This window comes from Hordeum vulgare, chromosome 6H (genome assembly GCF_904849725.1).
Source record: "Hordeum vulgare subsp. vulgare chromosome 6H, MorexV3_pseudomolecules_assembly, whole genome shotgun sequence".
NCBI lineage: Eukaryota > Viridiplantae > Streptophyta > Magnoliopsida > Poales > Poaceae > Hordeum > Hordeum vulgare.
Window position 1 is genome coordinate 553,316,989 of NC_058523.1, and position 72,089 is coordinate 553,389,077.

The following is a 72,089-nucleotide window of genomic DNA, read 5'->3' on the forward strand; positions in this document are numbered from 1 at the left end:
GTTTCAAGGTTATTATCGTGGGTATAAGTCTGACAGTAGATGTGTAGGGTACGAAAGGATGGGCAGAGCCTTAGCTACGGCGAGGTTGTATGAGTTCAGGCCCCTCTACGATGGAGATAAAAGCCCTACGTCTCAGTGCTCTTGGGAGCTTAGTGTCGAGTGGAATATAGGATTATCGTAAATGCCAACCCCTGCACCAGTGGGGAAGGGCGGCTTATATAGAGTGCGCTGCCCTCCACAACGGCCCGGTGGACAGGGGTGGAATAGTGGCGAATAAATGCCTACGTTACAGGTAACGTATGCCTTAAATGCTAATAATGGTGTATGAAAACGTGTGACCGTTGCCCTCCTGGGAGGTTACGATGTACAGAGTGGAATTCAGTCGGTACGATAAATATGCTCTGAATGCTCGTCACCGACTGGATGATGGGGGGTCCTTAGTTCAGTCGGAACTGTCTAAGGGCCTTGCCCTCTATGAAGGGTAGTCCTTGGGTAGGACCTATAGGGCAGACCTATGACCCTACCCTGGGACTATAACCCCATCATTAGTCCCCGAATGGATCGGGGTTGGAATGACGAAGTGATGCCTGGAGTACGGATCCGACTGGTATGGATCTGACTTTGGCGTTGTTTGCCTCGATCCATTTTATCCATTCGACCAGTGATCTGAGTGAATATACCAGTGAAACGAACCATCAGGGACCGAGTACTTCCGTGGAATCTTTCGATGTGACCGGTCAAACTGACAGCGGCGGATTTTCTGGGATCCTCGATTTCGGTTGCCGCGCGCTCAGCGGGGATGTCGACATCGCCATCGAGTAGTTTCTGCCACCTCGATTACCGCGCCGTTATCTTCTCCACTAACATCGCAGCAGCCGGTCGGGGGATAAGATTTCGGGGCCACCTGTTAGTGACCCAGTCGGAACCTTATTTAAGCCTCTCCGGCGGGGGTTTCTTGTTGCGCTGCTCTGTTTACACGCATTCGCTCCGCTCTTCCCGTAGCTCCCTGCGCGCTCCAAGCCTCCTCCTTCCTCTCTTCCTCGCCGGACCTATCGCCTTCACCATGACAAAGGGACAGACCAGCAAGCTCGAGTCGCAAAAGAAGAAGAAGAAGAATGCGGCCCCTGCTCAGCGGCGACAGCGGGCACTACCGGCGGGTTGGATCCAGGGGGATTTCCTCCCCTCCGCGGTGATGGCGGACGACTTGCTGGAGCTGGTGGAGCAAGGCATGATTGCCAACAAGTCATGGAGGCTGCCGGCGGAGGGCGAGACGGAGCCGGCGCCGCAGGAGGGAGAGCGCGTCTTGCTGCTCAGCCACGTGTACAGGGGCTTCTCCTTGCCTCCCCACCCCTTATTCAGAGGTATTATGAATCACTTCGGGGCGCACCTCCATCATTTTCCTCCAAACGCGATAGCCCATCTTGCCGCATTTGTCACCCTGTACGAGTGCTTTATTGGATGTCCCCCCCATTGGGGGCTCTTTAAGTACATCTTCTCCGCTAGGTCCCAGACTGTCAAAAAGCTTAGCTAGTCGGACGATAAAACCCATCTCCTCCATCTCTGCGGGGGCTTAGGCTTCTAGAAGAAAACGAAGAGTAGCTACCCTCCTCTCCAGGTGTCCGAGTTAGTTAGGAACTGGCAGTCGACCTGGTTCTACTGCCTGGACATAGCTTGTCCGAATGCTGCGACTGGGTTGTCACCCTTTAGCTTAGACCGTCCGGCTCCTCCCAGGCAACTTGCGCTCTCAAAGTTGGAAAAGATCCAGATCCAACCTCTGGTCGACGCGCTGATAGCTGTCGTCCGCAAGGGAGTCACCGGCACAGATTTTTTGGAGACTTTTCTGGGTCGGCGCATCCAGCCGCTGCAAGCCCGACACCACGCCATGTGGCACTATGTGGGGCCCGAGGATTCCACTCGGACTCATCCAGAGTGTGTGACCGGGGAGACCGTGACGTCGTGGGTCCGCGGAATTACACGCGCATGCGACAACCCCCAAGGAGCCCGGCGAGTGAGGCCCTTCCGTGCCGACAATCCTCCTCCGAATGAGGTGAGTGCATCTTGTCGAGTGCCTTCAATCTTCTTAGATCTATCGCTTTTATTGTATCACCGCCTGACGTTCGACGTTGCCGACTGTGTTTTGTGCAGGAGTGGACCAACTGGCATTCTCCCGTCTCGAACGGGAATCCCGCTGAGAAAGAGGAGGGCAACCATGAGGGCAGCATGGACAGCGCCGAGTACGTCTCCGATAGTGGGGAGACGGAGGAGGAGACTGAAGAGGAGGAGGAGGAAGTTGGGGAGCAGAGCTCGCCACCTCCACCATCAGAGCCTCGAACTAAGCGCCGTCACGAACCCGCGGCTTCGCCGGCTCCTCCAGCAGCTCCGAGTGCTCCGCCTGCTTCTCCCGTGGCTCCGAGTGCTCCGCCAGCTCCTCCCGTGGCTCCGAGTGCTCGGAGCGTGAAGAGGACCAGGGGCGCTGCTGCCGAGCCCACGGACCAACCGTCGAAGGTGGCCAAACCGAGTGGGTCCAAGCCTCGGAAAGCTTTGCCTCGGATGAGGATCGCTATTCCCGTTGCCTCAGCGTAAGTGTCTTGTTCTCCCATCTACTTTCAGTATTTGATTGAACTCATGCTTATCGGTCGAGTGGGTTTTACTCGACAGAGCTGCTACCTCCGCCACCTCTCTGCCACGCCAGGACGATGACCCCATGGATACGGATAACGCTGCCACATCCCAGCAAGGTACGTTGTGACGACTCCGAGAGTTTGCATTATTGTTTCGCGAGTGGTGCCTTTAATCTTGCCCTTTTTCTGTAACCTCATGTTGTTCAGTCGGGCTTCCTTCGGAGGTGATTCATCTGGAGGAGGACGACCAAAGGGGATCAGGGCCAACTTTGGCGCCTGTCCTTGAGGTTGTTCCATCTGCTGCTGCTCCCACCATGGACGCGCCGCCGACCGAGACGATGTCGTCGACTGAGGCGGTGCCCCTCGCGGCGGAACCGACTGGAGCGGGACTTGGGATGCCCAAGGAGTCTTCTGTCGTGCCAGGTCCGTCGACCGTCCAGTACGACGCCCGAAACCTCCCGAAAGACCAAGTGGGGGCCGCCAAGGAGGCCATGGTGCAGGTGGAGTTGATGGTGGGTGATGCCAAGGGAGCGTACGACTCCATCGCGTCTTTGTACAAGAGAAGCTTGGAGCTCCGAGACGATATCCGAGTAAGTGCGCTAGTAAGTGTTTACTTTCCTCTTGTAACCCACTGGGGGTTTAAGTGATATACTCGGATACAGTAGGATTATTTTGCAGTGGGTTCACTCCGAGTGAACCCAGTGGGTGTAGTCCCCGAGACTTCTGTCGAGTGCTTGCACCGGCAGTTGGCTTTATATGCATTTTCAGTTATCTGAGCAGATCAGAGCTGATCTGCCCGAATATTACGAGTGGGGGCACTCGGAGTGCATCCAGTGGATGTAGTCCCCGAGAGTAGTGTTACTCAGGTCGGGGAATAGCATTCTCGTAGATTTGTCTGTTTGTCATGGAGCTCAATAGGGCCGACCTGTTCGAGCTTCATGCCAGTGGGGTCACTCTTAGTGAACCCACTGGGTGTAGTCCCCGAGACCGCTGTCGAGTGCTTGCATCGGCACGGGTCTGAAGAACTTTGATTGTTTTGTTTGTTTTCCTTGTTGAATGTGTCTGATCCTCCCTTTGCGCTGATTTGGCAGAAGACTTGCAAAATGGGATCCGCGTACAATGCTGTGCAGGCTGAAAAGATTCAGCTTGCTGCGGAATTGGAGGCGGCTGTGAATGACTTGGCTGGTGTGAAGGGGGCTCTTGCTGACCGAGAGAAGTCTTTGGAGGAGTCCCGGGAGACCAACAAGTCATTGGTGGCCGAAATTGAGAAAATGGGCAAGCAAAGAACTGAACTGATGGGTCAGATGAAGGTGATGAACCGTCGATGCATTTCGCAGGAGAAGTACTTCAGCGACTGGGCAAGGAAGATGATTGCACTGCTCGGTGGTAAGCTTTTTGCCGAGTGCTTCTTGACTTTGTAGTTCATTCTGCGCGTACTTTGTGCTTGTCTTTTCTTGGCAGATTTTTGTCTGCACGCTGAGGCTGAAGTAGCCGACATTGAACGGTCGGTTGTTCCGAACGTTCCACTCGGCGACGAAGCCAATCGGGACATGCTCCGAGCACATATTCGCCTTTGCAGAGTGGGACCTTTCATCGGCCATCCGAGAGAAGTCATCGGCCGGATCGACAAGGAGCTGTGGCCCGAAGACGATTCCCGGCAGGAAATAGAAGGGTTGATGACTCGGCTGGAGGACGTCCCGAACAGAGTGCAGGCATGGAAGAAATCTGCCGCTCGTTGTGGTGCGGACATGGCGCTATCGCTGGTCCGAGTGCACTGCAAGGAAGCTCGCGAAGAAAAGCTGAAGGCGTTGCAGGTCGCCAACACCAAGAAGCTTCGATTTGAAGATTTCATGGAGACCTTCCTGGAGACAGCCACTCGTATCGCGGACGGGATCGACCTTGAGACCTTTGTGAAGCCTGCCAGTCCCGGTGCCAGTCCTGATGACGCTTGAAAAACTTTACCTCGGTATGCCGAGTGGTATCTGTATCAAACTTGGGCCACTGCTGTTGGCCGTTACATTCGTGGTTCGGTGTGGATAAGCTTTATCCACACCCAGCCGACTATCGTTGATCCAACTTTGAATTCGAATAGAATATTTTGCTCTTCTTTCGCCAAGTTTTTTCTGACACGATTTTGGCTCATGGTTTTTGTTTGGCATTTCTTGGTGAAGCCAATGGAAAACATGCGGAGCATGTAATTGTCAGTTGTCTTCACATCCACATGAGCCTCAATGAGGGTCCGCTAAGCCTCCGAGTGGATCTCGAGGATAGACTCGAAGGAAGCTTTTTACTTAGGCGATTCTGGATCGCAGCTAAGTCCCCGAGTACGGCATCTCGTGCGCACTCGGAGTGAGTTGATACTCATGTAGTTGTCAGTTGTCTTCACATCCACATGAGCCTCAATGAGGGTCTGCTAAGCCTCCGAGTGAATCTCAAGGATAAATTCGAAGGAAGCTTTTTTACTTAGGCGATTCTGGATCGCAGCTAAGTCCCCGAGTGCGGCATCTCGTGCGCACTCGGAGTGAGTTGATACTCATGTAGTTGTCAGTTGTCTTCACATCCACATGAGCCTCAATGAGGGTCTGCTAAGCCTCCGAGTGAATCTCAAGGATAAACTCGAAGGAAGCTTTTTTACTTAGGCGATTCTGGATCGCAGCTAATCCCCGAGTGCGGCTTTTAGTGCGCACTCGGAGCGAGTTTGAACTCATGTAGTTGTCAGTTGTCTTCACATCCACATGAGCCTCAATGAGGGTCTGCTAAGCCTCCGAGTGGATCTCGAGGATACACTCGAGGGAAGCTTTTTTACTTAGGCGATTCTAGATCGTAGCTAAGTCTCCGAGTGCGGCTTTTAGTGCGCACTCGGAGCGAGTTTTGTACTTTGGCGATTCTGAATCGCAGCTAAGTCCCCGAGTGCGGCTGTTAGTGCACACTCAGAGCGAGTTTGTACTTAGGCGATTCTGGATCGCAGCTAAGTCCCCAAGTGCGGCTTTCGGTGCGCACTCGGAGAGAGTTTTTTACTTAGGCGACTCTGGGTCGCAGCTAAGTCCCCGAGTGCGGCTTTTGGTGCGCACTCAGAGCGAGTTTGTACTTAGGCGATTCTAGGTCGTAGCTAAGTCCTCGAGTGCGCCTTTTAGTGCACACTCAGAGAGAGTTTGTACTTAGGCGATTCTGGGTCGCAGCTAAGTCCCCGAGTGCGACTTTTAGTGCACACTCGGAGCGAGTTTGTACATAGGCGATTCTGGATCCCAGTTAAGTTCCCGAGTGCGGCTTTTAGTGCGCACTCGGAGCGAGTTTGTACTTAGGCGATTCTGGGTCGTTGCTAAGCTTCCGAGTGCAACTTTTAGTGCACACTCGGAGAGAGTTTTTTAGTAAGGCGACTCTGGGTCACAGCTAAGTCCCCGAGTGCGGCTGTTAGCGCACACTCGGAGAGAGTTTTTTTACTTAGGCGACTCTGGGTCGCAGCTAAGTCCCCGAGTGTGGCTGTTAGCGCACACTCGGAGAGAGTTTTTTAGACCGGAGTCTGCAAACGCGGAAGAATTTTGGACCTGCAAAAAATCAGTCTGCTTTGTATTACTCCAATGATACTTGTTCTTGTTGGGGAACGTCGCATGGGAAACAAAAATTTTCCTACGCGCACGAAGACCTATCATGGTGATGTCCATCTACGAGAGGGGATGAGTGATCTACGTACCCTTGTAGATCGCACAGCAGAAGCGTTAGAGAACGCGGTTGATGTAGTGGAACGTCCTCACGTCCCTCGATCCGCCCCGCGAACAATCCCGCGATCAGTCCCACGATCTAGTACCGAACGGACGGCACCTCCGCGTTCAGCACACGTACAGCTCGACGATGATCTCGGCCTTCTTGATCCAGCAAGAGAGACGGAGAGGTAGAAGAGTTCTCCGGCAGCGTGACGGCGCTCCGGAGGTTGGTGATGATCTTGTCTCAGCAGGGCTCCGCCCGAGCTCCGCAGAAACACGATCTAGAGGAAAAACTATGGAGGTATGTGGTCGGGCAGCCGTGAGAAAGTCGTCTCAAATCTGCCCTAAAAGCCCCATATATATAGGAGGAGGGAGGGGGACCTTGCCTTGGGGTCCAAGGGATCCCCAAGGGGTCGGCCGAGCCAGGGGGGAGGACTCTCCCCCCCCCCAAACCGAGTCCTACTTGGTTTGGTGGGAGGGAGTCCTTCCCCCTTCCCACTTCTTCCTTTTTTTTTCTTTCCTTTGATTTTTTCTCTCTTGGCGCATAGGGGATTGGTGGGCTGTCCCACCAGCCCACTAAGGGCTGGTGTGACCCCCCCAAATGCCTATGGGCTTCCCCGGAGTGGGTTGCCCCCCTCCGGTGAACTCCCGGAACCCATTCGTCATTCCCGGAACATTCCCGGTAACTCCGAAAACCTTCCGGTAATCAAATGAGGTCATCCTATATATCAATCTTCGTTTCCGGACTATTCCGGAAACCCTCGTGACGTCCGTGATCTCATCCGGGACTCCGAACAACATTCGGTAACCAACCATATAACTCAAATACGCATAAAACAACGTCGAACCTTAAGTGTGCAGACCCTGCGGGTTCGAGAACTATGTAGACATGACCCGAGAGACTCCTCGGTCAATATCCAATAGCGGGACCTGGATGCCCATATTGGATCCTACATATTCTACGAAGATCTTATCGTTTGAACCTTAGTGCCAAGGATTCGTATAATCCCGTATGTCATTCCCTTTGTCCTTCGGTATGTTACTTGCCCGAGATTCGATCGTCAGTATCCGTATACCTATTTCAACCTCGTTTACCGGCAAGTCTCTTTACTCGTTCCGTAATACAAGATCCCGCAACTTACACTAAGTTACATTGCTTGCAAGGCTTGTGTGTGATGTTGTATTACCGTGTGGGCCCCGAGATACCTCTCCGTCACACAGAGTGACAAATCCCAGTCTCGATCCATACTAACTCAACTAACACCTTCGGAGATACCTGTAGAGCATCTTTATAGTCACCCAGTTACGTTGCGACGTTTGATACACACAAAGCATTCCTCCGGTGTCAGTGAGTTATATGATCTCATGGTCATAGGAATAAATACTTGACACGCAGAAAACAGTAGCAACAAAATGACACGATCAACATGCTACGTCTATTAGTTTGGGTCTAGTCCATCACGTGATTCTCCCAATGACGTGATCCAGTTATCAAGCAACAACACCTTGTTCATAATCAGAAGACACTGACTATCATCGATCAACTGGCTAGCCAACTAGAGGCATGCTAGGGACGGTGTTTTGTCTATGTATCCACACATGTAAATGAGTCTTCATTCAATACAATTATAGCATGGATAATAAACTATTATCTTGATACAGGAATTATAATAATAACTATACATTTATTATTGCCTCTAGGGCATAATTCCAACTGTCTCCCACTTGCACTAGAGTCAATAATCTAGCCCTCACATCACCATGTGAATTACATTGTAATAAATCTAACACCCATACAGTTCTGGTGTCGATCATGTTTTGGCCGTGGAAGAGGCTTAGTCAGCGGGTCTGCTACATTCAGATCCGTGTGCACTTTGCATATATTTACGTCCTCCTCCTCGACGTAGTCGCGGATGAGGTTGAAGCGTCGTTTGATGTGTCTGGTCTTCTTGTGAAACCTTGGTTCCTTTGCTAAGGCAATGGCACCAGTGTTGTCACAGAACAAGGTTATTGGATCCAGTGCACTTGGCACCACTCCAAGATCCGTCATGAACTGCTTCATCCAGACACCCTCCTTAGCCGCCTCCGAGGCAGCCATGTACTCCGCTTCACATGTAGAATCTGCTACGACGCTTTGCTTGGAACTGCACCAGCTTACTGCACCCCCATTAAGAATAAATACGTATCCGGTTTGCGACTTAGAGTCGTCCGGATCTGTGTCAAAGCTTGCATCGACGTAACCTTTTACGGCGAGCTCTTCGTCACCTCCATACACGAGAAACATCTCCTTAGTCCTTTTCAGGTACTTCAGGATATTCTTGACCGCCGTCCAGTGATCCACTCCTGGATTACTCTGGAACCTACCTGCCATACTTATGGCCAGGCTAACATCCGGTCTAGTGCACAGCATTGCATACATGATAGAGCCTATGGCTGAAGCATAGGGGACGGAGCGCATATGCTCTCTATCTTCATCAGTTGCTGGGCACTGAGTCTTACTCAATCTCGTACCTTGTAACACTGGCAAGAACCCTTTCTTGGACTGTTCCATTTTGAACCTCTTCAAAACTTTATCAAGGTATGTGCTTTGTGAAAGTCCTATCAGGCGTTTTGATCTATCCCTATAGATCTTAATGCCTAGAATGTAAGCAGCTTCTCCTAGGTCCTTCATAGAGAAACTTTTATTCAAGTAACCTTTTATGCTCTCCAAAAGCTCTACGTTGTTTCCAATCAGTAATATGTCATCCACATATAATATTAGAAACGCCACAGAGCTCCCACTCACTTTCTTGTAAATACAAGATTCTCCAACCACTTGTATAAACCCAAATGCTTTGATCACCTCATCAAAGCGTTTGTTCCAACTCCGAGATGCTTGCACCAGTCCATAAATGGATCGCTGGAGCTTGCATACCTTGTCAGCATTTTTAGGATCGACAAAACCTTCGGGTTGCATCATATACAACTCTTCCTTAAGGAAACCGTTAAGGAACGCCGTTTTGACATCCATCTACCAGATTTCATAATCGAAAAATGCAGCTATTGCTAACATGATTCTGACGGACTTAAGCATCGCTACGGGAGAGAAAGTCTCATCGTAGTCAATTCCTGGAACTTGTGAAAAACCCTTTGCCACAAGTCGAGCTTTATAAACGGTCACATTACCGTCAGCGTCCGTCTTCTTCTTAAAAATCCATTTGTTCTGAATAGCCTTGCGGCCCTCAGGCAGCATCTCCAAAGTCCACACTTTGTTCTCATACATGGATCCTATCTCGGATTTCATGGCTTCTAGCCATTTGTTGGAATCTGGGCCCACCATTGCTTCTTCATAATTTGCAGGTTCATTGTTGTCTAACAACATGATTGATAAGACGGGATTACCGTACCACTCTGGAGCAGCGCGTGATCTCGTCGACCTGCGTGGTTCAACAGAAACTTGAACTGGAGTTTCATGATCATCATCATTAACTTCCTCCTCAACTGGCGTCGCAATGACAGAGGTTTCCCCTTGCCCTGCGCCACCATCCAGAGGGATGAGAGGTTCGACAACCTCGTCAAGTTCTATCTTCCTCCCACTCAATTCTCTCGAGAGAAACTCCTTCTCGAGAAAAGTTCCGTTCTTAGCAACAAACACTTTGCCCTCGGATTTGAGATAGAAGGTGTACCCAACTGTCTCTTTTGGGTAACCTATGAAGACGCACTTTTCCGCTTTGGGTTCCAGCTTTTCAGGCTGAAGATTTTTGACATAAGCATCACATCCCCAAACTTTAAGAAACGACAACTTTGGCCTTTTGCCATACCACAGTTCGTATGGTGTCGTCTCAACGGATTTCAATGGTGCCCTATTTAAAGTGAATGCAGCTGTTTCTAATGCATAACCCCAAAATGATAACGGCAAATCAGTAAGAGACATCATAGATCGCACCATTTCTAATAAAGTACGATTACGACGTTCGGACACACCATTACGCTGTGGTGTTCCAGGCGGTGTTAACTGCAAAACAATTCCACATTGTCTTAAGTGAGTACCAAACTCGAAACTCAGATATTCACTCCCACGATCAGACCGTAGGAACTTGATCTTCTTGTTACGATGATTTTCCACTTCACTCTGAAATTGCTTGAACTTTTCAAATGTTTCAGACTTGTGCTTCATCAAGTAGACATAACCATATCTACTTAGATCGTCAGTGAAGGTGAGAAAATAACGATATCGGCCGCGTGCCTCCACGCTCATTGGACCACACACATCGGTATGTATGATTTCCAACAAGTCACTTGCACGCTCCATTGTTCCGGAGAACGGAGTCTTAGTCATCTTGCCCATGAGGCATGGTTCGCACGTGTCAAGTGAATCAAAGTCAAGTGACTCCAAAAGTCCATCAGCATGGAGTTTCTTCATGCGCTTTACACCAATATGACCCAAGCGGCAGTGCCACAAAAATATGGCGCTATCATTGTTTTACTCTAACTCTTTTGGTCTCAATGTTATGTATATGCATATCTCTATCAAGATTCAATATGAACAATCCTCTCACATTCGGTGCATGACCATAAAAGATGTTACTCATAGAAATAGAACAACCATTATTCTCAGACTTAAAAGAGTAACCGTCTCGCAATAAACAAGATCCAGATATAATGTTCATGCTCAACGCAGGCACTAAATAACAATGATTTAAGTTCATCACTAATCCCGATGGTAGTTGAAGTGACACTGTGCCGACGGCGATTGCATCAACCTTGGAACCGTTTCCTACGCGCATCGTCACTTCGTCTTTCGCCAGCCTTCGTCTATTCCGCAGTTCCTGCTTCGAGTTGCAAATGTGAGCAACAGAACCGGTATCGAATACCCAGGCACTACTACGAGAGCCGGTTAAGTACACATCAATAACATGTATATCAAATATACCTGATTTTTCTTTGCCCGCCTTCTTATCTGCCAGATACTTGGGGCAATTGCGTTTCCAGTGACCCATACCCTTGCAATAGAAGCACTCTGTTTCAGGCTTAGGTCCAGCCTTGGGTTTCTTCGGCGGATTGGCAACAGGCTTGCCACTCTTCTTCGAATTGCCCTTCTTGCCTTTGCCGTTTCTCTTGAAACTAGTGGTCTTGCTCACCATCAACACTTGATGCTCTTTACGGAGTTCAGACTCTGCGACTTTCAGCATCGCAAACAACTCGCCGGGAGACTTGTTCATCCCTTGCATGTTGTAGTTCAACACAAAGCCTTTATAGCTTGGCGGCAGTGATTGAAGGATTCTGTCAGTGATAGCTTCTTGCGGGAGTTCAATCCCCAGTTCAGCTAGACGGTTTGAGTACCCAGACATTTTGAGCACATGTTCACTGACAGACGAGTTTTCCTCCATCTTGCAAGCATAGAATTTATCGGAGGTCTCATACCTCTCGATCCGGGCGTTCTTCTGAAAGATAAACTTCAACTCCTGGAACATCTCAAATGCTCCATGACGCTCAAAGCGACGTTGAAGTCCCGGTTCTAGGCCATACAAGACTGCACATTGAACTATTGAGTAGTCCTCCTTACGTGCTAACCAAGCGTTCTTAACATCCTGATCAGCCGTAGCGGGTGGTTCATCTCCTAGCGCAGCATTAAGGACATAATCCTTCTTTCCAGCTTGTAATATTAGCTTGAGATTACGAGCCCAGTCTACAAAGTTGCTTCCATCATCTTTCAACTTAGCTTTCTCTAGGAACGTATTAAAATTCAGGATGACACTTGCGTGAGCCATGATCTACAACACAAATACATTCAAAGTGGACTTAGACTATGTTCAAGATAATTAGAGTTCAACTTAATCAAATTATATGCTAAACTCCCACTCAAAAAGTACATCTCTCTAGTCATTTGAGTGGTTCATGATCCACTTACACTATCCCAAGTCCGATCATCACGTGAGTCGAGAGTAGTTTCAGTGGTAAGCATCCCTATGCTAATCATATCAGCTATATGATTCATGATCGACCTTTCGGTCTCATGTGTTCCGAGGCCATGTCTGCACATGCTAGGCTCGTCAAGCTTAACCCGAGTGTTCCGCGTGCGCAACTGTTTTGCACCCGTTGTATGTGAACGTTGAGTCTATCACACCCGATCATCACGTGGTGTCTCGAAACGACGAACTGTAGCAACGGTGCACAGTCGGGGAGAACACAATTTTGTCTTGAAATTTTAGTGAGAGATCACCTTATAATGCTACCGTCGTTCTAAGCAAAATAAGGTGCATAAAAGGATTAACATCACATGCAATTCATAAGTGACATGATATGGCCATCATCACGTGCTTCTTGATCTCCATCACCAAAGCATCGGCACGATCTTCTTGTCACCGGCGCCCCACCATGATCATCCATCAACGTGTTGCCATCGGGGTTGTCGTGCTACTTATGCTATTACTACTAAAGCTACATCCTAGCAAAATAGTAAACGCATCTGCAAGCACATATGTTAGTATAAAGACAACCCTATGGCTCCTGCCGGTTGCCGTACCATCGACGTGCAAGTCGATATTTCTATTACAACATGATCATCTCATACATCCAATATATCACATCACATCATTGGCCATATCACATCACAATCATACCCTGCAAAAACAAGTTAGACGTCCTCTAATTTTGTTGTTGCATGTTTTACGTGGTGACCAAGGGTATCTAGTAGGATCGCATCTTACTTTCGCAAACACCACAACGGAGATATATGAGTTGCTATTTAACCTCATCCAAGGACCTCCTCGGTCAAATCCGATTCAACTAAAGTTGGAGAAACCGTCACTTGCCAGTCATCTTTGAGCAAAGGGGGTTACTCGTAACGATGAAACCAGTCTCTCGTAAGCGTACGAGTAATGTCGGTCCAAGCCGCTTCGATCCAACAATACCGCGGAATCAAGAAAAGACTAAGGAGGGCAGAAAAACGCATATCACCGCCCACAAAACCTTTTGTGTTCTACTCGAGAAGACATCTACGCATGAACCTAGCTCATGATGCCACTGTTGGGGAACGTCGCATGGGAAACAAAAAATTTCCTACGCGCACGAAGACCTATCATGGTGATGTCCATCTACGAGAGGGGATGAGTGATCTACGTACCCTTGTAGATCGCACAGCAGAAGCGTTAGAGAACGCGGTTGATGTAGTGGAACGTCCTCACGCCCCTCGATCCGCCCCGCGAACAATCCCGCGATCAGTCCCACGATCTAGTACCGAACGGACGGCACCTCCGCGTTCAGCACACGTACAGCTCGACGATGATCTCGGCCTTCTTGATCCAACAAGAGAGACGGAGAGGTAGAAGAGTTCTCCGGCAGCGTGACGGCGCTCCGGAGGTTGGTGATGATCTTGTCTCAGCAGGGCTCCGCCCGAGCTCCGCAGAAACACGATCTAGAGGAAAAACTATGGAGGTATGTGGTCGGGCAGCCGTGAGAAAGTCGTCTCAAATCTGCCCTAAAAGCCCCATATATATAGGAGGAGGGAGGGGGACCTTGCCTTGGGGTCCAAGGGATCCCCAAGGGGTCGGCCGAGCCAGGGGGGAGGACTCTCCCCCCCCCAAACCGAGTCCTACTTGGTTTGGTGGGAGGGAGTCCTTCCCCCTTCCCACTTCTTCCTTTTTTTTTCTTTCCTTTGATTTTTTCTCTCTTGGCGCATAGGGGATTGGTGGGCTGTCCCACCAGCCCACTAAGGACTGGTGTGACCCCCCCAAATGCCTATGGGCTTCCCCGGAGTGGGTTGCCCCCCTCCGGTGAACTCCCGGAACCCATTCGTCATTCCCGGTACATTCCCGGTAACTCCGAAAACCTTCCGGTAATCAAATGAGGTCATCCTATATATCAATCTTCGTTTCCGGACTATTCCGGAAACCCTCGTGACGTCCGTGATCTCATCCGGGACTCCGAACAACATTCGGTAACCAACCATATAACTCAAATACGCATAAAACAACGTCGAACCTTAAGTGTGCAGACCCTGCGGGTTCGAGAACTATGTAGACATGACCCGAGAGACTCCTCGGTCAATATCCAATAGCGGGACCTGGATGCCCATATTGGCTCCTACATATTCTACGAAGATCTTATCGTTTGAACCTTAGTGCCAAGGATTCGTATAATCCCGTATGTCATTCCCTTTGTCCTTCGGTATGTTACTTGCCCGAGATTCGATCGTCAGTATCCGTATACCTATTTCAACCTCGTTTACCGGCAAGTCTCTTTACTCGTTCCGTAATACAAGATCCCGCAACTTACACTAAGTTACATTTCTTGCAAGGCTTGTGTGTGATGTTGTATTACCGAGTGGGCCCCGAGATACCTCTCCGTCACACGGAGTGACAAATCCCAGTCTCGATCCATACTAACTCAACTAACACCTTCGGAGATACCTGTAGAGCATCTTTATAGTCACCCAGTTACGTTGCGACGTTTGATACACACAAAGCATTCCTCCGGTGTCAGTGAGTTATATGATCTCATGGTCATAGGAATAAATACTTGACACGCAGAAAACAGTAGCAACAAAATGACACGATCAACATGCTACGTCTATTAGTTTGGGTCTAGTCCATCACGTGATTCTCCCAATGACGTGATCCAGTTATCAAGCAACAACACCTTGTTCATAATCAGAAGACACTGACTATCATCGATCAACTGGCTAGCCAACTAGAGGCATGCTAGGGACGGTGTTTTGTCTATGTATCCACACATGTAAATGAGTCTTCATTCAATACAATTATAGCATGGATAATAAACTATTATCTTGATACAGGAATTATAATAATAACTATACATTTATTATTGCCTCTAGGGCATAATTCCAACAGTTCTTTACATTGCCTCCATCGGCGGCACGTGTAGAAGCGCTTCAGGAGATCTCCGTTCCATGCTCGCGGCTCGTCCGTTTCCCTGTCGAGGTTGTAGAGTCGATATGCTCCGTTGTTCAACACCTTAGAGATGATGAAGGGTCCTTCCCAGGCGGGAGCCAACTTGTGAGGCCTCTGCTGGTTCACTCAGAGCACCAGGTCGCCTGCTTGGAATGTGCGACTCCTGACGTGCCGCGCGTGAAATCGCCGCAGATCTTGTTGATAAATTGTTGAGCGAGTCAGTGCCATCTCGCGCTCTTCTTCTAGTAGATCCACTCCGTCTTGCCTGGCTTGCTCTGCTTCGACTTCGGAGAAGAGTTCGACTCGTGGAGAGTTGTGAAGCAAGTCACTCAGAAGGACTGCCTCTGCTCCATAAACGAGGAAGAACGGGGATCGCCCTGTAGATCTATTCGGAGTTGTGCGGAGGCCCCACAACACCGAAGGCAGCTCGGTGACCCATGCGCCGGCGGCATGTCCAACTTCTCGCAGGAGTCGAGGCTTCAATCCTTGAAGAATAAGTCCATTCGCTCGCTTTGCTTGCCCATTTGTTTGGGGATGCGCCATAGATGCAAAATCCACTCGGATACCTTGGCCTGTGCAAAAACCCTTGAATCTGTCCGAGTCAAAGTTTGTGCCATTGTTAGTGATTATGCTGTGCGGGACTCCGAATCTAGAGATGATGTCTCTGACAAATTTGATGGCCGTAAGGGCGTCGAGCTTCTTGATGGGCTTGGCTTCAATCCACTTGGTGAACTTGTCGACTGCTACCAACAGATGAGTGAATCCCCCTTGTCCTGTTCTGAATGGACCGACGGTATCTAATCCCCACACTGCGAACGACCAAACAAGAGGGATTGTCATCAGCACAGACGTTGGCTTGTGGGATTTGTTCAAATAGAACTGACAGCCTTTGCATCGGTCGACCATATCCTTTGCCACTTCATTCGCCTGCAACCAGAAGGAGCCAGCTCTGAATGCTTTGGCGACGATTGCTCTTGAGGAGGCATGATGGCCGCAGGTTCCCGAGTGAATTTCTTCCAGGATTAACTGTTCCTCCTCAGGGGAGATGCATCGCAGAAGAACTCCTGAAACACTTTCCTTGTACAACTGGCCATCAACGACGGTGAAGGACTTCGACCTGCGGACGATCTGCCTCGCTTGGACTTCGTCCTCTGGTAATTCTTGCCTCAGGATGTACGCAATGAACGACACCGTCAATTCGGGGATGAGAGCAAGAATCTCCATAATCTAATCAACCACGGCGGGGACCTCGACTTTAGTCGGATCCGTTGAGCTCTACGGTTGTACCGGTTCGTCTGTAAAAGGATCTTCTTTCACCGAAGGGAGATGTAGGTGCTCGAGGCAGACATCACTCGGGACTGGTCTCCGAGTGGATCCGAGTTTTGCCAACTCATCAGCTGCTTGGTTTTTCAGTCGCGGAACATGGTGAAGTTCCAGACCTTCAAACTTCTTCTCGAGCTTCCTTACTGCGTTGCAGTATGCAGTCATGGTGGGGTTCCTGACATCCCACTCCTTCATCACTTGATTAACCACCAAATCTGAATCGCCATAGACCATCACGCGACGAACGCCGAGTGAGATGGCCATGCGCAATCCATAAAGGAGAGCTTCATACTCTGCCTCATTGTTGGAGGAATCTAAATGTATCTGCAACACATACTTAAGTTTATCACCTTTTGGCGATATGATCACTACGCCAGCGCCGGAGCCATTCAACATCTTGGACCCATCGAAGAACATAGTCCAATGAGCCGAGTAGATGTGAGTCGGTTGCTGCTGTTCTACCCATTCTGCTATGAAGTCAGCTAGAGCTTGAGACTTTATAGCCTTCTTGGCTTCGAACTTGATGTCGCAGTATAACATCTCCATAGCCCACTTCGCCACTCGGCCTGATGCGTCTCGATTGTGGAGGATTTCCGACAACGGAGCATCAGAAACGACAGACACCGAGTGGTCTTGGAAATAATGAGTCACCTTCTTTGCACTCATGTAGATCCCATAAATAAGCTTTTGATAATGGGGATACCTCTACTTGGAAGGAGTCAGTACTTCGGAGATGTAATATACTAGCCGCTGAACCTTGTACGCTTTGCCTTGTTCTTCACGTTCGACTGTGAGAACAGTGCTGACTACTTGATTTGTAGCCGCGATGTACAGAAGAAGGGGTTCTTTACTGAGCGGGGCAGTAAGAACCGGCTGGGTGGAAAGCAGGGCTTTGAGGTCGTCGAATGCAATCTGGGCTTCGTCTGTCCACTCGAAAGTATCTGATTTCTTCATGAGTCAGTACAGAGGTAACGCCTTCTCGCCGAGTCGAGCGATAAACCTGCTCAAAGCCGCTAGGCAACCTGTGAGCCTTTGAACATCATGTATTCTGACTGGCCGCTCCATTCGGACGATGGTCCCCATCTTTTCGGGGTTGACATCGATTCCTCGTTCGGAAACGAAGAAACCGAGTAACTTTCCGCTGGGAACACCGAATGAACACTTGGCAGGGTTGAGCTTGATATCGTACCTACGAAGGTTGGCGAATGTTTCTGCCAAGTCGGTCAGCAGGTTGGAACCTTTGCGTGACTTGACTACGATATCATCCATATATGCCTCCACATTTCGACCGATCTGGTCAAGGAGGCATTTTTGGATCATGCGCATGAAAGTTCCTCATGCATTCTTCAAACCAAATGGCATAGTGATGTAGCAGAAACACCCGAATGGGGTGATGAAGGCTGTTTTTAATTCATCCGGACCATACAGATGGATCTGATGATAGCCCGAATAGGCATCAAGGAATGATAAATGCTCGCAGCCCGCAGTCGAATCAACAATTTGATCAATGCGGGGGAGCGGGAAATGATCTTTCGGGCAAACCTTATTGAGATGCTTGAAGTCGATGCACATACGGAGAGACTTGTCCTTCTTGGGCACCATGACAACATTGGCGAGCCATTCGGAGTGGTGTACCTCGCGAATGAAGTTGGCTGCGAAAAGTTTAGCCACCTCCTCTCCGATTGTCTTACTTTTGTGCGCGGCGGACCGACGCAGGCATTCTCGGACGGGCCGAGCGGTAGGATCCACATGCAGTCGGTGCTCACCCAACTCCCGGAGTACACCTGGCATGTCAGCGGGCTTCCATGCGAAAATTGTTGGAAATATGCCCTAGAGGCAATAATAAATTAGCTATTATTATATTTCTTAGTTCATGATAATCGTTTATTATCCATGCTATAATTGTATTGATTGGAAACACAATACTTGTGTGGATACATAGACAAAACACTGTCCCTAGTAAGCCTCTAGTTGACTAGCTCGTTGATCAAAGATGGTCAAGGTTTCCTGGCCATAGGCAAGTGTTGTCACTTGATAACGGGATCACATCATTAGGAGAATCATGTGATGGACTAGACCCAAACTAATAGACGTAGCATGTTGATCATGTCATTTTGTTGCTACTGTTTTCTGCGTGTCAAGTATTTATTCCTATGACCATGAGATCATATAACTCACTGACACCGGAGGAATGCTTTGTGTGTATCAAACGTCGCAACATAACTGGGTGACTATAAAGATGCTCTACAGGTATCTCCGAAGGTGTTAGTTGAGTTAGTATGGATCGAGACTGGGATTTGTCACTCCATGTGACGGAGAGGTATCTCGGGGCCCACTCGGTAATACAACATCACACACAAGCCTTGCAAGCAATGTAACTTAGTGTAAGTTGCGGGATCTTGTATTACGGAATGAGTAAAGAGACTTGCCGGTAAACGAGATTGAAATAGGTATGCAGATACTGACGATCGAATCTCGGGCAAGTAACATACCGAAGGACAAAGGGAATGACGTACGGGATTATACGAATCCTTGGCACTGAGGTTCAAACGATAAGATCTTCGTAGAATATGTAGGATCCAATATGGGCATCCAGGTCCCGCTATTGGATATTGACCGAGGAGTCTCTCGGGTCATGTCTACATAGTTCTCGAACCCGCAGGGTCTGCACACTTAAGGTTCGACGTTGTTTTATGCGTATTTGAGTTATATGGTTGGTTACCGAATGTTGTTCGGAGTCCCGGATGAGATCACGGACGTCACGAGGGTTTTCGGAATGGTCCGGAAACGAAGATTGATATATAGGATGACCTCATTTGATTACCGGAAGGTTTTCGGAGTTACCGGGAATGTACCGGGAATGACGAATGGGTTCCGGGAGTTCACCGGAGGGGGCAACCCACCCCGGGGAAGCCCATAGGCATTGGGGGAGCCACAACAGCCCTTAGTGGGCTGGTGGGACAGCCCACAAGTGCCCTATGCGCCAAGGAGAAGAAAATCAAGAGACAAAGAAAAAAAAGGAGGAGGTGGGAAGGAAGGGGGACTCCCTCCCACCAAACCTAGTCCAACTCGGTTTGGGGGGGGGGAGAGTCCTCCCCCTTGGCTCGGCCGACCCCCTTGAGGGTCCTTGGACCCCAAGGCAAGGCCCCCTCCCTCCCACCTATATATACGGAGGTTTTAGGGCTGATTTGAGACGACTTTTCCACGGCAGCCCGACCACATACCTCCACGGTTTTTCCTCTAGATTGCGTTTCTGCGGAGCTCGGGCGGAGCCCGAGCTGAGACAAGGTCATCACCAACCTCCGGAGCGCCGTCACGCTGCCGGAGAATTCTTCTACCTCTCCATCTCTCTTGCTGGATCAAGAAGGCCGAGATCATCGTCGAGCTGTACGTGTGCTGAACGCGGAGGTGCCGTCCGTTCGGTACTAGATCGTGTGACTGATCGCGGGATTGTTCGCGGGGCAGATCGAGGGACGTGAGGACGTTCCACTACATCAACCGCGTTCTCTAACGCTTCTGCTGTACGGTCTACAAGGGTACATAGATCACTCATCCCCTCTCGTAGATGGACATCACCATGATAGGTCTTCGTGCGCGTAGGAAAATTTTTGTTTCCCATGCGACGTTCCCCAACAGTGGCATCATGAGCTAGGTTCATGCGTAGATGTCTTCTCGAGTAGAACACAAAAGTTTTTGTGGGCGGTGATGTGCGTTTTTCTGCCCTCCTTAGTCTTTTCTTGATTCCGCGGTATTGTTGGATTGAAGCGGCTTGGACCGACATTACTCGTACGCTTACGAGAGACTGGTTTCATCGTTACGTGTAACCCCCTTTGCTCAAAATGACTGGCAAGTGTCGGTTTCTCCAACTTTAGTTGAATCGGATTTGACCGAGGAGGTCCTTGGATGAGGTTAAATAGCAACTCATATATCTCCGTTGTGGTGTTTGCGTAAGTAAGATGCGATCCTACTAGATACCCATGGTCACCACGTAAAACATGCAACAACAAAATTAGAGGACGTCTAACTTGTTTTTGCAGGGTATGATTGTGATGTGATATGGCCAACGATGTCATGTGATATATTGGATGTATGAAATGATCATGTTGTAATAGAAATATCGACTTGCACGTCGATGGTACGGCAACCGGCAGGAGCCATAGGGTTGTCTTTATACTAACGTTTGTGCTTGCAGATGCGTTTACTATTTTGCTAGGATGTAGCTTTAGTAGTAATAGCATGAGTAGCACGACAACCCCGATGGCAACACGTTGATGGATGATCATGGTGTGGCGCCGGTGACAAGAAGATCGTGCCGGTGCTTTGGTGATGGAGATCAAGAAGCACGTGATGATGGCCATATCATGTCACTTATGAATTGCATGTGATGTTAATCCTTTTATGCACCTTATTTTGCTTAGAACGACGGTAACATTATGAGGTGATCTCTCACTAAAATTTCAAGACGAAATTGTGTTCTCCCCGACTGTGCACCGTTGCTACAGTTCGTCATTTCGAGACACCACGTGATGATCGGGTGTGATAGACTCAACGTTCACATACAACGGGTGCAAAACAGTTGCGCACGCAGAACACTCGGGTTAAGCTTGACGAGCCTAGCATGTGCAGACATGGCCTCGGTGTTGGAATTATGCCCTAGAGGCAATAATAAATGTATAGTTATTATTATAATTCCTGTATCAAGATAATAGTTTATTATCCATGCTATAATTGTATTGAATGAAGACTCATTTACATGTGTGGATACATAGACAAAACACCGTCCCTAGCATGCCTCTAGTTGGCTAGCCAGTTGATCGATGATAGTCAGTGTCTTCTGATTATGAACAAGGTGTTGTTGCTTGATAACTGGATCACGTCATTGGGAGAATCACGTGATGGACTAGACCCAAACTAATAGACGTAGCATGTTGATCGTGTCATTTTGTTGCTACTGTTTTCTGCGTGTCAAGTATTTATTCCTATGACCATGAGATCATATAACTCACTGACACCGGAGGAATGCTTTGTGTGTATCAAACGTCGCAACGTAACTGGGTGACTATAAAGATGCTCTACAGGTATCTCCGAAGGTGTTAGTTGAGTTAGTATGGATCGAGACTGGGATTTGTCACTCCATGTGACGGAGAGGTATCTCGGGGCCCACTCGGTAATACAACATCACACACAAGCCTTGCAAGCAATGTAACTTAGTGTAAGTTGCGGGATCTTGTATTACGGAACGAGTAAAGAGACTTGCCGGTAAACGAGGTTGAAATAGGTATACGGATACTGACGATCGAATCTCGGGCAAGTAACATACCGAAGGACAAAGGGAATGACATACGGGATTATACGAATCCTTAGCACTAAGGTTCAAACGATAAGATCTTCGTAGAATGTGTAGGATCCAATATGGGCATCCAGGTCCCGCTATTGGATATTGACCGAGGAGTCTCTCGGGTCATGTCTACATAGTTCTCGAACCCGCAGGGTCTGCACACTTAAGGTTCGACGTTGTTTTATGCGTATTTGAGTTATATGGTTGGTTACCGAATGTTGTTCGGAGTCCCGGATGAAATCACGGACGTCACGAGGGTTTCCGGAATAGTCCGGAAACGAAGATTGATATATAGGATGACCTCATTTGATTACCGGAAGGTTTTCGGAGTTACCGGGAATGTACCGGGAATGACGAATGGGTTCCGGGAGTTCACCGGAGGGGGGCAACCCACTCCGGGGAAGCCCATAGGCATTTGGGGGGGGGGTCACACCAGCCCTTAGTGGGCTGGTGGGACAGCCCACCAATCCCCTATGCGCCAAGAGAGAAAAAATCAAAGGAAAGAAAAAAAAAGGAAGAAGTGGGAAGGGGGAAGGACTCCCTCCCACCAAACCAAGTAGGACTCGGTTTGGGGGGGGGAGAGTCCTCCCCCCTGGCTCGGCCGACCCCTCGGGGATCCCTTGGACCCCAAGGCAAGGTCCCCCTCCCTCCTCCTATATATATGGGGCTTTTAGGGCAGATTTGAGACGACTTTCTCACGGCTGCCCGACCACATACCTCCATAGTTTTTCCTCTAGATCGTGTTTCTGCGGAGCTCGGGCGGAGCCCTGCTGAGACAAGATCATCACCAACCTCCGGAGAGCCGTCATGCTGCCGGAGAACTCTTCTACCTCTCCGTCTCTCTTGCTGGATCAAGAAGGCCGAGATCATCGTCGAGCTGTACGTGTGCTGAACGCGGAGGTGCCGTCCGTTCGGTACTAGATCGTGGGACTGATCGCGGGATTGTTCGCGGGGCGGATCGAGGGACGTGAGGACGTTCCACTACATCAACCGCGTTCTCTAACGCTTCTGCTGTACGATCTACAAGGGTACGTAGATCACTCATCCCCTCTCGTAGATGGACATCACCATGATAGGTCTTCGTGCGCGTAGGAAAATTTTTGTTTCCCATGCGACGTTCCCCAACAGTGGCATCATGAGCTAGGTTCATGCGTAGATGTCTTCTCGAGTAGAACACAAAAGGTTTTGTGGGCGGTGATGTGCGTTTTGCTGCCCTCCTTAGTCTTTTCTTGATTCCGCGGTATTGTTGGATTGAAGCGGCTTGGACCGACATTACTCGTACGCTTACGAGAGACTGGTTTCATCGTTACGAGTAACCCCCTTTGCTCAAAGATGACTGGCAAGTGACGGTTTCTCCAACTTTAGTTGAATCGGATTTGACCGAGGAGGTCCTTGGATGAGGTTAAATAGCAACTCATATATCTCCGTTGTGGTGTTTGCGTAAGTAAGATGCGATCCTACTAGATACCCTTGGTCACCACGTAAAACATGCAACAACAAAATTAGAGGACGTCTAACTTGTTTTTGCAGGGTATTATTGTGATGTGATATGGCCAATGATGTGATGTGATATATTGGATGTATGAGATGATCATGTTGTAATAGAAATATCGACTTGCACGTCGATGGTACGGCAACCGGCAGGAGCCATAGGGTTGTCTTTATACTAACATATGTGCTTGCAGATGCGTTTACTATTTTGCTAGGATGTAGCTTTAGTAGTAATAGCATAAGTAGCACGACAACCCCGATGGCAACACGTTGATGGATGATCATGATGTGGCGCCGGTGACAAGAAGATCGTGCCGGTGCTTTGGTGATGGAGATCAAGAAGCACGTGATGATGGCCATATCATGTCACTTATGAATTGCATGTGATGTTAATCCTTTTATGCACATTATTTTTCTTAGAACGACGGTAGCATTATAAGGTGATCTCTCACTAAAATTTCAAGACGAAATTGTGTTCTCCCCGACTGTGCACCGTTGCTACAGTTCGTCGTTTCGAGACACCACGTGATGATCGGGTGTGATAGACTCAACGTTCACATACAACGGGTGCAAAACAGTTGCGCACGCGGAACACTCGGGTTAAGCTTGACAAGCCTAGCATGTGCAGACATGGCCTCGGAACACATGAGACCGAAAGGTCGATCATGAATCATATAGCTGATATGATTAGCATAGGGATGCTTACCACTGAAACTACTCTCGACTCACGTGATGATCGGACTTGGGATAGTGTAAGTGGATCATGAACCACTCAAATGACTAGAGAGGTGTACTTTTTGAGTGGGAGGTTAGCACATAATTTGATTAAGTTGAACTCTAATTATCTTGAACATAGTCTAAGTCCATTTTGAATGTATTTGTGTTGTAGATCATGGCTCACGCAAGTGTCATCCTGAATTTTAATACGTTCCTAGAGAAAGCTAAGTTGAAAGATGATGGAAGCAACTTTGTAGACTGGGCTCGTAATCTTAAGCTAATCTTACAAGCTGGAAAGAAGGATTATGTCCTTAATGCTGCGCTAGGAGATGAACCACCCGCTACGGCTGATCAGGATGTTAAGAACGCTTGGTTAGCACGTAAGGAGGACTACTCAATAGTTCAATGTGCAGTCTTGTATGGCTTAGAACCGGGACTTCAACGTCGCTTTGAGCGTCATGGAGCATTTGAGATGTTCCAGGAGTTGAAGTTTATCTTTCAGAAGAACGCCCGGATCGAGAGGTATGAGACCTCCGATAAATTCTATGCTTGCAAGATGGAGGAAAACTCGTCTATCAGTGAACATGTGCTCAAAATGTCTGGGTACTCAAACCGTCTAGCTGAACTGGGGATTGAACTCCCGCAAGAAGCTATCACTGACAGAATCCTTCAATCACTGCCGCCAAGCTATAAAGGCTTTGTGTTGAACTACAACATGCAAGGGATGAACAAGTCTCCCGGCGAGTTGTTTGCGATGCTGAAAGTCGCAGAGTCTGAACTCCGTAAAGAGCATCAAGTGTTGATGGTGAGCAAGACCACTAGTTTCAAGAGAAACGGCAAAGGCAAGAAGGGCATTCGAAGAAGAGCGGCAAGCCCGTTGCCAATCCGCCGAAGAAACCCAAGGCTGGACCTAATCCTGAAACAGAGTGCTTCTATTGCAAGGGCATGGGTCACTGGAAGCGCAATTGCCCCAAGTATCTGGCAGATAAGATGGCGGGCAAAGAAAAATCAGGTATATTTGATATACATGTTATTGATGTGTACTTAACCGGCTCTCGTAGTAGTGCCTGGGTATTCGATACCGGTTCTGTTGCTCACATTTGCAACTCGAAGCAGGAACTGCGGAATAGACGAAGGCTGGCGAAAGACGAAGTGACGATGCGCGTAGGAAACGGTTCCAAGGTTGATGCAATCGCCGTCGGCACAGTGTCACTTCAACTACCATCGGGATTAGTGATGAACTTAAATCATTGTTATTTAGTGCCTGCGTTGAGCATGAACATTATATCTGGATCTTGTTTATTGCGAGACGGTTACTCTTTTAAGTCTGAGAATAATGGTTGTTCTATTTCTATGAGTAACATCTTTTATGGTCATGCACCGAATGTGAGAGGATTGTTCATATTGAATCTTGATAGAGATACGCATATACATAACATTGAGACCAAAAGGGTTAGAGTAAACAATGATAGCACCATATTTTTGTGGCACTGCCGCTTGGGTCATATTGGTGTAAAGCGCATGAAGAAACTCCATGCTGATGGACTTTTGGAGTCACTTGACTTTGATTCACTTGACACGTGCGAACCATGCCTCATAGGCAAGATGACTAAGACTCCGTTCTCCGGAACAATGGAGCGTGCAAGTGACTTGTTGGAAATCATACATACCGATGTGTGTGGTCCAATGAGCGTGGAGGCACGCGGCGGATATCGTTATTTTCTCACCTTCACTGACGATTTAAGTAGATATGGTTATGTCTACTTGATGAAGCACAAGTCTGAAACATTTGAAAAGTTCAAGCAATTTCAGAGTGAAGTGGAAAATCATCGTAACAAGAAGATCAAGTTCCTACGGTCTGATCGTCGGGGTGAGTATCTGAGTTTCGAGTTTGGTACTCACTTAAGACAATGTGGAATTGTTTCGCAGTTAACACCGCCTGGAACACCACAGCGTAATGGTGTGTCCGAACGTCGTAATCGTACTTTGTTAGAAATGGTGCGATCTATGATGTCTCTTACTGATTTGTCGTTATCGTTTTGGGGTTATGCATTAGAAACAGCTGCATTCACTTTAAATAGGGCACCATCGAAATCCGTTGAGACGACACCATACGAACTGTGGTATGGCAAAAGGCCAAAGTTGTCGTTTCTTAAAGTTTGGGGATGTGATGCTTATGTCAAAAAGCTTCAGCCTGAAAAGCTGGAACCCAAAGCGGAAAAGTGCGTCTTCATAGGTTACCCAAAAGAGACAGTTGGGTACACCTTCTATCTCAAATCCGAGGGCAAAGTGTTTGTTGCTAAGAACGGAACTTTTCTCGAGAAGGAGTTTCTCTCGAGAGAATTGAGTGGGAGGAAGATAGAACTTGACGAGGTTGTCGAACCTCTCATCCCTCTGGATGGTGGCGCAGGGCAAGGGGAAACCTCTGTCATTGCGACGCCGGTTGAGGAGGAAGTTAATGATGATGATCATGAAACTCCAGTTCAAGTTTCTGTTGAACCACGCAGGTCGACGAGATCACGCGCTGCTCCAGAGTGGTACGGTAATCCCGTCTTATCAATCATGTTGTTAGACAACAATGAACCTGCAAATTATGAAGAAGCAATGGTGGGCCCAGATTCCAACAAATGGCTAGAAGCCATGAAATCCGAGATAGGATCCATGTATGAGAACAAAGTGTGGACTTTGGAGATGCTGCCTGAGGGCCGCAAGGCTATTCAGAACAAATGGATTTTTAAGAAGAAGACGGACGCTGACGGTAATGTGACCGTTTATAAAGCTCGACTTGTGGCAAAGGGTTTTTCACAAGTTCCAGGAATTGACTACGATGAGACTTCCTCTCCCGTAGCGATGCTTAAGTCCGTCAGAATCATGTTAGCAATAGCTGCATTTTTCGATTATGAAATCTGGCAGATGGATGTCAAAACGGCGTTCCTTAACGGTTTCCTTAAGGAAGAGTTGTATATGATGCAACCCGAAGGTTTTGTCGATCCTAAAAATGCTGACAAGGTATGCAAGCTCCAGCGATCCATTTATGGACTGGTGCAAGCATCTCGGAGTTGGAACAAACGCTTTGATGAGGTGATCAAAGCATTTGGGTTTATACAAGTGGTTGGAGAATCTTGCATTTACAAGAAAGTGAGTGGGAGCTTTGTGGCGTTTCTAATATTATATGTGGATGACATATTACTGATTGGAAACAACGTAGAGCTTTTGGAGAGCATAAAAGGTTACTTGAATAAAAGTTTCTCTATGAAGGACCTAGGAGAAGCTGCTTACATTCTAGGCATTAAGATCTATAGGGATAGATCAAAACGCCTGATAGGACTTTCACAAAGCACATACCTTGATAAAGTTTTGAAGAGGTTCAAAATGGAACAGTCCAAGAAAGGGTTCTTGCCAGTGTTACAAGGTACGAGATTGAGTAAGACTCAGTGCCCAGCAACTGATGAAGATAGAGAGCATATGCGCTCCGTCCCCTATGCTTCAGCCATAGGCTCTATCATGTATGCAATGCTGTGCACTAGACCGGATGTTAGCCTGGCCATAAGTATGGCAGGTAGGTTCCAGAGTAATCCAGGAGTGGATCACTGGACGGCGGTCAAGAATATCCTGAAGTACCTGAAAAGGACTAAGGAGATGTTTCTCGTGTATGGAGGTGACAAAGAGCTCGCCGTAAAAGGTTACGTCGATGCAAGCTTTGACACAGATCCGGACGACTCTAAGTCGCAAACCGGATACGTATTTATTCTTAATGGGGGTGCAGTAAGCTGGTGCAGTTCCAAGCAAAGCGTCGTAGCAGATTCTACATGTGAAGCGGAGTACATGGCTGCCTCGGAGGCGGCTAAGGAGGGTGTCTGGATGAAGCAGTTCATGACGGATCTTGGAGTGGTGCCAAGTGCACTGGATCCAATAACCTTGTTCTGTGACAACACTGGTGCCATTGCCTTAGCAAAGGAACCAAGGTTTCACAAGAAGACCAGACACATCAAACGACGCTTCAACCTCATCCGCGACTACGTCGAGGAGGAGGACGTAAATATATGCAAAGTGCACACGGATCTGAATGTAGCAGACCCGCTGACTAAGCCTCTTCCACGGCCAAAACATGATCGACACCAGAACTGTATGGGTGTTAGATTTATTACAATGTAATTCACATGATGATGTGAGGGCTAGATTATTGACTCTAGTGCAAGTGGGAGACTGTTGGAATTATGCCCTAGAGGCAATAATAAATGTATAGTTATTATTATAATTCCTGTATCAAGATAATAGTTTATTATCCATGCCATAATTGTATTGAATGAAGACTCATTTACATGTGTGGATACATAGACAAAACACCGTCCCTAGCATGCCTCTAGTTGGCTAGCCAGTTGATTGATGATAGTCAGTGTCTTCTGATGATGAACAAGGTGTTGTTGCTTGATAACTGGATCACGTCATTGGGAGAATCACGTGATGGACTAGACCCAAACTAATAGACGTAGCATGTTGATCGTGTCATTTTGTTGCTACTGTTTTCTGCGTGTCAAGTATTTATTCCTATGACCATGAGATCATATAACTCACTGACACCGGAGGAATGCTTTGTGTGTATCAAACGTCGCAACGTAACTGGGTGACTATAAAGATGCTCTACAGGTATCTCCGAAGGTGTTAGTTGAGTTAGTATGGATCGAGACTGGGATTTGTCACTCCGTGTGACGGAGAGGTATCTCGGGGCCCACTCGGTAATACAACATCACACACAAGCCTTGCAAGCAATGTAACTTAGTGTAAGTTGCGGGATCTTGTATTATGGAACGAGTAAAGAGACTTGCGGGTAAACGAGGTTGAAATAGGTATACGGATACTGACGATCGAATCTCGGGCAAGTAACATACCGAAGGACAAAGGGAATGACATACGGGATTATACGAATCCTTGGCACTAAGGTTCAAACGATAAGATTTTCGTAGAATGTGTAGGATCCAATATGGGCATCCAGGTCCCGCTATTGGATATTGACCGAGGAGTCTCTCGGGTCATGTCTACATAGTTCTCGAACCCGCAGGGTCTGCACACTTAAGGTTCGACGTTGTTTTATGCGTATTTGAGTTATATGGTTGGTTACCGAATGTTGTTCGGAGTCCAGGATGAGATCACGGACGTCACGAGGGTTTCCGGAATAGTCCGGAAACGAAGATTGATATATAGGATGACCTCATTTGATTACCGGAAGGTTTTCGGAGATACCGGGAATGTACCGGAGGGGGGCAACCCACTCCGGGGAAGCCCATAGGCATTTGGGGGGGTCACACCAGCCCTTAGTGGGCTGGTGGGACAGCCCACCAATCCCCTATGCGCCAAGAGAGAAAAAATCAAAGGAAAGAAAAAAAAAGGAAGAAGTGGGAAGGGGGAAGGACTCCCTCCCACCAAACCAAGTAGGACTCGGTTTGGGGGGGGGGGAGAGTCCTCCCCCCTGGCTCGGCCGACCCCTTGGGGATCCCTTGGACCCCAAGGCAAGGTCCCCCTCCCTCCTCCTATATATATGGGGCTTTTAGGGCAGATTTGAGACGACTTTCTCACGGCTGCCCGACCACATACCTCCATAGTTTTTCCTCTAGATCGTGTTTCTGCGGAGCTCGGGCGGAGCCCTGCTGAGACAAGATCATCACCAACCTCCGGAGCGCCGTCATGCTGCCGGAGAACTCTTCTACCTCTCCGTCTCTCTTGCTGGATCAAGAAGGCCGAGATCATCGTCGAGCTGTACGTGTGCTGAACGCGGAGGTGCCGTCCGTTCGGTACTAGATCGTGGGACTGATCGCGGGATTGTTCGCGGGGCGGATCGAGGGACGTGAGGACGTTCCACTACATCAACCGCGTTCTCTAACGCTTCTGCTGTACGATCTACAAGGGTACGTAGATCACTCATCCCCTCTCGTAGATGGACATCACCATGATAGGTCTTCGTGCGCGTAGGAAAATTTTTGTTTCCCATGCGACGTTCCCCAACACTCGGAACACATGAGACCGAAAGTTCGAGCATGAATCATATAGTTGATATGATTAGCATAGAGATGCTTACCACTGAAACTATTCTCGACTCACGTGATGATCGGACTTGAGATAGAGGATTTGGATCATGTACCACTCAAATGACTAGAGAGATGTACTTTTTGAGTGGGAGTTCTTAAGTAATATGATTAATTGAACTAATTGTCATGAACATAGTCTAATGGTCTTTGCGAATTACGATGTGGCTTGTGCTATAGCTCTACTGTTTTTATATGTTCCTAGAGAAAATTTAGTTGAAAGTTGACAGTAGCAAACTTTGCAGACTGAGTCTGTAAAACCGAGGATTGTCCTCGTTGCTGCGCAGAAGGCTTATGTTCTTAATGCAACACTCGGTGTGCTGCACCTCGAGCATCGTCTGTGGATGCTGTGAACATCCGACATACACGTTTCTGATGACTACATGATAGTTCAGTGCAAAATACTTAAATGGCTTAGAAGCAAGGCGCCGAAGACGTTTTAAAACGTCACGGAACATAAGTGATGTTCTAAAGAGATGAAATTGTGATTTCATGCTTGTGCCCTTGTTAAGAGGTACGAGACCTCCAACAAGATTCTTTGTCCACAAAGTGAAGGAGAAAAGATCAATCGTTGAGCATGTGCTCAGATTGTCTGAGTACGACAATCACTTGAATCAAGTGGGAGTTAATCTTCCAGATGAGATAGTGATGGTTCTCCAAAGTCACTGCCACCAAGCTGTGAGAGCTTCGTGATGAACTATAACATATCAAGGATACATACAATGATCCTTGAGCGATTCGCGATGTTTGACACTTCGAAAGAAGAAATCAAGAAGGAGCGTCAATAGTTGATGGTTTGTAAAACCACTAAGTTTCAAGAAAGGCAAGGGCTAGAAGGGATACTTCGTGAAACGGCAAAGCAGTTGCTGCACTAATGAAGAGACCCAAGATTAAACCCAAACCCGAGACTAAGTGCTTCTGTAATGAGGGGAACAGTCACTGAGGCGGAGCAACTCTAGATACTTGGTAGATAAGAAGGCTGGCAAAAGTCGAAAGAAGTGTATTTGATATACATGATGTTGATGTGTACTTTACTAGTACTCCTAGTAGCATGAGGGTATTGGATACCGGTTCCGTTGCTAAGTGATTAGTAACACGAAATGAAAGCTACGGCATAAACGGAGACTAGCTAAAGGCGAGGTGACGATACGTGTTGGAAGTGTTTCCAAGGTTGATATGATCAAACGTCGCACGCTCCCTCTACCATCGGGATTGGTATTAAACCTAAATAATCGTTATTTGGTGCTTGCGTTAAGCATGAACATGATTGGATCGTGTTTATTGCAATACCATTATTCAATTAAGGAGAATAATGGTTACTCTGTTTTCTTGAATAATCACCTTCAATGGTTTATTGAATCTCGATCGTAGTGTTACACATCTTCATGATATTGGTGCCAAAAGATACGAGTTGATGATGATAGTACCACTTACTTGTGGCATTGCCGTCTGAGTCATGTTAGTATAAATTGCATGAAGAGGCTCCATGCTGATGGATCTTTGTACTCACCTGATTTCGAATCACTAGTGACATGCAAATCATACCACATGAGCAAGGCCTTGTTTTCATTGAGATGAAATAAGATAGTAACTTGTTGGAAGTGATACATTTTTTATGTATGCAGTCCAATGGGTGCTGAGGCACGCAGTGGATATCATTATGTTCTTACTTCACTGACGATTTGAGTAGATACTAGAGTATTTACTTAATGAATCACAAGTCTGAAATATTGAAAAGTTCAATTCTGTTTCGGAGTGAAGTTCGTCGTAACAAGAGGATAAACTGTCTACGATATGATCATAGAAATGAATATCTGAGTTACGAGTTTTGGTACGTAGTTAAGACAATGTGGAAATTGATTCGCAGTTCATGCCACCTGGAACATCATAGTGTGATGATGTGTCTGAACGTCATAGCCACGCACTATTTGGTATGGTGCATACTATGATGTCTCTTATCGAATTACCATTATCGTTTATGGGTTATGCATTAGAGACAACCGCACTCACTTTAAATGGGGCACCGCGTATTTCCGTTGAGATGACACAGTATAGACTGAGGTTTAGAGAAATCTAAACTGTCGTTTCTTGAAAGTTTGGGGCTTCGACACTTATGTGAAAAAGTTTCGGTCTGATAAGCTCGAACCCAAAGCGGATAAATGCATCTTCATAGGATATCTAAAACAGTTGGGTACATCTCCTATCTCAGATCCGAAAGCAAAGTGTTTGTTTCTAGAAACGGATCCTTTCTCGAGGAAAGGTTTCTCTCGAAAGAATTGAGTGGGAGAGTGGTAGAACTTGATGAGGTTATTGAACCATCACTTCAACCGGTGTGTAGCAGGGCGCAGGAAGTTGTTCCTGTGGCACCTACACCAATTGAAGTGGAAGCTGATGATGGTGATCATCAAGCATCGGATCAAGTTACTACAAGCCTCGTAGGTTGACAAGGTCGCGTACTACTACAGAGTGGTACGGTAACCATGTCTTGGAGGTCATGTTGTTGAGCAACAGTGAACCTACGAGTTATGGAGAAAGCGATGGTGGGCCCAGATTCCGACAAATGGCTGGAAGCCATGAAGTCCGAGATAGGATCCATGTATGAGAACAAAGTGTGGACTTTGGAGGTACTGCCTGAGGGCCGCAAGGCCATTCAGAACAAATGGATCTTTAAAAGAAAGACAGACGATGATGGTGATAAATCACTATTAAGAAAAGCTCGACTTGTCGCAAAGATGTTTCCGACAAGATCAAACTGTTGACTATGATGAGTCTTTCTCACACGTAGCGATGCTAAAGGTCTGTTAGAATTATGTTAGTTGTTGATGCATTATTTATGACATATTGCACATAGGATGTCAAAACATTGTTTTCTCAATGGTCTCTTTGAGCAAACATTGTATGTGATACAACCAGAAGGTTTTGTTGATCCTAAAGATACTAGCAAGTATGCAAGCTCCAGTGATCCTTCAATGGACTGGTGCAAGCATCTCGGAGTTGGAATATACACTTTGATGAGATGATCAAAGATTTTGGGTTTGTACAAGGTTTATGAGAAACTTGTATTTCAAAAGAAGTGAGTGGGAGCACTATAGAATTTCTGATAAGTATATGTGGTTGACATATTGTGGATCAGGAGTAATGTAGAATTTCTATAAAGCATACAACGTTGTTTGAAAGGAGTTTTTCAAAGGAATACCTAGATTGCGCTACTTGAAAGTTGAGCATCAAAGATCTATGGAGATAGATCGAAAGCGCTTAATAGAAGTTTCAACAAGATGCATGCCTTGACAAGTTTTTGAAGGAGTTCAAAATAGATCAGTAAAGAAGGAGTTCTTGGTTGCGTTGTAAGGTGTGAATTTGAGTAAGACTCAAAACCCGACCCCGGCAAAATAAAGAGAATAGACGAAGGTCGTCTTCTATGCCTTAGCCGTAGAATCTAAAGTATGCCATGCTGTGTACCGCACCTGATGTGTGCCTTGACTCAAAGTATGTTGAGAGGTACACAGAGTGATCCATGATTGAATCACTAGCAGTGGTCGAAATTTATCCTTAGTAACTAAATAGACTCAGGAATTTTTCTCGATTATGGAGGTGGTTAAAGAGTTCGTCGTAAAGGGTTACGTCGATGCAAGCTTTGACACTAATCCGAATAACTATGAGTAGTGAAACGGATTCGTATAGTAGAGTAGATATTTGGAGCATTTCCGAATAGCACGTAGTAGCAGCATCTATAAGATGACATTAAGATTTGTAAAGAACGCACGGATCGGAAAATTTCAGAACCTTGACTAAAACCTCTCTCACGAGCAAGACGTGATCAGACCCCATAACTATATGGGTGTTGGATTCGTTGGAATCACGTGGTGATGTGAACTAGATTATTGACTCTAGTGCAAGTGGGAGACTGTTGGAAATATGCCCTAGAGGCAATAATAAATTAGTTATTATTATATTTCTTAGTTCATGATAATCGTTTATTATCCATGCTGTAATTGTATTGATTGGAAACACAATACTTGTGTGGATACATAGACAAAACACTGTCCCTAGTAAGCCTCTAGTTGACTTGCTCGTTGATCAAAGATGGTCAAGGTTTCCTGGCCATAGGAAAGTGTTGTCACTTGATAACGGGATCACATCATTAGGAGAATCATGTGATGGACTAGACCCAAACTAATAGACGTAGCATGTTGATCGTGTCATTTTGTTGCTACTGTTTTCTGCGTGTCAAGTATTTGTTCCTATGACCATGAGATCATATAACTCACGGACACCGGAGGAATGCTTTGTGTGTATCAAACGTTGCAACGTAACTGGGTGACTATAAAGATGCTCTACAGGTATCTCCGAAGGTGTTCGTTGAGTTAGTATGGATCGAGACTGGGATTTGTCACTTCGTGTGATGGAGAGGTATCTCGGGGCCCACTCGGTAATACAACATCACACACAAGCCTTGCAAGCAATGTAACTTAGTGTAAGTTGCGGGATCTTGTATTACGGAACGAGTAAAGAGACTTGACGGTAAATGAGATTGAAATAGGTATGCGGATACTGACGATCGAATCTCGGGCAAGTAACATACCGAAGGACAAAGGGAATGACGTACGGGATTATACGAATCCTTGGCACTGAGGTTCAAACGATAAGATCTTCGTAGAATATGTAGGATCCAATATGGGCATCCAGGTCCCGCTATTGGATATTGACCGAGGAGTCTCTCGGGTCATGTCTACATAGTTCTCGAACCCGCAGGGTCTGCACACTTAAGGTTCGACGTTGTTTTATGCGTATTTGAGTTATATGGTTGGTTACCGAATGTTGTTCAGAGTCCCGGATGAGATCACGGACGTCACGAGGGTTTCCGGAATGGTCCGGAAACGAAGATTGATATATAGGATGACCTCATTTGATTACCGGAAGGTTTTCGGAGTTACCGGGAATGTACCGGGAATGACGAATGGGTTCCGGGAGTTCACCGGGAGGGGCAACCCACCCCGGGGAAGCCCATAGGCATTGGGGGAGCCACACCAGCCCTTAGTGGGCTGGTGGGACAGCCCACAAGTGCCCTATGCGCCAAGGAGAAGAAAATCAAGAGAGAAAGAAAAAAAAAGGAGGAGGTGGGAAGGAAGGGGGACTCCCTCCCACCAAACCTAGTCCAACTCGGTTTGGGGGGGGGGAGAGTCCTCCCCCTTGGCTCGGCCGACCCCCTTGAGGGTCCTTGGACCCCAAGGCAAGGCCCCCTCCCTCCCACCTATATATACGGAGGTTTTAGGTCTGATTTGAGACGACTTTTCCACGGCAGCCCGACCACATACCTCCACGGTTTTTCCTCTAGATTGCGTTTCTGCGGAGCTTGGGCGGAGCCCTGCTAAGACAAGGTCATCACCAACCTCCGGAGCGCCGTCACGCTGCCGGAGAACTCTTCTACCTCTCCGTCTCTCTTGCTGGATCAAGAAGGCCAAGATCATCGTCGAGCTGTACGTGTGCTGAACGCGGAGGTGCCGTCCGTTCGGTACTAGATCGTGGGACTGATCGCGGGATTGTTCGCGGGGCGGATCGAGGGACGTGAGGACGTTCCACTACATCAACCGCGTTCTCTAACGCTTCTGCTGTACGGTCTACAAGGGTACGTAGATCATTCATCCCCTCTCGTAGATGGACATCACCATGATAGGTCTTCGTGCGCGTAGGAAAATTTTTGTTTCCCATGCGACGTTCCCCAACAAAAATGTCCCAGTTCTCATGGAGGAATTGGATGAGCTCGGCTTCCTATTTTGGATCAAGGGTGGTGGAGATGTTCGTCGGGGCGGCGGTGTCATTCGTCGGGTGGATGCTGACTTTCTTCGTGTCGCCCGCCGACTGGAATGCAGACTCCGAAGCTGGCTTCTTCGAACGCATCAAGTCAGCGGGGTCGGCTGTCTTCTTGTACTCATCCAGCTCGAGGATAGCCATATGCTGATCGGCAATCCGCGATCCCTGCTGCAGACACTCTTCGGCCCGCTGCCGATTGCCTGTGATCGTGATCACACCTTTGGGACCCGGCATCTTCAGCTTCAAATACACGTAACATGGACGGGCCATGAAACGTGCATACGCCGGACGGCCCAGAATTGCATGGTATGCACTCTGGAAGTCCACCACCTCGAATGTCAGCTTTTCCTTGCGGAAGTTCTCGTCGGAGCCGAAAACGACGTCCAATGCGATCTGGCCGAGTGACTTGGCCTTTCGTCCTGGGACGACTCCGTGGAACTCCATGTTGCTCTCGCTAAGTTTGGACATCGGAATGCCCATCCCCTTGAGAGTGTCAACGTACATGATGTTCAAGCCGCTGCCGCCATCCATGAGGACTTTGCGCAGTCGGACTCCTTCCACCACCGGGTCGACGACCAGAGCCTGCCTCCCTAGGGTGGGCACATGTGCTGGATGGTCCGACTGGTCAAAGGTGATCGCAGTCTGAGACCATTTGAGGAACGTGGGGTTGGTTGGTATTGCCATGTTCACCTCCCTGTTCACCAGCTTCAATCGACTCTTGCTTTCCACGTCAGCAAAAATCATCAATGTTGCATGGACTTGGGGGAACAGATCCTCCTTGTCCTCATCGCTCGTTGTCCTTTTCACTCGGCTGCCCTTCGCCGAACCCTTGGATCAGGAAGCGACATTGCCGAGTGGTGTGCTTCGGGAATATGGCGTTGCCTTCTTCATCCATCTTCGTGTGGATTGGACATGGCTGATCCAGGATGGAGTTCCTGAACTGCTTCTTCTTGGGGGTGTACTGAGCTTTTACCTTGCCCTTGAACTTGGCATTTGTAATGGCAGCTGTCTCTGCCTGCGGAGTGGACGGAGCTTTCTGCTTTTGCTTCCGATTGCTGTTCCCATCTCCGTCGGCGACTGCCTTGTGCTTGCCGCTACGTATGCGGTCCTCTTCTTCGCCATTTGCATAGCGTGCGGCTATCTCCATCATCTTGCTCATGGAGATGTCGCCTGTTCGACCGAACTTTAGGTACAGATCTCTGTACCGCACGCCTGCCTTGAAGGCACAGACTCCTTGATGCTCTGTGACGTTCTCCACCGTGTGGTAGAGGGTCGTCCAGCGCTGGATGAAATCGCGCAGGGGCTCATTGTGCTTCTGGACGCAGTGCTGGAGCTCCACGAGACCAGCAGGGCGTTTGCACATGCCCTCGAAGGTCCTGATGAACACTCGAGACAGATCTGCCCAGCTGTAGATGCTTGATGGAGCCAATTGGTTCAGCCACGCTCGTGCCGAGCCATCGAGCATCAGGGGGAGATGTTTCATGGCGACCTGGTCATCTCCGCCACCGATCTGGACCGCCACTCGGTAGTCGTCCAGCCACGTTTCTGGCTTGGATTCTCCTGTGAACTTATTGATCCCCGTCGCCAATCGGAAGTTGGGAGGGATGTCAGCTGAACGGATGGCCCGACTAAAGCACTCGGAGCCAGAGACGATGGTCCTGCTTCCACTCGGACGGTCTCTATCGTGACAATCACAGTGGGCTCGACTCCTGTCGACCTTCCTCTGGGCGATGTACCCTCTTGCGTCGGGCCTTGGATCATACGTGTCACCGACTGAACGCCGATCATCGTGATGTCGGGGCCCGTAAGTCCCACCCCGCGGAGGGGTGCGTGAACGGCGACGATCTTCGGGATTCGTGGAACGGCTGCCCCCTCTGCGTCGCTGATGAGAGTGGGGGTTGTAAACCGACCGATACGTGTTCGCGTGAACAGAACTATTGTGGATCCTGTTGTGCGACTCGGAGACCGCCGAATTCTGCTGCTGCGCCGTGTGCAACAGGGCACGAATCTGCTCGATCCCTCTACCAGCCTCTGAATCAGTCGGTTGGAGGGAATCGGCTATCTTGGCGGCGGCAGCCAGGTTGAGGACGGGTGTGCGGAACACCTCGACGTCGCTCTGACGAGTGCGTCGACTGGCAGAACGGTGGTGTTGACGGCGAGCGCCGGACGATTGCCGACCTCGTGCTCGTTCCGACCAGTACGGTGGGGACTTTCATGGGAATTGGCCATGAGAACTTCGGCTGCAGGCCCGCGACCCAAGTATTCGGAATGTAACTCAGTCGGAACTGAGTCCAAGCACTGGGACGGCGGCGCGACCACAACCGACTCAAGGACCGCCACTTGAGAAGACGCGCTCTGTCACGCCTAGGCGTGTCGCACCCAACGCTGAAGCCGCGGACGGCGGGACCGCTTGTTGGGGCGCGTGACGGGGGCGAAGGTCGACACCGGGGCCGACTGCTGGAGAAGAAGGACGCCGCGGGCATCGGCACGGAAGGGAGTAGCCCTGCGACTGGGGAGCGACTCAACGTCGAGAGACGCATCCCGAAGCCATGCCGAATTATCGACGATGAAGGAGAGTGCGCCGAAGAGGATCTCCCGACCCATGCATAAATCTCCGCCGGACGACATGATGAAAAGATGAAGTTGCAAACTCGCCGGAAGTCGCTTAGACGCCTGCCCCACGGTGGGCGCCAACTGTCGTGGTTATAAGTCTGACAGTAGATGTGTAGGGTACGAAAGGATGGGCAGAGCCTTAGCTACGACGAGGTTGTATGAGTTCAGGCCCCTCTACGGTGGAGGTAAAAGCCCTACGTCTCAGTGCTCTTGGGAGCTTAGTGTCGAGTGGAATATAGGATTACCGTAAATGCCAACCCCTGCACCAGTGGGGAAGGGCGGCTTATATAGAGTGCGCTGCCCTCCACAACGGCCCGGTGGACAGGGGTGGAATAGTGGCGAATAAATGCCTACATTACATGTAACGTATGCCTTAAATGCTAATAATGGTGTATGAAAACGTGTGACTGTTGCCCTCCTGGGAGGTTACGATGTACACAGTGGAATTCAGTCGGTACGATAAATATGCTCCGAATGCTCATCACCGACTGGATGATGGGGGGTCCTTAGTTCAGTCGGAACTGTCTAAGGGCCTTGCCCTCTATGAAGGGTAGTCCTTGGGTAGGACCTATAGGGCAGGCCTATGACCCTACCCTGGGACTATAACCCCATCAGTTATCCTTATTCTTTATAGCATAAATGTCATCACATGAATCATCATAGATAGGAGGCATGATTTCATGAATAGTTTTTCTCATCAAAACTTGGAGGACTAAAAACAGCATCTTCATCAAACATAGCTTCCCCAAGCTCGTGGATTTGTATATCATTAGCATCATGGATATTCAGAGAATTCATACCAACAATATTGCTATCTTGATCATCATTTAAGGATTTTACATTAAGCATTTTCATAAATTCTTCCTCTAGCAATTGAGAACAATTTAACAAACCATCATTTTCACGAAAGACATTATAGAGACGAAGCAAATGAGGCAACATAAATTCCATTTTTTTGTACTTTTGTTTTATAAAACCAAACTAGTGAAAAACAAGAAAGTAAAAGATTTAATTGCAAAATCTAAATATATACGTTCAAGCACTCACCTCCTTGGCAACGGCGCCAGAAAAGAGCTTGATGTCTACCACACAACTTTAATCTTGTGGACTATGTTAGGTCTCCAAGCGCAGAGTTTGGTAGGATAGTAGCAATTTCCACTCAAGTGGATGAACTAAGGTTTATCTATCCATGGGAGGTTTAGTATGAAGATGGTCTCTCTCAAACTACCCTGCAACCAAATACAAATAATCTCTTGTGTTCCCAACACACCCCATACGATGGCAAATTGTATAGGTGCACTAGTTCGACGAAGAGATGGTGATACAATTGTAGTATGGATAATAGATATATGCTTTTGTAATCTGAAAATATAAAAAACAACAAGGTAGAAAGTGTAAAACAGCGAGCAACACATTGTATAAATGCTTGGTAGTAAGGCCTAGGGTTCATACTTTCACTAGAGAAATCTCTCAACAATGCTAACATCATAGAATATATGATCATCCCTCAACTTGCAACAAAGAATCCATCCAAAGTTCCTATCTAGGGGGAGAACAATAAGATGAAATTGGTGTATGTAGTAGAAACACCTCAAAGTTATTCTTTCTGATCAATCTTTTGAGCTATTCCTATAAGTGTCACAAACACCCCTAGAGTTCGTACTAGAATAACACCCATGATACATATCAATCAACCCTAATGTCACGTAGATACTCCAATGTCACCTCAAGTATCCATGGGTAAATTGTGCGACATGAATCAAACAATTTCAGATCTAGCATATTCAATCCAAAACAAAGAACTTCGAGGACCACCCCAAGATTTCTATTGGAGAACATATTATGAAAACATGCAATCAACTCCTATGCATACATACCGAAGGTCACCGGAATCCGCCAGTTGTTGTCATAACATATATCAAGTGAACCACTTGAATACCCCAATGTTATTACGTGTATCTTCATGCAAGACATACATCAAGTGTTCACAAACCAAAATATTCAATCCAACATAACGATATCTTAAAGGGAAAGATTCAATACATCACAACAAGGTAGCAAGGGAATAACATAATATGATCCAACTAGATTAACAAGGCCTGTGATACTTCAAGATCGTGCCATGTCAAGAATACGAGAGAAAGAAAGAGAGAGAGAGAGAGATTGAACACATAGTTACTGGTACATACCTCCTCGTCATCATGGACTCTGACGGGATGATGAAGATGGCCACCACATATCATTTCCTCTCTCTGGTAGGGTACTGGAAATGCTCCAGATGGGTTTTTTGTTGATACATAGAGTTGCGGTGGCGGAGCGGAAGTTCTGTCTTTATATCTGTGGTTTCTGGTATATATTGGATTTTTCGGCGTCGGAATCACGCCAGACGGAGCCACGTGGGCCCCACGAGCCGTTAGGGCACAACTTAGGGGGGCACCATGTTGGTTGGTGGCCCATAGGTGGCTCCTCCAGAAAAAATATAAAAAAGTTTTGAGCGATTCCGAGAATTTCATTTTCTGCACAAAAAGAACATCATGGTAATTATGTTGAAAACAACGTGAGTTCGGGTTAGTTCTAAATAAATCAAAAAAGTGCATCAAAGCCATATTAAAATATGGTAAACATAGGTGAATATGGCATGAATACTTCATAAATTACCGATACGTTGGAGACGTATCATGAAGCGCCTCAAGAAGGAGGGCAATAAAGGGATATGAGAGATGCCTCGTCTCGAGGAGCATCTTGTCAGGAAGAATAAGACAAACGCCAGCTGGAGGATATGTAATGTGCCATGCGGATGATCGAGGAAGGGATGGAACACGTGTGTCGGATCAAGGAAGAAGTTCTTGCCACTAGGAGGAAGTAGGAGGACATGAGTTAGTCGAGGATAATGGAACGACTATCTCTGGTGTGAACTGCCATGGGTTATCCCTGTTGTGAAGGGTGATGGTAAGTACCGTAAAATGCACCAATTAATATCTCTGTTGTGAACTTATATCTTTTGGCTTTGTTTGTTGAATGTGAAATTATCCAAGCTTGTAATATCTGTATTGTGAATTGCCATGTCTGGCTTTGTTTGATGGATGTGGATTATGAATTGCTAGTCTGATATATGATTCATTTCCCTTGTTATGCATATTGTTACAATCATACATGCATTGCATGCGAGATCATGCTAAATCTTGCACTGGATACTCAGTATGTTAAAGGTATGTTAGTAAGCTACTTTCAAATCTCACTCATGATCCTAGAGTCAAATGCATCTTGGTGGTAAGATATCAAAGAGGTGAAATTGCTGCATGTTCTCACATTATTTACTTCAGTCTTCTTTGCTAGCCAATTTTGGCACATTCTATTTATGGGAACTAGTATTTTTAAGACAAATTTTGGCATATATTGGTGTAGCTAAGTCTAATTTAGTGTTTGGGTGCATTGACATAATTCCAGACGAGTGGGACCAGTTTGTAAGTGCACGGTGGCAATAAAAACCGGCCATATCAGCTAACATATTAGATTATAATTATCTCGCAAACCCATGGACCAATTGAGCGGAAATTTTCCCAGGTTGGTATTGAATACATGTGGTATTTACTGGATTTTTTTCTGCATTTTTTTGAAAAAGTCAAATATTCTACCAAAAAATTGGATGGGCTATCTAGAAAACTATTGGTCCAAATGCGGTAAAACTTCCTAGAATGGTACTATACACATGTGTAGTTCACTCGAATTTGTTCACTTTTTTTGGAATTGTTATATTGTGAACCAAAATTTGAATGAAACAACTAAAATTTCCAATATCTATCAAACCGTTGGTCTGAATGGGCTGAGTTTTAACAGAATAGTAGTGGATACATGTATAGATTATATGTCCCTAATATGTAATCCAAATGAGATGAAACTTTCCACATTCATTATAGTGTGGCAAGTTACAAATACCCCAAGAACTTCAAACGCGGACCCCTCAACATGTTGAACGCTCTTTCTTTGTTGTCACAACTGGGCTCGTCATATATTCCATTCAGCGGACAAGTGCTAACATTATACTATGTCACAAAAGTGTCAATTAAATGAGTTTCTATACTCCCGAGATAGTTCCTCATGTCCTTCTTCTAGACTAGGATCAATCCTACCATAAGTAGAAGCAACAACCAGATGACCCATATGTATTTTTGTCCTTAATACCTCTGTCGTATCATCATGCAGGTGTGTCTCGAAGAGAAAGGACACATCCAAGTTGTGCTTCCTCTTGATATCCAGGAGAGAGCGTACTACCGAGGCACCACCGAGGCCCCAATAATTCCATCTAATCATTTTCATCGTTCCTGATTACCCAAAATTAGAAGCTGCTGATCCGAAATATAGCACTAGCCATTGAGCTCTCAACGCACTTCTTTTGTCTCCTATTCTTCTGTGAGCTAACATCCCAAATCTTGTCCATATCTTTCTCTAATGCAATTAGATCAAATTCCTTGGGCATCACCTTCACGGTCCTACACCAACAAATCATGGCTTCACGATCATTATGTCTTATAGTCCCATACGATATACCAAAACTCTTCATCGTCAACACTCAAAGAAAACCCTAGCCCAGATCCGACTATACACAAGATGAGTTTTATAGACCTTAAACTTCCCTGTTCTCGCACACCAAGATCAGGCGACCTGAGAAAGTACTGGCAACATGGAGCAGGTAGAGTAAAAGGAACTCAACCCCGACATGAAGTCAACGAGGGAATGGTAGACCCACGAAATAGGCTTTCGACCCAATTTATATGTAAAGCAACACCCCAAGAAGTACACGGACAAACGATACAAGATGGTGAGGTAGCCCTCTTACAAAAGCCAATCTTGAGATATCCAGCACATGCGGAACACACAAGAATACTATACCAGCTACGAGCTCCGGAAGTACTAAACACCCCCATGCCATGCCCTAGCACACCCAAGATCCATGACAACACCCCAAGACAGACAACACCGTAGAGAATCACCACTGCCGAGTCCACACCTGACAAAGGTCTTCACTGGAGCCCGAACACGGAGAGAAGAACCACGCCAACATCTTCAAGAACAGCCTGGCACCCTCGAGTGTCGCCCTCATCGGTGACATAGCATGGAGCTTCCGCTAGGCAACTTACCCGTGCTCCCATGAGGCCTCTAGGAGAGTGCGGTGAAGTCAGAACAACCAGATCCAGATCAGGATGCAACCCCACCAAAGAGAGGGCGCGTTTGAGCTACCCGTGACCACCCATAATGTTTCCCTTTGATGCTTGTGATATGCGTTAAGCTTTCTGTGAAGAGGAACAGGTTATTGCAGCACAATGCGGGTGAGTATTTCCCTCAATTAAGAAACCAAGGTTTATCGAGCCAATAGGAATGTCAATCCTCAACCGTCTTTAGCGGCTCCACACAAAAGAGCAAACAACTTCCACCCAACACGGTCAAGAGGGTTGTCAATCCCCTTGTTCTTGTTATTTGTAAGAAAGTGAGTTGTGTAGATAATTGTTGATAATAGTAACTAAAATAAAAGATAAAATAAGTAAGCAAGGAAAATATAAGTTTTCTGATTATACAAGTGAATAGACCCGGGGCCGTAGTGTTCTCTAGTGGCATCTCTCATGAAAGCAAGATATGGTGGGTAAAATTTTTACTGTTGGGCAATTGATAGAACATAAGATAGTTATGCGATTTCACGACAATGATCTTTTGTATATAAGCATCACGTCCATAAGCAAATAGGCCGACTCCTTCCTCCACCTACTACTATTACTCCATCCATCGACCGCTATCAAGTATGCATCTAGAGTATTAAGTAAAATAAAGTAATGCTTGCTGAACAATGACATGATGTAGACAAAGTAAACTCAGTCAATATGAATAAACCCCATCATTTTATCCTTAGTGGAAGCAACACAAAAATGCAACTTGTCCCATTCTATCACTAGGATATAGAAATTTGTCACGTTTAAATCACTACAACACACATTGACCACTGAAGAAAGATCAAACTAATTGGCCAAAGTAATTCAATATATTGAATAGATTTACGAAGCTATGATTATCATGCAAATGAGATCAATAATATTCAGACAAGACTCAAATACTTTTCATGAATAATCTGAACATAAACCCACAATTCATCGGATCCCAAGAAACACACCATACAAAAGAATTACATCGGATAGATCAAAGCGAAGATGCGATGAGCATTGTATGTAGTGCGGATCAAGATAAAGAGAGAGATTGCCATCTAGGTACTAGCTATGTACCCGTAGGTTTGAGGTGAACTACTCACACATCATAACGAGGGCACCGAGGTTGATGACGAGGCCCTCTGGGATCGATCCCCCGTCCGGCATAGTGCCGGAATGGATCTCCGGATGGGACCACCATGCAACAGAGACTTGCGGCAGCGTCAAAAATGTTTCGTGGATGCCTCTATGGTTTTTGTAATATTAGAGAATTTATAGGCTAGAAAAAGGGGAAAGTGGGGCCACAGGGAGTCGACAAGGCATGAGGGCGCGCCGACCCCCCTCGGAACGCCCTGTTGCCTTGTGGGATCCTCGTGCAGCTCCAGGTCTCCTCCAGAAGCTTCCAGGTCTTATTTCGCTCGAGAAAAATCACCAAAAAGTTTCTAGACAATTGGACTTCGTTTGGTTGTGAAAACCTGAAAAACAAATGCACAGAAAATAGCAAGTGTCACTAGGCACTAGGTTAATAAGTTAGTGCTCAAAATAATATAAATTGGTGCACTGTGACCCGAAAATTATCCTAATATGATAATATAACAGCATGGACCAATCAAAAATTATAGATACGTTGGAGACGTATCAAGCATCCCCAAGCATAATTCCTGCTCGTCCTCGAGTAGGTAAATGATAAAAACAGAGTTTTTGATGTGACATGCTACCCAATATGTAATCTTTTGCATGTATGCTAATTGAGAAATGATGAATTAACAAACATCATCATAGTAATAATTATAAGCACAACCATCAAAATCATTAATCTTTTAAAGTATAAGATCCTAAAAGAATGTTTACCCGCATCAATCTCATTGTATGGCAAGGCATGACTCTGTCTTCACCACAATAATACAAATATCAAGCACCACGGTACTTAAGTCAAACAATTGGATCTTACCTTTCAAACTGAATCAACTTTTTATTCTTCACGCAATACATGATTGTGAGCCATGGACATAACATATGGTGGAATAGAATATGATGGTAGATATCAAAGGGGTGAAAGAGGAGAAGATAGTCTCACATCAACTACGCGTGCCAACGGGCTATGGAGATGCCCATCGGTAGATGTCAATGCAAGGAGTAGGGATTGCCATGCAAGTGATGCACTAGAGCTGTAAGTGTATGAAAGCTTAGATGAAGCTAAGTGGAATGTGCATTCAATTTGCTTGCTCATGAAGACCTCAGGCATTTGAGGAAGCCCGTCATTGGAATATGCAAGTAGAGTTTGCAATAATGATAATATGATTCCCACTAGCATATGAAAGTGACATATCATGAGACTCTCTACATGGGGAACATGGTGCCACTTTGAGGCACAAGTGTGGTAAAGGGTAGTAGCAAAGTCCCGTCTCTCTTATTTATCGCATTCATTTTTTATTGGTGGGATCATTTGGCCTCCCCCATATTTATTTTTCAGCTAGAGTCTCTTACCGACTTGTGGGGGAACCATAATCTCCTTCACCCTTTCCTCACTGGGACAGTGCTCTAATAATGATGATCATCACACTTCTATTTACTTACAACTCATGAAAGCTTGATATGACTCAATATGAATGTCTATGGCAGTGTACGAGGATGTGCAATGACCAAGCGTGAGATGTATTCAGCAATATTATGAATCGTGGCTTTGCCACAAATGCTATGTCAGCTCTATATGATCATGCCAATCAATATGATGATGATGAACTAGTCATATGATGTAACAGTGGCATTTGCATGGCAATATATCTCGTAATGGCTATGGAAATGCCATGATAGGTACGTATGGTGTCTGTTTTGAGGAAGATAAAGAAAGGTTTATGTGTGACAGAGCATATCATGCCACGGGGTTTGGATGCACTAGTGAAGTTCGCACCGATCCTCAAGGTGAGAATGGGCAATGCACAGTACCGAACATGCTAGGAAAGTATGAGGAGGCGAGATTGCGTTTGTCCATGGTTTATCATTAGTAATGAAGAACTCATATACTTACTGCAAAGTTTTATTAGTTTCATCACAAATCAAAGCACTAGCCGCATGCCACGAGGGACAGGGCTGGGAGGAGTTAACCATCGCGCGACTCCGATTCGAAACAACACTAGGATTTCAACGAGGAATAGAAATTCTCATACATTCCCACGCTGTCCTTTTAATATTCAGAGAATCGAGGAATTCACATCTCTAGTACCAGTACTACGACGAATCAACAATGATGCACTCACACCTTTTTCATATTACCATATCAATATCATTAACCAAAATTTCTCTTTTATGTGCTACATGATGGTTTTGGTTATCATCCATTGAATACCTATTATTTTGGGACTAGCTTTATGACCCATGCAAATTACGCTACTGTTTATTAACTCTCAACCAAATATAAGTGAGGAATGGGAGTTGAAATATTTCTACAAAATCTACACGCCGCCGTGCTAAAAAAGATATAAGTGAAGAACTAGAGCAATTGTTTAGCTCAAAAGATATAAGTCAAGCACAAAGAGTATCCTAAAAAACCATGATAGATGTTTATATCTCTTAGGTTAGTGTGTCCATTAAAATATGATTGTGGAAAATTAAAAATAAAAAACAAACTAAAACAAACGTCGCTCCAAGCAAACTCATATCATGTGATGAATAAAAATATAGCTTCAAGTGACATACCAATGGATTGAGACGAAAGAGGGGATGCCCCAAAAAGCTTAGACGCTTGATTCATCCTAGAATTTTACCTTGGGGTGCCTTGTTCATCCCAAGCTTAGGCTCTTGCTGCTCCTTATCACATTGTCCATCGCCATAACAACCAAAACATGAAAACTTCAATCACACAAAACTCAACAAAACTTCATGAGATCCATTAGTATAAGCAACATAAACAATACTTAGGCAATGTTTTAAATTGATTCATATTTCATTATTGCATGATAGGTACTGTATTCTAGCTTCTACATGGCTTATACCCCTCGATACAATCCATATCATCATCAAAACAAGCAAACTATGCAAGAAAAAACAGAATCTGTCTACAACAACAGTCTATAGTAATCTGTAATGAACCTATACTTATGTAACTCTAAAAATTCTGAAAATTTAGGAAGACCTGAAGAATTTTTATAGACATACCATGTAAAATATTCAGCTTAAAAAGACATTCCAGTAAAATCAGAGAAATTCTGCGCCGGACGTCAAAGTTTCTGTTTTTGCACCGTATCAATTATACTAATCATACAAATAATCCCAAAGGTTCAGCTTGGCACAAACAGTAATTTAAACACAAAAACACAATCATTACAGAGGCGATAATCATGTCATCACACCTAAGCAGAAAGCAAAAAGCAAAAAAATTAAGATAACTATTGGATTGCCTCCCAACATGCGTTATTGTTGTACGCCCCTACCTAGGCATAAGGCATATATATGATCAAGTGTTGTCATCTTTTACATCAAACTCCTCAATAACACAACCACGAATAGTGGAAATCATAGGAGACCAAACGATATGATCTTTTATCAAGTTCACAAAGTTGGGATGCACACCAATCATTTTAAGATCTCCGTCCCTTTTTATAGGATGAGTGTTGATGTTCTTTGGAACATATATGAATTTGGGACTTTTACTATGAGAGGCACTAGAACTAATTTTGGAGGCTGAAAAAGCGGAACCTACTTTATAAATAACCTCCTCCATTTTATCAATTCTATGCATACTTTGTTCCACCCTCTCATCAATAATAGTGTCCTTTTCCTTTAAGGTTTTCAAAGTCATTCCTACCCGTGAACCAAATTGAGTGATATGATTATGAAGCTTTTTGTCTAATTCTTCAATTTGTTCATTAATAGAAATTTTCTTTTCAACAGCGTCAAGCCTACACATAAATTTTTCCAAGGTTAAAATAGTTCCATTGACAATGGTGGCGGTGATCCACAAGATCTTCAATAGCATTATAGGCATCCAAAGCGTGACACATTAAGAAATTACCACCGGTGATGGTGTCAAGGGCAAATCTATACCAACTTGTCACACCCGCATAAAAATTGCAAAGCAAGGTAGTAGTGGATTACTTATGAGTTGATTTATTTTGAGCATTGCAAATACTATACCAAGCACCTTTCAAATTTTCTCCTCCCATTTGTTTGAAATTGAACACTTCATTTACCGAAGTGGGCAAGAGAGAGGAGGAACTAGCCATAGTAACAAGCAAAGGTAAATTTTTTTTGAAACAAGCAAGATATAATAGCAAATAAAAAGAAGAACAAGTGAATGATAATTTGTGTGAAGTTACTTGATAGTCGGTGATGATATTTCCCGAGAATGGTGCCAGAAATCGTTCCTAATGCTTGTAATCTGCGTCGGTTTTCCATGAAGAGGAACTAGTTATCGCAGCACAATACGGGTAAGTATTTCCCTCGATTAAGAAACCAAGTTTTATCGAACCAATAGGAATATCAATCCTCAACCGTCTTCAGCGACTGCACTCAAAAGAGCAAACAACTTGCACCCAACATGGACAAGAGGGTTGTCAATCACCTTGTTCTTGTTATTTGCAAGAAAGTGAGTTGTGTAGATAATTGTTGAGAATAGTAACTAAAATAAAAGATAAAACAAGGAAGCAAGGAAAATGTAAGTTTTCTGAATATATAAGTGAATAGACCCGGGGGCCGTAGTGTTCTTTAGTGGCTTCTCTAATGAAAGCAACATACGGTGGGTAAACAAATTATTATTGGGCAATTGATATAAGAACAGATAGTTATGCAATTTTCACATCAATGATCATGTGTATATATGCATCATATCAATAAGCAAATAGGCCGACTCCTGCCTGCACCTACTACTATTACTTCACCCATCCACTGCAATCCAGTATGCATCTAGAGTATTAAGTAAAACAGATTAATGCTTGAGCAACAATGACATGATGTAGACAAAGTAAACTTAATCATTATGAATAAACCCCATCATTTTATCCTTAGTGGCAGCAACACGAAGACGCAATTTGTCCCCTTCTGTCAATGGATATAGAAATTCGACAGGTTTAACCCACTACAACACACATCTACCACTGAAGAAAGATCAAACTACTTGGCCAAAGCAATTCAGTAGATCAGATAGATTTAGAAAGCTATGATGGTAATGCAAATTAGAGCAATAATAATTCAGAGAAGACTTAAACACTTTTCATGAATAATATGAACATGAACCCACAATTCATTGGATCCCAACAAACGCACCATATAAAAGAACTACATCGGATAGATCAAAGCGAACATGCGATGATCATTGTATTGAAGATCAAGAGAGAGAGAGAGAGAGATTGACATCTAGGTACTAACTAAGGACCCGTAGATCTGAGATGACCTACTTACACATCATCACGAGGGCACTGAGGTTGATGACGAGGCCCTCCGTAATCGACCCCCCCTCCGCCAGATTGCCGGAACGGACCTCCGGATGGGATCGCCGTGGAACAAAAACTTGTGGCGGCGTAAAAAGTGTTTCGTGGGTGCCTCTAGGGTTTTTGAAATATTAGATAATTTATAGGCCAGAGAACGGGGCAAGAGGGGCCACAGGAAATCTACAAGACATGAGTGCGCGTCGACGCCCTCTGGGCGCGCCCTGTTGCCTTGTGGGCTCCTCGTGCAGCTCCAGGTCTTCTACCGAAGCTTCCAGGTCTTATTTTGGTCCATAAAATCATCAAAAAGTTACGTGGCAATTGGACTTCGTTTGATACTGAAAACCTGAAAAAACACGTAGAAAATAGCAACTGTCACTGGGTACTCGGTTAATAGGTTAGTGCTCAAAAATAATATAATTTGATTCATTATGACCCAAAAAAAAATCGTAAAATGATAATATAACAACATGGAACAATAAAACAAATTATAGATAAGGTGGAGACCTATCACCCACACAACCCGAGAGGGGAGCCACCAGCCCACCACCACTTCAAGGATGCACACCGAAGAGCAATCATGTGGACCGCTATCCAGGGTCGCCGTCCCTACATCCCTATCGCGAGAAACCATGCGCTGCCCACATTACATGGCACACATCCACGGTAGGAAGAGCAGCATCACTCCATCTACTCGTAGCCCGACATTAGTCCTCGAGTCTGGGTTGGCATCTCCATAGTAGGAGGTACCCACACCTGCGTCCCCAACTAATACCCGATGGACTTGGGGGGGGGGGGGGGGGGGGGTTGCCAGGGGAGCACACACGACACCATATCCATGACCACCTACGTCGATATGCGCACCAATGCAACGCTAACCCCGACCACCACCAACGAGCACCCCCCCTTGGACCGAGCCCACCGTTGCCTAACTCAAGCGGGAGCTTCGACCCGTCTCGGGCTTGAATCGCATCCGCCGAAGTAAGAGCCCCAACACATGGCCCTCTTCACGCGCAAACCTGCGTTGTTGTCCCGGACCTAGGAGAAAGAAGGAGCCACCACCATGTGCGTGCCACGTTCAAAGCTACCGCCACCGTGCCCACGATCGGTGCACCACCTAGATTCCACCATGGCACTGACATACATGGAGCGGAGCATAGCCCACAAGCAGAGGTCGCTAACACAGCCGGAGACAGGCCCTGGGCCAGTCGCTGCGCCGGGTGCTAGATCTGTCCGAATCAAATCAGGCCCCCATGGCTATCACAGGCGCAGGCTGCGAGCCACGCTAGCACCAGAGGCCAGCACGGGCGAGCGGCCGGGCCGAGCTAACGCGGCCGCCATAGCACCCGCCCGCGCCCGCATCGTCGGCACGGCCTTTCGCGCCGCGAGCGCCACATCCCGTGCTGTCTGGGACCATCCGGGATGGAGAAAGCCCCACTGCTGCCTATGCTGACCGGGCTTTGCCCCGCGGCGGCGAGGGCGAGAGGATGCGAGGTAGAGTATGATGTGCTCGACGTCGGCAAGCGGATGGACGAGAGGGAAACGTTGTGTGTTTTGTTTGTTTATTATAATGAACATATATTGTGATTCCTTAAAAAGAGAACATTCGTCGGAAGGAAAAAAAAAAAAAGACCTCATAATGACCACGCTAGCCGCACACAAGAAAAAAAGAGCTCGTGACGTTTCCGAACCTACCCCTCGACCCTTGTAGCCCCGCCTCTGTCCCTGCGCACGCACGTCTGGGTGACCTCGAGGGCATTCCGGTAAATGACATCAGGCAAGAGAGAAGTGGTGGGAGCAGCCCACCTGCCCGGAATGTTAAAAATACGGTGGGCGCGGCCCTCCTCGAAACTGAATTCAATTGGAACCAAAAAAGGTAAGAAGGGCGAGCGAGCGAGGGGGAACGCAGACGCAGCACGACAAGGGCAAGGGAGAGGGAGAAACCCCTCCCCTTGCTGGATCCAGCCGCCGCGCCGGATCGAGGTAAGAGCAGTTCCTCCCTCCCGATCTCCTTCTCCGGGTTCTCCCCTTCCCGTCCGGTTCGCAGTCGCAGGATCATCATGGTCCCTGCGCGGGGGTGGAGAGCGTCATCGTTCGGTTCGTTGGTTGGGAGCGAGCGAGGAGAAGCAGCAGGGTGGGGTCGTGGGGAAAGCGACGGGGAAGGCGCCGTTCGCGATCCACTTGGCTGGCTCTAGCGGGTTCGAGTTTGGATGGATGGGTCTTTGGCGAGGGAGATGCTGATCCGGAGTTTGCAGTTTCAGTGTTCAAGTTTGCGCAGGGGAGATCAGGATCGGAGATAGGAGTAGCGGCCGTCAGTCGTGTGCATTTCTGATCGATTTTGCATAGTATGATATGGTGTTGTTGTCTGTTTGGGTGTGGGTGGGGGTGGGGGGATCGATCCTGCTGCTTGATGCTCTTGATGTATGGGCGAGTGTTGGGTTTGCTTTTCTTTTACCCATGGAGTTTTTGCTATCATCTTCTTCTTCCGGATGAACTTGTCTCTTTGTATGGAGATGATAGATTGATGCTCTTATCCTTCAGATCTAATGTGGATGGAGATAACTATTGCTGCGGTCTGCGGCAAAATCCCAATTTATATTTTCAGCAGGTACATGAGATCAATTACACTCATAATTCCATTCTGTTTTGTAGGCTCGCTGAGTTCGTCCGAAATGAGCGCCAAGATAACGGTAACCTACAAGAGGAAGCGTGGCACGTCGCACGCTCAGGGGGCTGATGGCGCCACTCTGGAACCTCCTCCTGTTTCTCGCAGTGAGGTCATCCGCAACGAAGCGATGAAAGACCCAGCCGATGCCGATGCCGACGACGATGTGTTGAATGGATATGGTCATGTAAAGAAGGTTGACTCCATCTCCTTATCGCCGTTTGTAGAATTGTTGAAATTTTATGTTATTCCTGATATTTTATGTTATTGCTGTTGAATCTGGCCGTCTACGTTAGTTCCGTCGTTACTGATTTCCCCGCCTTCTAAGATGGTAAGGCGCAAAAGTTGCTGTGCCTGGAATAATACAGCATGAGCCACGTGTCTGTGCAGCTCTGTCATTTGTGCCTTTGGAAATTGTGTGATATCAATAATATTTTATTCTGTTTCACCTAAATAATCTTGTTGCTGACTATGGTTCGCCCTGTTGCATAGCATACCATAATGTAACACTGTTTACCAATGTGTTTCATTTTGTGTTAGTGTGCTTTAAATTGTCTCGTATAGTATTTAAAAGATACTGAATAAGAGTAGTTTATATCCATTTTTATTTGGAGGAATCGTGTTTCTTAGTGTACCATCCTGTTTCACTATGTTCCAAAATTAGAATTTTAAAACTTGTCAAAATATTATGAAAACTGGTATCCTTTTGAAGTCCTCGTCATCATAAACATGAGTATGCAAACAGATGATAAAATGGGTTTCCGGTGAAAAGATAAAACATATTTAGACTTGGGAATAAAATAGAAAAGCATGAGATGATGGAGCATAGCTAGATCAGTAGTGAGAGAAAACTCTAACAAGCGTATCATAATGTTACACTGTTTACCAATGTGTTTCATTTTGTGTTAGTGTGCTTTAAATTGTTTCATATAGTATTTAAAAGATACTGAATAAGAGTAGTTTATATCCATTTTTATTTGGAGGCATCGTGTTTCTGAGTGTACCATCCTGTTTCACTATGTTTCAAAATTTGAATTTTAAAACTTGTCAAAATAATATGAAAACTGGTATCGTTTTGAAGTCCTCGTCATCATAAACATGAGCATGTAAACAGGTGATAAAATGGGTTTCCGGTGAAAAGATAAAACATATTTAGACTTGGGAATAAAATAGAAAAGCATGAAATGGTGGAGCATAGCTAGATCAGTAGTGAGAGAAAACCCTAACAACTATAAGCAGTAGTCATTAATGCATGTGAATCTTGAAGAAAATCAATGGCTGCTACATGCACGGGATATGCCGTGCATGGTAGACATGCGTTTCTCTGCAAAGACACTTATATCTAAAGATGTCGATTGCTGCGTTTTCTTGGAATAATATGTTTGTTTGATGTTTGATATGAGCCATGTGTTTTTAGAACTCTATCATCGTGTCTTTGTAAATCGTTGATGTTCAATGTTACTTCTGTTGAATCAGGATGACTATGTTAGTTCTGTAGTTACTGATTTTCCTGCCATCTAAGATTGTAATTTTTGTGCCTTTTTAAGGAGGGCGCAGAAGTTGTTGCGCCGAACAGTACAAAATGATCCGCGTGTTTGTAGAGCTCTATATCATTTGTGTCTTTGAAAACTGTGTGATACCAATATAATGTAAAGACATTTGTATCTTAAGATGTCAATAGCGAATGTTCTCAGAGTATTATATTTTTATGCTAAGTAGATATAAGTATATGTTCTTGTCTAAATTATGCCATAATAGTGTTCTGTCTGCATAATAGATCGAGGCTCTTATCCTTATGTCCCAGCTTTGACGGAGTTTTGTGGCGGAATTATGATCTGTATTTCCAGCGAATCTCGGGAAAATACTTATCACCATCGATTTGTAATGTTATCTAGGCTGGCTCGAATGCTGTTTTGGCGCAGTTTGACAAGAGCGCCAAGATCACAGTAACCCACAAGAGGAAGCGTGGCACATCACTTGCTGAGACGGCCGATGGAGCGACTCTAGAGCCTCCTCCTATTTCAAGCGGTGGGGTTGCCAACAGCGAAGCCCCGGAAGATCTGTTGAAAGGATATGATCATGTAAGAAACCTTGAGTAATCTCTTTCCTTCTGGTTGTAGGATTGTTGATGTTTAATATTATTTCTATTGCATCTTTCTGTCCATGTTGCGCTGTTACTGATTTTCCTATCTTTTGAGAATTTCATGGCTTTTTTAAGGGGGCACACAGAAGTTGCAATACCAACCGGTAGAACATGAGCTACATTTTTTTAAGAACTCTATCATCTTTGCCTTCTGAAAATTGTATGATGCCAATATGACAAAGACATTGGTATCTAAAATTTCAATAACTGCATATTCAAGATGGTAAATTTCCGTGCCATTTTCATGGAGGGCAAATAAGTGGTGGAGCCAGTAAATTAGGACAAGGGGGCCAAGTAAAGTTAAACCTTGTTAGGGAGGGCCAATCCATCAAAAAACACGATTTTAGCACACACAAAATAACTATTACTATTCATTCTAGGCTCAAATCACTAATGTTAGGGGGGCCAGGGCCCTGGCTGGCACCCCATGTCTCCGCCACTTTAGAAGTCGCTGCATCAACCAATACAACATGAGCCATATGTTTTGAGAGAACTTATCATTTGCGTCTTTGGAAATTTATGATACCAATATGACATAGACATTTGTATCTACAAATATCAATAGCTGGATGGTCGCAGAATATTATATTATTTTATGATAAGCAGGATATAGCATATTGCATGAATAATTATTATGCCATAGGTTCAATGCTATATGACATTTTAATTGTATATCCATATGCCAATCGCCTACCTTGTTTTGCATCTTATACCTTTTCTCTTTTGGAAAATTGACAACCTACCTCTACACAGCAACAGGATGCTTGCAAGCCAATGCAAGAAAACGCCACAGGAGAAACAACTAAGCCATGTGCACATGCATCAAAGAAAGAACAAACGGAAATTCCAGTATGTGAACCATTGCCATGGACGCAGCAACCTGAGAATTGTTCTGTCACCACTCTCCCTATAGCGGAGTTGTGGAATGATAAATTACATTGCACCAAGGATGCAGTTAATCCAATCCCCGCTTCCGGTTCTGTATGGGATCTCAGACATGCTGATGGGAAAAGTAATCAAGCTGAGGCTTCTAATAACTCTGCTCATGCGGCAATAAATTCTCATCAAGGGCCAGAAGATACTACCAGACGTAATAAATGTAAGAACCGATTTAGTCCTCAGTTCATCTTCCGGAGGCGTGTTAAAAGGAAAATTAATTTGGAGGAGCCAGCAGAGAAAAATTATACTGATGATAACGGCAAAGAATACTCAACACTGGCATGTAACCCACAAAGTTTACCAGTTAATGATATACCCTTGCTCAAAGTAACCGATGCCGATTCTTTGGATACTGCAGATACGGTATGTTTTCTGACTCGTCCTACCACACTCTTTAACTGTGCTGCAAAATGACATGTTTTAAATCTTTCCTCTTATTTATGGTGCTATGGTTTTCCTCTTACATGGTTAGTTGCTTAAAAACTTGGATTTGGATATATAGGTTAATATCAAGGCAAATATTGAAGTTCAAAATGAATGGGAGTTAATTCAGTTGCCTTCGTATGAAACGATAATCTTGTCATTACTTATTGCTGGTTTTCATTTTTTTACTAGAAATATGACATTATGATAATTCTGAAAGCACATATTCTCTACCTCGTTTATGCTGATTATGAGCATGACTGGTTCGATGGGAAAAGTTTGCATGCCAATATGTGGCAAATGCCAAATGTTGGCTAGTGATTGGTCAGTTACCAACTTTTTTTGCCAACCTCAGTTTTTTTTTTTTTTGCAACTTTTGGCAACTTTTGATTTAGCTTCATGTTGGTACAAACGAGTTATACATATTTTGTGTGAAAAGAGATTATCCAATTTTTACCCAGCTGGGAAACAACGATAATAAAGAACAGGACTGACGTAATAGTTAAGTACTCCCCACTTGTGGGGACAGGTCTTGGGTTCCGTGCAACCTCTTTGCATTGCATGTTGTAGGGGTAAGGCTTGCCTCGTATAATCCTTCCCCAAATCCCACCTGGTGTTGGACCTTCTAGCACTAGGTCTGTTCTGACCAATAAGAATAATGAGGCTATTAGTTTACTTTATTATATACGAAACCCCAGCTTGTGTGGGACCTTGCAGCATTGGATCTTTCCAGAGAAACAAGAATAATGTGTCTATTAGTTTATTTTATTATATAAGGAAAATGGGGGCTGAGAACCGAGTGCTAGATCAGTTGTTGAAGTTTATGTTGTTGAACCCACCCACCCATGTTTGAGTCCTCACGTGGTCAGAAGAGTCCCCATGGGGATTCAGACGCGGTGGGCGGGTTCAACATCCTAAATTCCTTCCACCGAGCTAGCACTCAGTTATGACTATTTCCTTTATTACATTATTGCATAATTTATATGTGGAACAACCAATCAACTTTACAAGAAAATTCATGTCGTAACAATGGTATATATGTGCAGATGACAAAGAAGTCGCAATATGCATCAACAGAAGATAATTACATATATGTTCCACTGTAAATGAGTTAATAATGCTCTATTTATTTCGTGGTATATGGTAAATTCATCAGTAAATGGTGTATGCGGTGGCTAAAGGTGTCCAAAATTATAATGTACCGTTAACACTATGTATTTTGTGTGCAGCTGGTAGCTACAGAAGGAACAAGTACTGGACTAACCGAATCAGCTGAACACTTGCTTAAACAAAAAAGGTATAACAAAATTGTTTTTGTTAAACAGTGTGATCTGACATCGGAGTGATGTTATTACTAGACTTACATGTTCGAAGGACTAATTAGATGCTTCTTTTGTAGTTCACGCATGCTAAAATCTACAGTGCAGCATACAGTTTCCACACAGCATATTGAAGATGTAAGAGCGGAGGATTGGGGCAAAACTCTAGGTCGTGCTGTTGAGGCAGCAGAAGAAGCTGTTGAAATGAAGGAATTATATGGTAAAGGGCCCCTTCACAGTTAACTAGGCAAAATAAATAAATTTAAATTGGTTGAAATTAACGAGTATATTTGTGGACAGATGATCCTCCAGAATCCCAATTAGGTTCAGCAAAACATATTCCAATCATTGTCTTGGACAGTGATAATGATGAGAGGGCCAGGGGTAAACTGCCGGAAAATTCAAAGGTGGTTCAGGAGGAAAACAAAAGAAAATTTAATTTAGAGAAGATCAACCTCAATTGTGTTGAATTACCTCAAGAGAGGATTCTCGGTCTGGATGACTCATCTGTTCAAAGGCTGCCAGATCAGGTGTGCGTGACAAAATTATATATATAATTGGTTCATCTTTTGGAAGTGCTTCATTGGTAGTTTTGCTTGTACCAAGAATCCATCTGCCTCACCCACCTAGAAGATTATTTTGTCAGTCAAGACACACCATTTTTCCTTTCTAAATCATACACATAGCTGTACTCTTCATTTCAAATGCGATTGTTTTTTTCTTGGCATTTAATCAATATGTGGGTCGTTTACTAAACTGTATTTTATTCTGTCCTAGTTTCCATCACCATCTTCTTTACAAGCTTGAAACATGTATTATACCACCTTCTATATAGCCATGCTTTAAACATTTTGTACTGCTTACAGGATCATTTTGTTACTGGACAAAAACAAGTTTCTCAACCAATTGAAAGGTTATTTTTTACAAAAAAGAAAGATGCTGTACATGGTCAAGGACAACGTCAAGAGGGAACATCAACATTGCATACCTTATACTCAAGTTTGTATGATCCGACTCTTTCATGGAAAGCTGGAAGTTCAAAGGGACCGAAGAGCATGCCTTTAGAACTGAAATCCAGAATAATGGATAAGCCTCCTGAGTCCAGTTTAAAACAGCGCTTGGATAGTTTCCAATACAGTGGCAAGTCTAGTGGCATTCATTTGCTGACAGAAAGGATCAGCACATACTCCAACAAAAGACACCAGGTTCCCTGGTCGGAAGAAGAGTTAGATTTTCTGTGGATTGGAGTGAGGAGGTATGGCACGAGTAACTGGAATGCAATGCTGAGGGATACACGCCTACGGTTTTCAAGCTCAAGAATGTCTGAGGATCTTTCTGAACAGTGGAGCAAAGAGCAAAAGAAACTTCTCGGCATTGATCTTCAATCAATTAGAGCATCTGCTCTAGGTTCTACACCGCCTCCCCATATAGCACAAGGTTATGCTGGAAGCAGTTCCTGCATTGGATGGTCAAAGTCTCCATTTCTTGCAGCCCAATCAGATCTTTCCTTGGACAAGGTGCACCTTGCGAATGCTCATGCTTTGGATAGAGGCCTGCATTATTTGTCAAGCCTTGGCAGGTTTAGCCTTCATGGAACTGACAATGGTCCAAGAAATTTGCCTCTGGGAGGTTTCACTGGAGCTTCTTCCTCACATGGGAGAACTGGGAGTAGGGGTAGGAAGACAACCAAGCTTAAAAAGTCATACTATGACAACAGGTCACACTCGTGCGAAGAAGTACCAAAGAGTATGTCGTCTCAGCTCCTTCCCATCAACCAACAACCAATCAACAGCCTTCCTCAATGGCTTACAATGAGCACTGAGACCGGCAAAAGCGGGCTCAACCCGAAGGCGCCAAGCCATTCCACTGCAGATCAACTGAATGACAGCCGGAGAGCTGCCGCCTTTCTGTTCCCTGACAACAAGAAACCACATGCCATGCCTGACGTCTTTGAAGCTGGCGCTGAAATGGAAAGCGGACTGGCGCAGTCTAGCAAGAAGCTTTTCTGGACCAGCAGTGACACCTTGGATCTAAACAAGAGGGCCTCTGCTATGGTGGCAGGGCCAAATGGCGTCACCCCTAGCGACACCGGCGCGTCATCTGAAGAGACGGTGTCAGATAGCTGAATTCCGTGTGCCAAGTTCCATGATATTGCCAATGTTAGTCCCTTCCGTTGTGTCACTTAACAAACTTGTTGTCTTTGATGCTGAAGCTGCTGGAACACTAGTTGAGTAGCAAGAAATGTTTTGCTGCATCTGCTTTTTTTTTTATTCTAGCATAACTGGAAATGATTTATTGGTGGTAATTGTTCATGGTTATACCTGCCTATAGATTTTATAAAAAGTTAAATTTGATTTACTTTGAACAAGTTCACAGAGAAAAGTATTTACATCTACAATACCAAATATATATAGTATGAAAGTACATCTCATGATGTATCAAATGCTATGTATTTGGTATTTCAGATGTCGATGATTTTTCTATACAAATTTGGTTAGTTTGACTTAAAAGTCTATGGGTAGTGGGCACTACATTATTGAACAGAGGGAATACAAGTTAAAATTTTAAAAAAGAAAAATATTTCTTTGGGATTCCTGGTATTCTATGACTCTTTTCTAGACTAATTATGAATTCTTTTCTTTGTCATTGAGATTCGTGGATAATTTAGAGTACTGTTTAGGGATAGATCGTACCTCTTTTTTTATCCCTTGAAACAAATCAAAATTATTGAAGTTTTTGTATTTGGAATCGTATGAGGTTACATCTACTGTAGCGTTAGATCTTTGCTAGGGGAATGGGCCCCGGAATGGAAATTGGTTTGGGTTTGTCGTAATTCCATGTTCCAATTGATTCTGAAAAAATCATTTTCCGTGGAAAAATATATAAGGTATAACTTGCAGTTTTCAAATATTGAAGTTGCACATTTTAAAAATCGATTGTGACTTGTAATGGAAATAATTAGGTCATACGAGATTTAGCAAAACTGAATAATTTCTTTTCTTTCTTAGATGAAAGACAATAGCCCGACTTTATAAATAAAGCCACATGACAGCATGAGACGAGAACCAATTCACAAGCCCACACAGGGGACAACCAACACTGAAGTTAAACCTACGAAAATTCAAGGCACGCATGCCAACTACTTAATTGCATGGGGTAAGGCGGGAAACAAACGCAGCAAGCAGCAAACTGGGCAGAGCTAAGATGTAGCAGCTTGATCACGCTAATAGAAGGAGGCGGCCGTACATCGAACTTGAGCAATGAGCGACTCGGTCCCCTCACGGTCGACCTCCTTAGTCAATAATTTCCACTGCTAAGAAAATAAGACAATTTGAATAAGCATTCAACAGGTTTGCTAGGATAAATTTGCTCAATAGTAAACTTATTTCCAGTAGTGCAAATGATCCAGCCCATCCCACAGTGAAGCCAAACCAGAACAAGCGTCTCGAAGAATGGAAAGTTGGGCAACCAGTAACCTGAGCGCAACGAAGGACGAAGGAGCCCACCTTACATCCAGCCACGGCCGGATGCAGGCCCAAAAGATTTTAGGAAGAACAAAGGAGAAAAAATACATGATTTGTGTCTTCCCTATGACCACACAACGCACAGAAGACCAAATCGGGGCCATTCCGCTTGCAAATCTGATCATCAACCGGGAACTTGCCCTGACAGCCTGCGAGAGAAAATCTTAATATAGAGACGAACCCTGGCCCTCGAGTTGGCCAAGAACCTCGTGGATCAATAGCTCCTGTGCGACGTTTTTGATATGAACTAGCTGCAAACCGGCATCGTTCGCAAGAATGGCTTTGCCGCATCACCTCTGTGCGCACAAATAACCCAGACGCGACATGGCCCTTAAGCACAATATCTATCAGCATTAAGTGAAACCGGGCGGGACCCACAACTTATCCACGTCGGCATGGGACCCAGATGACGGCGACTACGGTCAAACTGTTTTCCCTTGCACGCGCATCCTCCCTCTTCTTCTTCTCCGGCGACGAAGCACGGCAACACCGGCGAGCTCCAATTCAGAAAAGCAAATTTACAAGCATTAAAAAGCAAATCGACCGAATTCAAACAACGTAGATCCATTTTTCCAGCAAACATAGAGCAACATAGATAGGGTTCGATTAGAAGGGCTCGTCAGAGCAATATTCCACAGACATACATGTTCGATTACACGTGCTCCTAAGCTCCTACCTCACCCCTACTAGATCTCCAAAATTGGGCTCACCTGAGCCCCAGGGGTGCGGCCCCGACGAGGCGGCGGCACTGGTCAGTCGGAGTCGGAGTCGGAGGCGCCCCACCCCCTGTCGGCGCGGGATTCCTCGATGGCTTGACGGAGGCGGATCTCGTCAAGCTCCTCTTCCCTCTGTCGGCGCGTGGCGACCTGCTGGGTCTCGTCCTTGGTGCGCTCCATAACCTCGGCGATGACGCCGTCGAGGTCGCCGTCGTCGATGCAGTCTTCCGGCAGAAAGCCCTGCTCCTCCCCCTCCCTGTTCTGAGGCGGCAGCGGTGCGGGCGCAACGGCGGAGCTCCCCGCGCCACCCGCGGTAGAGGAGCGCACCGCTGCCACCATCTGGCGGTCGTACTCCTCCACCTCGCGCCGAGCGAACGCACGCGGTGGCGCGAGCCCCAGTTGGTGTACCTGCGCACGCCGCGCTTCCGAGCAGCGTCGGAAGCAACCCGCGCCGCCCGTTCGCGTTCAGAGTTAGGCGCCGGCCGCTTCGCCCCATTCCAGTTTCTGCCGCTGGAATGGCCGCCGCGTGAGCTGGAAGATCCTGGCCTCATGATCGTCGCACGGTGGCACTTGATCTGCGACGACGGGGCTGGATTGCGTGGTTTTGGTGGTCGCCGGCGGCGAGAGGGGGCGAGAGCGGCGCATATCTGGATGTGAAAATAACTAGAGTATGACACATTTCACTGTATAAGTAGCTCGGGTGTAACACTGATGTGACACTCGCTGACTTCCCTGGCCCACGGGTCAGATTGACCGGTCAGCCCCCTGCTGACCCTGCTCTGTTTCGAACGTTTCGAACGTTGTTTTCAGTTGAGCCATCATCTTTTCTGCACGTTGGTGAATAGGCATGCCATCCTTCAGGATCCTATTCTTGCGTTTGCATCTCATTGAACTTCTCTTGTTCATGTTTGAAACTTGTTTAAATGTTTGTTAAACTTAGGTTTGACCAAGTTTGAAATGAGCATAAAAATAAATTTAAAATTTAAAATATTGGAAAACCAGTGCACATGTTCTTATTTTTTCATATACTAACAACTCAAATTGATTTGGCTGTTTAGACATGGTGGACAAAAAAAACTTGTTTAGAAATGGGGTATTTACCCCCTTTGGAGCTAATTTGAAACTCATGTGTGACGACAAGTGGTTTTGGGTGTTGAACTTCAAACTTTCAAAAACCTCACAAAAGCTTCATTTTGGAGTGACTAAGAAGGATCCAGGCTTAGTTTGTCATTTTCATGTTTGAAACTTGTTTAAATGTTTGTCAAACTTAGGTTTGACCAAGTTTGAAATGAGCATAAAAAATTAAAATATTGGAAAATCAGTACACATGTTCTTACTTTGTCATATACTAACAACTCAAATTGATTGGCACCAGTTTTCTATTTTTTTTATTTTTTTTGAATTACTTATGCTCAACCCTAACCTTTGAAAACCCTACAACCTCATTCATGATAGCCAAGTTTGTGAAGGTTTTTTCATGAAAAACTTCATAGTCCAGATTTCTTATCTTTCCTATGGAGTTAGTCACATAGAATGATGATTGGCACCAGTTTTTTTTAAATAACTATGCTCAACCCTAACCTTTGAAAACCCTACAACCTCGTTCGTGATAGCGAAGTTTGTGAAGGTTTTTTCATGAAAAACTCCATAGTCCAGATTTCTTATTTTTCCTATGGAGTTAGTCACATAGAATGATAATTGCCACAAGTTTCCTTTTTTTTTTGAATTACTTATGCTCAAGACTAACGTTTGAAAACCTCTCAAAACCCCGCACCTGTCTGGACCATTGGATCGCCGTGAATGGACGGTCTGGATCAGGAAGTAGGGCTACGTCAGCGATCCGCGGGCTGCGCTTTCATTGGTCGGTCCAGCTCCACCGAAACGTTATGCTCCTCCACATCGATGAACTGAAGAATTGCTGCACTATGTTAACTGAAGAATTGCTGGGCTACCAGAGACGAGGGGGAGGGTTCAAGGACGCAATTCCATGCGACAAGAGTGAGGGGACGCAGGGGGGAGACTACTTTGAAGTCCGGGCTGAACAAACTACTTCTCCTCCTAGCAAAACAGAGAAATACCCAAATGCATGTAGTTGAAGAATTGTTGAATGAGTTATCTTGTGCTGTTTGGTTTACTAAGCTGGATCTGATCTGAGAGCTGGATGAGTTATCTTGTGTTGTTTGGTTTACTAAGATTACATGAAGCAGATCTGATGTGAGAGCTGGTTACCATCAGATAAAATCAGAGTCTTTTTTTTTAAAGAGAGCAGACATCATTTGATTTACATCTCACATAAACTACCAGCACCTAAAAAGCTAAAACCCCTCAAAGCAGGCATAACGACAAGGAAAGGTCCTGGAAATTGGGCTCAAATCAACCAACTCGCAAATGAAAACAAGTTCAACCAAGCAACCCTGGCCTGGCCCCGGGAGTTTTTTGAATTACTTATGCTCAACGCAAATTGATTGGCATATATATTTCCGATACGTTATATGAATGGATAGGTGATGACATCGATTTTTAATATGAGAAGTGAGAGCATTCTCCATTATCAAGTTTGCGGATGTGAGTGGTGAATTTGGATGGCTTGATATATGTTCTTGTGATACCTCCGTGGAATAATTAATAAAGATGACCATATGCATCGATTGATGCAGAGGCCGAGGGTATAACCTGCTTATTTTCTAACCTTCTGTGAAATTCCAACACTCTGTATACTTATATCCCGGTTGTGTGAAGAGCTTGATGAAGAAAATATCTGAGGTTTCTCCTTCTACTTTTGGGATCTTGCTTCTGCTAGGTGTAGGCTTGATATTGTATCATACCTTTGTTTAGTTTTGTAATATCATTGGGATCACCAGTTGCTGCAAGTTTTTTTTTCATTTTTTCCATCTTTCTCGTCGTCTTTGACTGTGACGATGCTTCTCCTCATCGTACCTAGTCCAGTGGCCCGTCGTCCCCGACCATGAGGAAAGGTGCACCATGCAGTGACCCAACGCTCTCATTGGCAAATTATTGCGGTGTTGCATATACAAATATATTTTACAACCATTGAAGTGCATCACCGGAGTTCAAAGGCATGAGGAGTAAGGACTTACAAAAGTGGCTTTGATAGGTATAGTCATGCCCTTCATCTTGTTGGTGTCACAATCCTTGAAGATTTCCATCGCATTAGGTTTAGATTATTTTTGGTCCTCACGGGCCAAATGATGTACTCGTTCTCCTAACCAGCAATCTGGATCAAATCGACCAAAAACAGAGGAAAACCGAGGCGATGCAGTGATATCTAACTCAACACGAAGGAGAACAGGACGGGTACCAGAACAGGACATGGCTCTCACTACAGCCGCCGACGTCGCCGAGAACGAAAGCGCCGCCACTGCTATCACCCAGAACAAAAGCTCCGCCGCCGCCGCTGGCTCACCACCGGGAACGAAGAGGATGGAGCAACACAGGTTCATACAGGGATACCCATTCGAACAGGCACGGGGACACGTTTGACCTGATGCACTGACAAGTGAGGCCCGTAACTAGATGCACTGTCAAGTAGGGCCCATGCTTACGTGGATAAGTTGTGGGTCCAGCTCCTAACAGCTAATGAGGGCATCAGTTCAGATTAAGGGCCATGTCATGTGTGGGATATTTCCTCGTTCAGAAATGTCGCACCGAGGCAATTCAGACGAAAGACGTCGCACTCTTTTCAGTTCACCTTAAAAACGTCGTACATGACCTATTTGCCCGAACCTCGCAGAGATAACGCCTGGGACAAGCCTAGAATACAAAGAAACCTACCCGATGCCACATGGAGCTAAGCTACAACGTCACACTCCTCCAAGAGCGTCGGTGAAAGACCAGCAAGGTTCTGCTCTTGACCTAACTCTTCAGGAGAAAGGGAACGCCTGAGCCTCGGGTCCCAATTATTCTTCGCAAGCTTCGAGTTAGCAATATGTCGATTAGAGCATGCAGTAAGAAACAACACCGGGAACAACATAGGCAGAGGGCCATCTCCTGCCCACCAATCGAGCCTGAATCTGACAGACGGGACATTCCCCACCAGGAACTTAACATGGGATCTGAAATTGAAGCTAACATTAACCATGTTCTTCCAAAACTACGAGCCCTCACTAAAAGACGTGAACAGTAGGCTGCAGGTAGAAAAATATTTGGCTTTGAGGATCCTAGTCCAAAGCGTGTCAGGGTCAGTCATAAGGATCCTCCACCACCACTTAATGATAAGGCATTTGTTCATCACAAGCGTGTCAATAATACCCAAACCACCCTTGGCTTTAGGTCTATACAGAAGTTTCCACCTCACCAACATATACTTTTTTTTTGTTATTAGCTGAGTTCCAGTAGAAAGCACTACAGTTTTATCCAAACCAGTGTGAATACCATTCGTGAGCCTGTAAAAACTCATCATAAACATATGAATGCGGGAGAGGCAAGCGTTAATAAGGCAAACTTTGCCCGTGGATGTGTTATGTCTGTCGCTTCATGGCGTGACCCTGTTACCCACCTCGGAAACAATGGAGTAAAAATCTTTTGCCAGAAGTTTAAAGTGGGATATGGACATGCCAAGGTACTTGAAGGGGAAAGAACACAAGGACAGTTAAGGAGTTGAGCGACCCGTACCACCTCGGTCACCGAAGCACCAGTAACAATAACCTCACACTTGTTAAAGTTAATTTTGGGCCCAGAAAGCGCTTCAGAGAAGAGAAGGCTGAATTTTAAATTCACCAGACAAATATAATCCAGCTTGACAATGATAATAGAGTCATCCACGTTCTGCACATGAGAGATACTAGAGGGGATAAGGTGAGAAGCAACCGCCTTAATGTGACCAGCTGCTGCTGCAGCAGCTCTAGAGAGGATACAAGACAAAGCATCAACAACAAATTCAAAAATAAGGGGGAGATAGGGTCTCCTTGCCGCAATCCCCGACTATTGGCAAAAAAGCCCCATAGAACCGTTAACAACCAGCGCAGTGTGGCCACCTATAACGAAACACATCAAACGATGGACATAAGCACCATCAAAACCCTTAGACAACAAAAAATACCTCAAAAAATTGCAAATAACCGAGTCATAGGCCATCTCAAAGTCTAATTTTAAGATGGCAGCTCTAGAGCCTCTAGCCTTAAGATCATGAACATTTTCATGGAGGTAAAGAATATCATCTAGAATAAACCTGCCATTAATAAAGGCATATTGGGCATGGGAGGTCACACAATGGGCAACAGGGACAGCTTGGAAGCAAAAGCTTTGGCACGAAATTTGGCAAAATTATTGATCAGGGAAATCGACCTAAACTGTGTAATACAGTGAGCCCCTTTCACCTTAGGAATTAGAATCAGGAGTGCATGATTAAGTCTAGAGATATCGACCGTGCCAAGACAGAATCCATAGATCACAACATATACCAGGTGCTTCAAAACACGCCAGAATTTCTTGAAGAACGTAATAGAGAAGTTGTCCGGTCCCAGCACAGAGTTGGAATTAGAAGAATCAACAGCCACATCAACCTCACTTCAAGAAGAGGGTGCATAAGCTCCACATTCTTAGCAGTGGAGATCACCGCCGCTGCTGACCAAAGGAAGGGAGAGATGGAAAAGCCCAAAGCCGACGTAGCGGGAAGGAGGTTTTTGAAGAAATCACAAGCATGGAGGAGGATGGTCGAAGGGTCAGACGTGGGAAGCCCATTGATCATCAAGCTAAACATAGTACATCTCCTTCTCCTACCATTGGCAATCACAAAAAAATAAGCAGTGAGGGCATGCATCTCCCTTCAGAACCCAATTAATCCTACCCCTTTGTCGCGACCCGGTCTCCTCCTATCGGTGTATGTTCAGTAAAAATAGACTCGAGATGATATCTCCTATCCCAGCCGGCAACTGGGATACCAAAAGTGTCCGCAAGTTTGTCCAAGTCCAAAATCTCTAGCTTGAGACCCACTTTCTTCGGACTTTGACTGTGATACGTCTATTTTGCATCATGCTTTTTTGTTGATATTTATTATGTTTTGAGTCATTATTTCACTCTATGATGCAATGCTAATGCCTTTTATCTCTTAGTTTACAAGATTCCTATAAAGAGGGAGATTGTTGGCACAACGATAGAAGCAAGATCAATAATTTCATCTTTACTAGGGAATTATTTGTCATGGGGTTGTCTACGAAATTTAGAGAAATTGAACTCATGAGACACATCTCCAAAACTTACAGTAACAATTTCTTTCTCACAATCAATCCTAACATTAATAGTATTCAAGAAGGTTCTACCAAATATAGTGGGACAAAAATCATCTTGTGGGGAACCAAGAACAAGAAAATCAGTAGGATACTTTATTTTCCCACACAAGACTTCAACATCTCTAACAATCCTAATTGGTGCAACAGTATCTCTATTAGCAAGCTTAATGGTAACATCAATTTCTTCTAATTCAGCTGGTGCAATATCGTTCATAATTTCTTGGTATAAGGTAAAGGGAATTGCACTCATAGTAGCACCCACATCACATAAGCCATGATAACAATGATCTCCTATTTTAACGGAAACAACAGGCACGCCAACAATAGGTCTATGTTTACCTTTAGTATCAGGTCTAGCAATTCTAGCAGCTTCGTCACAGAAATGAATAACATGCCCATCAATATTATCAACCAAGAGATCTTTAACCATAGCAACACTAGGTTCAACTTTAATTTGTTCAGGTGGTACAGGTGTTCTAGTACAACTCTTACGAACAACAGTTGAAGCTTTAGTATGTTCCTTTATTATAACAGGAAAGGATGGTTTCTCGATATAAGCAGTAGGAATAACAAGATCAACATCCACTAGTAGAAAACGGGCCATTGGCCTGGACCATTTAGTCCCGGAGTGCCTCTGGGCCGGGACTAAAGGCCCGGCCACGTCGCCCCAATTCTCAATGCCTCCCTCGAGGCTTTAGTCCCGGGCCGTAAGGAGCCTTTAGTCCCGGTTCGTGTCCCAAACCGGGACTAAAGGGCTACGCGGCGGGCGGTGGTGGTGGCAACCGTTCGTATCCCCCTTTAGTCCCGGTTGGTGGCTCAACCCGGGACTAAAGGCCTAACACGTGGCATGTCGTGGTTGTGGCGGCGGTTGGTATACCTCTTTAGTCCCGGTTGGTGGCTCAACCCGGGACTAAAGGACTAACACGTGGCCTGCCATAGTGGGGCGACCGTTGGCATACCTCTTTAGTCCCGGTTGGTGGTTGAACCCGGGACTAAAAGCCTAACACGTGGCATGCCGTAGTGGTGGCAACCGTTTGGTATACCTCTTTAGTCCCGGTTGGTGGCTCAACCCGGGATTAATGGCCCAAACGGTTTGCATCCCGCGTCGTTTCGGGCGATTTAAAGCACGAACCGAAGCGTACAGTCGCCATTTCTCTGTTCTTCTTCTCTCTCGCGTCGCCCTCTCTGTTCTTCTTCTCTCTCGCGTCGCCCTCTCTGTTCTTCTCCTCTCTTCTTCCCTTCTCTTCTTCCACCATGCCAACTATCTTTCGTGAGGTGGTCGCGCATGGCGCGACGAAGCTCCTTGTCGTGTACACGAACCTGAGCACGGAGGTGCCGTTTTTCCTTCAACAGTTGAAGGAACGATGGTTTAACCACGCACCGGATCATGAGAAGTTCTTCGGGCTTGATCTGGAGTACACGGCCGATCAACGTGGTGTTGCCGTCATCCAAATATGCTTCGCAACCCATGTCTTGATCTTCCAATGGGTGAAGTAAGTTTTGAGGCTTTCTTTGATCCCAGATAATCCCTCCCCTAGGGTCACTACTCCCACGTTCACATGGATTTTGTGTATTTGTGTATCTGATTAAGTAGCGTAGTAGATTTTTGTGTATTTGTACATTTGATTTAGTAGTGTAGTATGTGTGGAATACATTTGATTTAGTAGTATAGTACATTTGATTTAGTACTGGAATACATTTGATTTAGTAGTGTAGTACATTTGATTTAGTAGTGGAATACATTTAATTTAGTAGTGTAGTACATTTGATTTTGTGTATTTGTACATTTGATTTAGCAGTGTAGTACATTTGATTTAGTAGTGTAGTATGTGTGGAGTACATTTGATTTATTTGTGTTCATTTATAATTCACATTGGATCGAATTTTGTCAATCCAACAAGACTTAGTTTGTAGTTTGGATTTACTAGTTAACAAGCTTTCTTTTGTTTGCATATTATGCATAATGTCCATAATCTATCATAGTGAATTCCACGTATAAGTTTATTTGTTTCTATCATAGTTGGTTCCCTTTAAATAGTTGTAGTGAAACATGTTTCCTTATTGCAACAATAGGTTCATAATCTATCTCTAGGTTCCATTGCATATGTGCTATATGAATCCTAAAGATAAGTTTCTCTTTAGTTGTAGTGAAACATGTTTCCTTATTGCAGCAGTATGTAACATTTGGTCCATTTTAATTTGTTTCTGTTGCAGGAGTGACAAGCATTGTCCAAAACTCATGGAGTTCCTTCGCAGCGGCGTCACTTTTGCTTCCGTTGACATAAGGAACGACAGGCTGAAGATGAGGCACAGCTTCGGTATTGAGATACCAGCTGGTTGCCTCGTTGATATCCAAACGATATTCAAGCTTCAACATGTCAGGACTTCGATGGCTCGTATGGCAGTTGCCTTGATCGACGATTCATATGCTGATATGAAGACCAGTTTCCCAAGGTCTCAGCACAGACTTTGGGAGAAGGGCCCACTTAATGATATCAACATTGAGTATGCAGCAAAGATGCATATGTTTCATACGAGTTGTACCGCAAGATTCGAGTCGTCCACTATGGCCATCGTCACCTATATCCCCTCGAGGAAGGTGGACATTCTGATTTAGATGATTCAGACGAGTAGTGTTCTTAACGTCGAACACTTGTATATATATCTATTGTAGCTATTATTATGTACTGTTTGGACTAGTATCATGTACTTCTTGGACCAATTTATATATGTCTAGTTTCTGTTTGTGCCATTATAGTTTCAAAATTTGAATATGGTTTAGCCCTTTCTAACTTCATTTGCTACTTTTGAATGGTTTAGCCCTTTCTAACTTCATGGTATCATGCATTTCGACCACATATATATACAAAAAGTCTTCAGTTCAAATAAGTTCAAAAAATAAAATCCCTTTTGTAACAGATCTGTTTTTGATTAAAACAATCACTTCTCCTTCTTCTCCTTGTGCTAGATATTGGTTATGCACTAGGGGAAGTAGGAGTAGCGACCATCATCGACGGTTGAAAAATCAGGTGAGCTAGTGTCCACCATATATGAGAGAAGAATAAATCCCTTTGTGATGTGCCTTTGAATGGTGCATTTTGAACACACAAAAAGTATGGAGTTCAAATAAGTAAAAAAAATGAAATCCCTTTGTAAGAGATGAGTTCTCGTTCGAAACCCTGCTACTTCGAGAGAGATTGTCAGTTTTGTACACGAAGTGCATCCAGTCTTTGTCGTAGCCCTCTCAACTTTTTAACACATGCTATGTGGATGAAATTATGATAGCATGCCAACTTTCAACATTTCCACAGTTCATTTGTAGTGCTTTTCAATTTCAGGGTCAACTAGCTCAAAAAAAAGTAAATGCAAGAAATATACCAAATTAAGTCAGAAATTGTTGAAATTTTGAGATGTGCCTTTGAATGGTGCATTTTGAACACACAAAAAGTATGGAGTTCAAATAAGTTAAAAAAATGAAATCTCTTTGTAAGAGATGAGTTCTCGTTCGAAACCCTGTTACTTCGAGAGAGATTGTCAGTTTTATACACGAACTGCATCCAGTCTTTGTCGTAGCCCTCTCAACTTTTTAACACATGCTATGTGGGTGAAATGATGATAGCATGCCAACTTTCAAGATTTCCAGAGTTCATTTGTAGTGCTTTTCAATTTCAGGGTCAACTAGCTCAAAAGAAATAAGTAAATGCACGAAATATAACAAATGAAGTCAGAAATTGTTGAAATTTTGTGATGTGCCTTTGAATGGTGCATTTTGAACACACAAAAAGTATGCAGTTCAAATAATTTTAAAAAAATGAAATCCCTTTGTAAGAGATGAGTTCTCGTTCAAAACCCTGCTACTTCGAGAGAGATTGTGAGTTTTGTACACGAACTGCATCCAGTCTTCGTCGTAGC

The 72,089-nt window shown here is 45.4% G+C and overlaps 1 protein-coding gene across 1 annotated transcript; it reads left to right on the plus strand.

Moving 5' to 3' along the window:
* The first annotated feature begins 54,764 nt into the window (after positions 1 to 54,764).
* Positions 54,765 to 60,019, plus strand: LOC123403115. Its single transcript, XM_045097081.1, has 6 exons — positions 54,765 to 54,946; positions 55,762 to 56,310; positions 57,600 to 57,667; positions 57,770 to 57,909; positions 57,990 to 58,219; positions 58,556 to 60,019. The coding sequence occupies exons 2-6, from the start codon at positions 55,783 to 55,785 to the stop codon at positions 59,813 to 59,815; spliced, it is 2,226 nt and encodes a 741-aa protein (XP_044953016.1). The 5' UTR covers positions 54,765 to 54,946; positions 55,762 to 55,782; the 3' UTR covers positions 59,816 to 60,019.
* Positions 60,020 to 72,089: the final 12,070 nt, after the last annotated feature.

Excerpts from the sequence above, each read along its gene's own strand:
- LOC123403115 (XM_045097081.1), top strand. The coding sequence starts at position 55,783 with ATGCAAGAAAACGCCACAGGAGAAACAACTAAGCCATGTGCACATGCA. Across the intron at positions 56,311-57,599 it reads CTTTGGATACTGCAGATACG|CTGGTAGCTACAGAAGGAAC; the intron begins GTATGTTTTCTG and ends TTTTGTGTGCAG. Across the intron at positions 58,220-58,555 it reads TTCAAAGGCTGCCAGATCAG|GATCATTTTGTTACTGGACA; the intron begins GTGTGCGTGACA and ends TACTGCTTACAG.